Source organism: Sorghum bicolor, chromosome 2 (genome assembly GCF_000003195.3).
Source record: "Sorghum bicolor cultivar BTx623 chromosome 2, Sorghum_bicolor_NCBIv3, whole genome shotgun sequence".
In the NCBI taxonomy this organism is placed as follows: Eukaryota; Viridiplantae; Streptophyta; class Magnoliopsida; order Poales; family Poaceae; genus Sorghum; species Sorghum bicolor.
In genome coordinates, this window is record NC_012871.2 from 50,514,262 (window position 1) to 50,585,981 (window position 71,720).

At 40.5% G+C, this 71,720-nt stretch overlaps 6 protein-coding genes and 1 long non-coding RNA gene across 16 annotated transcripts; 3 read left to right on the forward strand and 4 right to left on the reverse strand.

The window, feature by feature from the left end:
- Nucleotides 6,419-8,715, forward strand: LOC8064675 (bZIP transcription factor 44). Its single transcript, XM_002459964.2, has 2 exons — nt 6,419-7,469; nt 7,884-8,715. The coding sequence occupies exons 1-2, from the start codon at nt 7,290-7,292 to the stop codon at nt 8,181-8,183; spliced, it is 480 nt and encodes a 159-aa protein (XP_002460009.1). The 5' UTR covers nt 6,419-7,289; the 3' UTR covers nt 8,184-8,715.
- LOC8064676 lies at nt 22,421-33,177 on the reverse strand. Of its 6 annotated transcripts, XR_002450365.1 has the most exons (9): nt 32,997-33,173; nt 32,751-32,907; nt 29,315-29,431; nt 29,083-29,197; nt 28,571-28,714; nt 27,979-28,065; nt 27,401-27,427; nt 26,381-26,496; nt 22,421-22,725 (listed from the first exon to the last, which is right to left on the reverse strand). It is a non-coding gene; the product is annotated as an uncharacterized LOC8064676 (long non-coding RNA). The 6 variants fall into 6 exon arrangements; XR_002450367.1 differs by lacking the exon at nt 22,421-22,725 and having other exon boundaries at nt 25,509-26,496; nt 28,571-28,717; nt 32,997-33,177; XR_002450368.1 differs by lacking the exon at nt 22,421-22,725 and having other exon boundaries at nt 25,509-26,496; nt 27,358-27,427; nt 32,997-33,174.
- Nucleotides 25,917-31,640, forward strand: LOC110433006. Of its 5 annotated transcripts, XR_002450362.1 has the most exons (8): nt 25,917-26,054; nt 26,829-26,906; nt 27,031-27,141; nt 27,222-27,443; nt 27,523-27,597; nt 27,722-27,781; nt 27,866-30,059; nt 30,203-30,312. XR_002450362.1 is itself a non-coding variant. In XM_021454483.1 (7 exons), the coding sequence occupies exons 3-7, from the start codon at nt 27,124-27,126 to the stop codon at nt 31,215-31,217; spliced, it is 423 nt and encodes a 140-aa protein (XP_021310158.1). In that variant the 5' UTR covers nt 25,917-26,054; nt 26,829-26,906; nt 27,031-27,123; the 3' UTR covers nt 31,218-31,640. The 5 variants fall into 5 exon arrangements, 4 of the variants coding, with proteins under 4 accessions (XP_021310158.1, XP_021310155.1, XP_021310156.1 ...); XM_021454483.1 differs by lacking the exons at nt 27,866-30,059; nt 30,203-30,312 and adding an exon at nt 31,170-31,640; XM_021454480.1 differs by having other exon boundaries at nt 27,866-30,312.
- Nucleotides 39,654-41,653, forward strand: LOC110433029. The gene is made up of 3 exons (XM_021454606.1): nt 39,654-39,954; nt 40,039-40,306; nt 40,418-41,653. The coding sequence occupies exons 2-3, from the start codon at nt 40,056-40,058 to the stop codon at nt 41,469-41,471; spliced, it is 1,305 nt and encodes a 434-aa protein (XP_021310281.1). The 5' UTR covers nt 39,654-39,954; nt 40,039-40,055; the 3' UTR covers nt 41,472-41,653.
- LOC8064677 (glutathione S-transferase T3) lies at nt 41,693-43,547 on the reverse strand. The gene is made up of 3 exons (XM_002462112.2): nt 43,250-43,547; nt 42,454-42,869; nt 41,693-42,374 (listed from the first exon to the last, which is right to left on the reverse strand). The coding sequence occupies exons 1-3, from the start codon at nt 43,545-43,547 to the stop codon at nt 41,802-41,804; spliced, it is 1,287 nt and encodes a 428-aa protein (XP_002462157.2). The 3' UTR covers nt 41,693-41,801.
- On the reverse strand, nt 43,831-45,205 carry LOC110433157. The gene is made up of 3 exons (XM_021454883.1): nt 44,988-45,205; nt 44,636-44,903; nt 43,831-44,524 (listed from the first exon to the last, which is right to left on the reverse strand). The coding sequence occupies exons 2-3, from the start codon at nt 44,884-44,886 to the stop codon at nt 44,161-44,163; spliced, it is 615 nt and encodes a 204-aa protein (XP_021310558.1). The 5' UTR covers nt 44,887-44,903; nt 44,988-45,205; the 3' UTR covers nt 43,831-44,160.
- Nucleotides 47,040-47,165, reverse strand: LOC110432708. The gene has a single exon (XM_021453494.1). It carries the CDS (start codon nt 47,163-47,165, stop codon nt 47,040-47,042), a length of 126 nt encoding a protein of 41 aa, XP_021309169.1.

Here is a 71,720-nt window from a genome sequence, read left to right on the forward strand (position 1 = left end):
TAAGCTCATGGTCTGTCATGGGTCCTATATATACTTATTAAAAGAGAATTAATGTAATGCTCATAGTCTGTCATGGGTTCGAATCTCAAGAAATCGCTTAAATGATCATGAATAGAGTGTATTCGATAGAGGCGATCGACATATTTTATTTAGGCCAGTCTCAGTAGGGGTTTTACTATGCACATTTATTAGAGCGCAATGTCTACAAAATTACACTTTTTGCATGAAACGAAGAGGAGAGAGAAGGAAGTAGTTTCACCATGGTGAAACCCCACGGGCGTTGTTTCTCACTCATTGAAACGAGATGAAATCCCCACTGAGGGCTAAATCGTTTCACCATCTTACATGTGATCTAATTATTTTGCAGTAATTAAATGTTTTGTTTAGCCTTGGAAACAACAAAGTGAAATACTTCATTGCGGGATTATTTCATAGATGGTTTCATTTCAATCTTGATGACGTATTGGTATGTGAAACCGTGCAGTGACATTGTTCATTGAGACTGACCTTACAAGCGTGTCATCAACGTTTCCTTTTCGTTTTTGCCTCAAAAATGTTTCCTTTTCATCTTTCTCCATTACATAGTCCCGTGGACCCCTACTTTCTTTTACTTCATCTTTCTCCATTACACAGTCCGCCCATGGAAGAGGGGTCTGGATCCACACCGGTGTGCCATGGAAGGGCTACTTTGAATACACCGGGAATTGGAGGGGATTGAGAAAGAAATGAACTAATTATATATATTTTCTTGGTACATAATAAGTTATACAAAGTGATATTTTGTACATGAATATCATGGCCCTTGATACATTATTCTCAAACATCGATGTATGAAACAATTGTGAGCCAAATCTAAAATTGGTTAACGATCTGTAAGCCAGCATTTTCTATGCGTAGGACGGAAAGAAAATAAAAGGTTTCCTGCCTGTAGGCTGTGGCAACTGTCGAACTGGTGGAAGGTTCTGATTATTTTAGATGGGGCCTTACCGATTCTGTCTCTGTCCGCTCTATGTATCTATATCTTATAGATACACAAATACCTTTTCGTCATAAGAAAATCTGGAAGATAAAAATTCCTTTAAAAATCAAAATTTTTCTTTGGTTCTTGCAAAGGGGGTCGTCTTAACCAAGGACAACCTCGCCAGGAAAAATTAGAAAGGAAGTCAAAAGTGTATATGCTGTAATGGGAATGAGAATATCCAACACTTGTTCCTGGACTGTCCCTTTACCAAAATGATATGGAGGATTATTTTCTTTGCTACTAATTTGTCCCAACCAAGATCAATCAGCCACATGTTTGGTAACTGGCTATCTAATCAAAATAAAAGGATTAGGAATTTGATCTGGGTGGGGGTGGCTGCCATGTTATGGGCAATTTGGAGATGCCGTAACGATGTTGTTTTTGATCATAAGAAATATAACACTATCTTGCAGGTCATCTTCAGAGAAGCATATTGGCTACGCTTTTGGGCCTAGCTGCAGTGTGACGAGACAGCCAAGGACGCACTCTCTACGATAAGCAAGAAATTGGAAGTAGTTGCTTTAGAGATTTCCAATAAAGGATGAAAACATTTGTATTGTTTGAATTAGCGTCCTAGTCGTTTTGTAGACTTTAGCTTTCTCCTTTTATTTTCTCCAAACTTTGTAATAATTGGCTGTATACATCTACGGATGTAGAGGCCGGATATTTTATATCCATTATCTAAAAAAAGAGATGACGAGAATGTTGTAGCAAGAAGAATCCAGCGAAACCATGCCGACATGCCCATCCTCCTATCTATCTCTTTGGGCTTCCCAACGTAGTGTAGCTCAATCTCATATTCTCATTCGATTGTTTTTTCAAAAAAAAAATATTCTCATTCGATTGAATTGATAAATATAGGGAAGATATATGAACCAACGTAAATACTGCTCCGGGCATGCTTTCCACTCAGGCGCCCTCATCTGAATGAAGTGAATATTGTTTTATTCGATTAGGTATGCCAATTTAAATACAATTAATCAAGTAAATTCGAGGCCCATGTTCATATCAGACAGAAGTCATCTTTATGTTAATCCAACACTGGAAAATTCTTGTGCACCGGTTGTGAAGGAGAGGACAAGGGCACTCACAATGCAAGACTCTATCACAAAGTCCAAGACAATTAATTACATATTTTTTATGGTATTTTGCTGATGTTGCAGCATATTTATTGAAGAAAGAGGTAAAAAAATAAGATTCCATTTGGACTCTAAGTCCACATTGTTTAAGGTACTAAATAACTTTAGACTCTATGATAGAGTCTGCATTGTGAACGCCATAATGGAACGCTATGCCTCTCCAAGCCATTTGGGTGTCGGTTGGAGAGGTCAGATTTTGCCGCTTGAGAATCAGTTGTGTTAATTAATGGTCATTTATACATTTTGCAGTAGGTTTTTCAGTGTTACTGGAATTCCCAACAAAATTCTCACTTCCATATGGTTCATTTTTTTTACGAAGCTTTAAATAAATAAATAAATAAATAGACTCATCTGATACTAGGGTAATCCAAGGTATGTTTGCTTCGAAAAAGGAGTAGGGTAGCTTCACACTTACACACATGAATGGCTAGGTTTAGAAGGAAACCTGCAAAGGGTAAATATCACATTTATGTGATGAAGGACAACTAGTTCATAGGAAAACTAGCAAAAGCTGTTGAAACTCTTGCTCGAAAGGAATCTGTCTTAGTACACGCCTATATATAATACTTGATAGCAAGCCTCGCTAGGACGCTATGTTGTGGAGATCAGTAAATAAATAAAAATAGAGATTGTAACAGATTAATTAATGTTTAGAAGTAAAAATAAAAATTCTACCACGCAACGGGCCGCGCTCAGTGTGACCTCGCGACTTCCCTCGCACACGCCTCTCCCTCATGCATCTCCCTCTCCCTCTCCCTCCCGCTATCCCACAACCGCACTCGTGCCCACGCTCGTGACCCGTCCAGCGAGCTCCTTGCTCCCTTCCCCTTCGGCGGAGGCAACGACGCCGGTGAGCCCCTCCTCCTCCCACTCCTCGTGCCCCGCGCTCGCACCTATGCCAACGAGCTCCTCCATCTCTCCTTCCTAACTCCGGTGGGCATAGAAAGGCTTGGGCAGGCGACAGTGGGGAAGGAGGTCGGACAGCTTAGGGGCCCTAGTGGTGCCCGCGTCCGCCGGGCCTGGAGGGGCGGGGGCGCCAGGAGGAGGTCATCACAACGAAGTTCGCTGTCGCGTCACGAGATGGAGGGGAAGAAGGCGGCCACCGTGGGGACGAGGATGACGAGGAGGAGAAGGGTCGAGGACGACGGCGTGGGCCGGAGGGGGCAAAGGAGGAGGCGCACGGAGAGGGAGAAAGGGCGCAGGAGAGGAGGCCAGGCGTGAGGATCACAGTGTCACACGATAACCTTGTCCAAGTAAGGCCTCCTTTGGATTGCAAGAGAAACATAGAAAAATCACAGGAATTGGATTCTTTGGAATAGTTACTGTTCATCCCTTTGGTTTGTAGGATTGGGGCAAAGGAATATCATAGGAAACTTTCCTTTGCAATCAATTTGGAGGAAAAATGTAGGAAAAAAGAATCTACTCCAAGCTCTTTGTTTCTCTTTGCATTGTGCAGGTCTGTGTGTTTCCTGTGGCTCATCCAAACAACATCTCCAACAGAATTTCTTTGTTTTTCAATCCTCTATTTTGCATATGGATTCCTATCATAATCCTGTGTTTCTCCTATTTTTCTGTTTTTGCTATCCTGCATTCCAAAGGGGGCCTCAAAAAGGTAAAATGCATAGTATATTGGTTTGACTAGGTGTGTGTCAATCAACCATGGCTATTTATTTTTACATAGTTGTGGAGAGATCTTCTCTGTGGGAGGTCTGAAATTTCAATTTCTTCCTAAACGTAATTAAAACGATTTAATTATTTGATCAAATTAATGAAGCTTGCTGAACGTTTTTTTAAAAAAAAAACTAAGTAACTGCCTTGATTTTAATAAAATCGATAGCTTTCTTTTATATATCTTTTAGAAAAAGCTAGGAATGTATCTACGTGTTGATCGACGAGGGATGATGCCACGTAAACGACGGCTTTTGACTTGTCGGTCTCTGTGTGAATTGTGACAGATGGAGCCGCCCGTGCCACACCACACGACTAGTACGTACTAGTTTACTGCCGCTTCTTGACACTTGTAAAGCATCAACGTACAGCATATATGCTTTGGGCCTTTTTTTTAAAAAAAAAGAAGAATTAATTTGTACTCTTAAACATGGAACTAAACAAAAGCCATGGATGGATGGTCCTAGATGCAAAGTTGAGAGAGAGGTAATATATACTTGCGTACGCTGTAAGCAATTTTAAACCTAACTAGTGGAGATCTGAAACGTGTTCTTGACCGATATGTCAGTTTGATCAGCACACACATCTACTATTAGTTTTAGTTGCTGCGTACCGTACCTCCTTTATTAACTTGCTATAATTCACACCATGCATTATTTTTGACTCATGGACATTTTGTATTGCCCAACTTGTGCCTACGTATGCTAACTGTCGTTTTGGCAGTTGACATGTTTCAAGGCTTTTTGCTCAGGCAGGCTCGAAAAATTTGACTGAAATAGTGAAATACTCCAGTTCAGCTGCTAAAAGGCATGCAGTCAGTTGCATGCATGTTGCACAGTGGGCAGATACCATCACAATACTCCTAGTCCTATGTGACTAGGGATGACTGCCTATCGTGCTTGAAATGCGTGAGCTAGCGATCAAGATGAGAACAAAGTTTTTTTTCTTTGACGGTCCTTCTAGACAGGTCCCAAGTTTGGCCAAACTTTTATTGGCATCATCCATTCATAGCTCTGCTGTCAGAATGAAATGCTTTGGAAGTAGCAGAGACTAGGGCCTTGTTTAGTTCCGAAAAAAATTTGGATTTCGGTACTCTAGTATTTTTGTTTTCATTTGACAAACATTGTCCAATCATGGACTAATTAGGCTCAAAAAATTCATCTCGTGATTTATAAAATGGTGCTTGCATCGTCCTATAGCTGAAGCAAGAATAAGCCTGAACTGGCTTCAGTTCAGAGAGCAGCTAACTGCATGAGGCGCAACTTCAGTACTATGTCGCGTACGATGATATAGGAGGGTGTTTTGCTCAAGTTCAGCAAGTCCAGTGATTATTCATTCACCGAAAGTTCTACTGAATTCTTGCTCGGATCAATTCCAGTTGAAAATACACGGCATCGTGCTGCTGTTGTTGTCAGCACAATAATTGATGGGTGCGTGGCACCAGGTCAATTCAAGTGCCAACAAAGTTGACAGATCAGAGACACTTTTTTTCACAACAAGATGCAAGTGTGAATTATATTCTGTGTGAATTTGAATCAAATTTCTCTGCGAAATACTACTGTTTCCCGACAACAAGGACGTGATAGCAGCAACCCTAAAACCAATAATGTGATTCTCAATAGGAGTACATATCATAAAAAGCGCTCATCACCAAATGAAACCTCAGATTTATAACCAGCTGGCAGGACAGCTCGTTGCATAGTACAACAGGTGGCACCTCAAATCGTTATCAGCTTTCTTCAGTGACTAGTGTTTTCCTACTTTCTTCTTGGGGGCTCCTGAACTACCATCTTCACGATTTCTCCAGTCTGGTTAACTGCTATTTGCTGATGGATGTCCATGTCTTCCTCTGCTCAGAAACAGGCAAAAACAAACAGCCAGGAGCTGTGCAGTGCAGACTGCAGAGGTAGGAACAAACAATGCACAAACCTGCTCCTGCTGCAAACTGGAAAAAGAAAACCATATTCAAAACAATTTCGCTTGCGTAAACTACGCGGGCACACGATCAAAAGGGGATAGAGAACAATCATAGTTTTTCTTGCTGATGATCAGGTGCATCTCACTAATTGTAATTAGTGATCCTATATATCCCACTAATGAGTCCTGCTAACACACGCTTCTTTCTCGGAATAGTAATATGAAATGGAGCAGGCTTGTTTTCTCATTGTTCACACTTGATGATGATGCAATCTACCATCTTTTAGTTAGGACTATACGACTATAGGAGGTAGTATTCCATACTCCTGCTGCTGAAGAGTCAAGATGACCCCTCGTGCAATTATTTATTTATTTATTTTTAGATCGCCCTGCTCACCTCAGAGGACAAGTACACTACCATGGGCAGGGCAGGGCTATTCTGAAACCATCCACAGATGTCACAAGCAATCAATCAAAGCAGAATATCAGCCCACAATTTTATTGTTTCCACTTGCCAGCACAAGGGCAGAAGATTCTAAACACCTCTCCCTCTCCTTCCTTCTCTCTCTACACACACACTTTGCTTTTCCATCTGCTTTTCTCCTCCTCCACCAAAAATTATTCAATTTGGCGATTTTTTTTCTCACTCTAAAACCACCCAGTTTTCGGCTATAAATGCTCCCCTCCTCCATGCTTCAATTCCCTTTTCCCCTCTTCCCGAGCTCCCTTGCTAGGTTACCTTCCTCAACCACATTCTGCCCTTCTGGCCCTCATCTCTCTCCCCCTCTCTCTAGTCTCTTCAGTAACACCACAATTTGTTACTGACACGCCTTCAGTCTGTTGACCTGCTACTAGCGAAATTTGGAGACCCAGCCTTCTGTCTCTGAAACTTGGAGTTCCCAGGGGGGAGGTTCTGCCAAAATTTTGGCTTCTGAACATCCATTTCCAGGGGGAGGTTCTGCCAAAATTTGCTCCTGTGAACATAAGTTTCCCAAGGGGAGGTTCTGCCAAAATTTCCACCTGTGACCATCAATTTTCCAGGGGGAGATTCTGCCAAAATTTTGTGCACTAACCGTCAGTCTTCCAAGGGGAGGTTCTGCCAAAATTTTCTTCTCTCACTGTCACTTCTCCAAGGCCAAGCCCTGCCAAAAGTTTCTTCACATACATCATAGATATATACAACAAATACTAATTTGCAGGGTAAATAAACAAGAGTACTCTCCTCCTTGTCCTTGATGATAAGCTAGAAGAGAGGCCGCAGCATCTGTTTTAGATGTTGTTGCTCGTCCTGTCCGAGCACCTCCTTTCCCAATTCATGGTCGGTTCCGCCATAACCCGCCTTGTCCAGTCCTTCTCTGTTGTTTTCCTCTACTGGTTTTATGTCTTCTCAGTGAGCTGCCAGTAGTTAATCTCACCTTTTCAAGTTAACTAGGCGTTGTCTATATTTACCATATATAAAAATTAAGGTAGTAACAAAGAGGTACCTACACCTGACAAATAAGAGAGAGTGAAAAAGATTACACCTCAGTTTGCGAGAGGTGACTATGTCAAGTGGGACTTCGTCTGGGTCAAGCCAGGGGACCCAGAGTTCCAGGTCGGAGGATGATCTGGATCTTCAGGCCCAGATGGAGAGGAGGAGGAAGCGAAGGAAGGAGTCGAACCGGGAATCGGCTCGGAGGTCTAGGCTAAGGAAGCAACAACACCTTGACGACCTCACCTCACAGGTATATATATGTATGTTATTTATGTCCTACCATAACTCTATTATAATTCATGATTCAAGCATAGATCCAAATTAGTTTGTTCAATCTTTGCAATCCTTTACTTTTTATTCATTTAGACTTGCACTCGTATGCAGGTGAAAAAGTAAAACAGGTGACAACAAAGGCCCACTTGAAATATCTACCCAAACAAGCTCAATAATTGTGTTCCGCCTTTTCACAAAGACTATATACTAATCATCAATTGCTTCCTAGCTAATTTACTGATCAAAGCTAAAAATATATATAAGTCTACCATCATCACCTACTACTATTATCTTTGATTATTTATTTTTCACAAAATTACCTAAACATAGCAGAAACAAGCTAGGATTGAATTCATATCTCTAAGTGGTATAATATTGTGGCCAAAAACAGGTAAATCAGCTGAAGGACCAGAACAAGCAGCTCAGCATGGCACTGAGCATAACCAGCCAAAACCTTGTGGCAGTGCAAGCACAAAACTCTGTCCTTCAGACCCAGAAGATGGAGCTGGACAGCAGGCTGGGCGCCCTGACAGAGATCCTCTGGTACATCAACTCAAGCACCAGCCCCAGCACTGCTCCTGCAGATCCAGCCATGGTGAACAGCTTCACAACATGGAGCAGCGCCTCTGATATTCTTGGCGCCAACGCATGGAACCAGCAGCAGCCCATAGACCTGTACCAATGCTTCTAGCTCTAGCTCTAGAAGATGGAAGGTGGCTGTGGCATATGACATAGTGGTAGGGCCAGGGGGAAAGGAGGCAGGCAGCAGGCATCAAGTTTCTGTTCAATCATGTAGGGCCTTTGTGTCACTATTGATGTGTGCTTGATGCTTCTCCCTTGATTGTTTATTTTGGAGGCGACGGCGATGTTTTGGTTTTCTTGCTGTTGTTGGTAGAGCCTAAAGGATGGACAAATGACAAAGTTTGTCTTGGCTTTGTGTGACGTGAAGGCTGTTGTTCTCTGGTAGTTGAGGAGTATATATATATATAGGGGAAATAATATTGGGCCAGATAGTGAAAAGGAGAGGCAGGTGATTTGGTGGCTCTTGATATATAGCAGAAATAATATGCGTAATGATGATGATAATGTTTATTAAGATGTCGATTTGATGGCAATTGATACCCGCTGTGCCTCTCTATAAACCCTAGAGGTGGACTCTTGACTCTATTTCCCATCTTATTATGTTTGATGGGTGGTGATAATGTTTACTAAGATTTGGATTTGATGACTCTTGAGACTTTGAGTGCCTGTCTACGTTCGTATTGTGTGATATTGAGTATCTAGAAGGAGATTCTCTCTGAGTCTCTGCTACAAGTTAAGATTTCAAAAGAGATTTAAAAACTTTGTTTTTTGAATATATAAAGATCAAAATAGCCTGAGAAAAGAGCACTAGGTCAGTGCTCCATATAGATGCCCAAATGGTCTGCACGACATTACACTGCCACGAACATGCCTACGCAAAGCACACCTAGGCATGGACACGATATAAAAGACTAGTTATACGTGCCATGTCATGCCACCTGTTGTGCCAATGGTAAGACTCAGACACGTCCCTTATAGGCTTATACCCCTTAGACATGTCATGCCAGCACTCACTCAGTTGTAAATTTCACAAACATGTCAAGTTTTGTATTCAATTTGTCCATACAAGTTTAAGCATATATATGGACATCACAGAATCAGTCACATTGAGGTCACATGGATGTTCTCTTGATTTTAAGTATGGACACATGGATATTCACAAAGATTAAGAACACTATAGGGTTCATGTGCAAAGTTGGTGTTTGGAGATAGTTGACATAGTGTTTAGGTGTTTGTTTTTATTTTTGGTTGCACTATTAAGGGGTGTCGAGGCTAGTAACTTGATGGGAGTTCAAGCTGAGAGCATTTGGATGCACACACATGCTATACTTTCACCAAGTTAGGTCAAGAGTGACCCCATTGGATTGGTTTTAAGTCTACAACCACAAAAAGAGTTCAATTGGATGAGATCAGACTTAAACATGCTAAAAAATATGCACCAGATTGTGCATCGGATGATTGGAACTGTCCCAACGGATCACCCATCTTTTCAATTACTTGATACCATAGGGAAATCTGGTTATCGCTTGCCCATCTTTTCAATTCTTGTATAACCTATATTCTTGTTCTAGCTTGTACTTTGATCTTTGTTTGGGTGGAAGAACCTTATTTGAAAGTAGGTTTCTTTTTTATGCTTGTGTGCTCTTAGTCATAGGTTTTAATTCTGCAACTAAGAACCTTATATTTCTATCATTATGAATAAGTATATGTTTAGTATGATGGCAGTAGATTTGTTTTTAGCTTGACCTTTTTAGTCCTAGGTCTTCAACCATGCAAGTTGTGATCCAAACAAAACTCTTAAATGTTAAATTGTAATACATAGAGCATGCGTATTGCCTGAATCAAATTATTCCTTATCAAACAAGGAATGACCAGTGATTCTCATCGGCTTGTTTGTGAAGAAAGAAAGGGAAATATTATTCATCAACTCTCTCTCTCTCTCTCTCTCTCTTCCATTTCCTATAAACTTTCATCTTTTGTCTATTATACTGGGGCACCAAAAGTGAAGTGAAAAGATGGGGTCAAATTTGACCATGTCTTAGGCTTGGCTTGCCCACGTTCTCAACTTGGCAGGATGGTCGCACTCCCACATTTATTTTATTTAGTAATCAGTGGTTCTATTATATATTTTAGTGATATATGATATGTACATTAATAGTGAGGCATATTTGGTAACTTTATCAATCTGAAAATCTTTCTGGCTAGTCTGTTTGCTTGTCTTATAAGCCATACTTTTTCTGTCAGCCAACAGTGTTTTTCTCTTGTAATAAATCAGTGTACAATATTTTTCAGTCTAAAAAGCCATGACTAAAAATATTGTTTACTGATTTGACCGTTGGCTGGCAGAAAAATTACGCCTTTTAAGACATGTGTATATATTTATGTGTGTATGAGTGTTTGTGCATGTATTGTGTGTCTTAAAATAAAAGGCTTGGCTGAATTTTACCATGAGTTTGAGGTGCTTATGTAGCGTTGCATGAATTTCATCTTCTTTACACCTTATAAAAATAAAAAAATTCATGGCACGTGCAAAAAATGCAGATTAAGAATTTTTTTAATCCACAAAAGCGAGTCCATGTCAATAATTTCATTGTTTTGCTGAATCAAAATGAAATAGACATATAGTTGCAAAGTATATCTTTGGTTCTATAGGACGTCTAAAAGTTATGATAGGGTACTATTTGTTAAAAAAAAGAAAACGATAATTATTTGAGGAACAAGAAAAAAACGAAGTCGGGTACAAATACAACCTACACCTTTCTGCAGCGTCATTTTGAAGCTCTACACATTTTTTTTTCCAAAGCTTTCAAGTTTGACCATTTATATATAAAATGAAAATGGCACCTCATTGAAGGATAATATATTTTTTTTCTGAATGCATAGTTCATTTGGATTCATTGACCAGAGTGTCTGGCCACCCTTCCACAGATCTGCAAAACTAAAGGAGAGGAGATCCTTAACAACTTTCAGACAAAAGAAAACGGACACCAACTCTCAGAAAATAGCAGTTATCATGGCTGCCAATGCAATACCGGCCATGAGAAGGAGAAAAGATCTGGAAGACAGGCCAAAAAAGATGGAGAGCTCAGTGTCTTGGTAGGAACTGTAGAACAATGGGAGCACTTATCAACTTTTTGCAAAGTGGGATCCTGTGGCATTTCTCCATCCACCACCTTTATTTCACAAACGAGGTAGGCACTGTTAGTGTGCTCCCCCAAAAGCTATGTGCTCCACACAAGCACTAGTATGCAGATCAGCTTTTTGTAATTTCCCATGCTAACTAATTAAACATAACTAGATCAACTGAATTAAACTTCCTAGGCGTACTTCTTTTCATTTTTGAAAAATCTGTAAACCAGATCGGCTGGCTCTAGTATGTATGTACAGAGCAAACTGACAACCTCTCTTTATATATATTAGACCATGTAACATTTCAGAAACATGGTCTAGTCGAAGTGAGGCACACTTGGTGTAGTTGGCACATTGAACATCAATGATCAAAAGCACAAAGGCTGTGTTGTCACAAATGGAGGAGTACACGAAATGGGACAATCGGTTTCAGACATGGAAATGGCACCAACTGATCAGGATGAATTACATTACATAATGACATCAAGCCTGCTGATGGAGTGATGGCCTGATGAGTGTCTGACCACTCTAGCTTGTGGCCTATAGTGAATGCTTACTTATCTACTAAGAAAAATCTGGTATCTTCTACTTCTTGCCAAATCGGTCACCTACATGTCAGCGAGGCCTAAAGGTTCAGAATTTATGGCAAGGCCACATCAAAAGAGAAATAAAGAGGTAAATAGTACTACTTCAACCTTCAACAGAAACTCCCCTTTTGATTCTGCCTACTTTGCCAAACTAGATACAGTTGTTATATACAGTACATCACAGATCAAACCAAATTTAATTTTTAGCCATTGCACTGGTCCTCAATAACACAAATAGAACAGTAAAGAAAGATCTTGAGAATTTTCCTACTGATTGTTTGGTAGAAAAACACCAATCAATCATGCCAGATCATGACACATGGACGGATGATGTGGAGTGGACCTTGGGCTTCAGATCATGACCACCCATCTTCATCTTGACATGTGAATATGGTTGATTACGAGTACTGATAGTGAGGCAGCATTACTTTTGGATTCTAATAATCTTTTTTTTGAAAGATCAGGAGGGGCAAGGAGCCCGTACTGTTAAATAAATTAAAAGGATAACCAGGTTCAGTTACAAACAGAAACAAACTAAAAGCAAGGCCAGAAAAATCTTTTAGTGGCTTAGGTTTGGTTTGGGTTTGTGTGGTTTATATGTGCAGTTGTCATAATGTGGGCTGTGTCAGCTTATTCACCCCCATGCTCTTGCACATCTACTTAATTAACGTATCACTGGGTTCATGCTTTGTATAAATAACGTCAAGTCAATGAGAATCTTGGAGTAATTTATTCCAAAGGTCAGGTGCCTATTTGACTTGATGGTATGTCAATAACATATTAGCATCGTCTGCAGTCCATTACTGACAAAATTGATGAATGTGTAACACTGACAAAGATATGAGGAGGAAGCCAAAGACTGGTGTCCAGAAATGGAATCTCAACTCATGATTTCTCGAAAATGCATTTGATATATACGTGAATACGTGATACCAAGCAAACGAACTATTAAGAATTTTATATTGCATTAGTAACTGCCACCACTGCTGTTGTGCCATGCTCTCACCTTTGATGGAGTCCTTGCAATCAGAGCTCTAGAACTTGATTCAGTTTGTTTGGACGGAGTAATGCAGCCCATCAAGAAGGAAGCTTATACATTTTAGGGGCCCTATGGAACACATGAATTTTACATGAATAAGTACAGGATTTTCAAAGGAATTAGTTTATTTTCACATAAAAAACATAGGAATTCCAAAGGGGAGCATATGAGCTTTTTGGCCCCTATTCTCCTATTCTCCGCTTCAGTGCGTGAGGATACATATGTGAACACTATAGACTCCATTGTTGATGAGATGGACACTAGAATTTCTGTTGCAGCTCATAGAGACACAGACTCTATCTCTAATAATGTGGCTATAAAGAGAGCAGGTTCTCGAGGTGCCCTCGTGTCACACCCATATTTTAAAAACAAAATAGGATGCATAAAAGACTCATATGTGCCACAGGAATAGTCGCACACATAAGTAGACAAATCTCAATTGTACCATTGCAGTGTTTATTACATAGCGAAACATAATAAATCACATAGACTTACACAAAAATGATAATAATATTAAACAACACTCTCGACGGAAGCTCCACACAGGGACACTGCTGACTGGTTGACTCCAAGCCTAATACTCGTAACGGTAGTCCTCATTCCAACCATCTTCATTATCATATCCTGAGGTGTTGGGAAATTGCAAGAGTGAGCACACATCGTACTCAACAAGTATAACCAGGGGTTCATGAGGCTCAAATGGCTGACACTGGTTTAACTGCATTTAGCTTTTAATAGTGGATAGCATGTTTGATCATTGGATAGTAAATATCAAGGCAGCATAATTAATCCAATAACCACATGATCAATGTATACAAGAATTAAGAATAACACATATAAACAACATAATAAACCATCATTTATCATCATTAGTCATGTTCATCAGTGTCCATCTATTCCGTCAGTTTTCCGGGCCGCCCGTAACCGTGGGCACGGCTAGTATACCAGATTTAACACTCTGTAGAGGTTGTACATCTTTACCCATGAGTCGTGATTTACCCTTTCGCCTAAGGTTGCAAGTCTCTTAACCCCCTTCCTAGGGAGGTCGGCAGGGATCACTATGAAGCCTTTCAAAGGTTTCGTCTAACAAGTTAGGGCCATTAGATTCACTCGGCAGGCAGATATAGAGCCCCCCTTCCATGGCACATAACTCGCAGCCTATACACATGGACAGAGGCCACACTATACCCAACGTGTCTAGCCATTCTTACGCCATTTAAGGTAACCGCTAACAAGCTAGAAAAAGGTCCTCATACTGAGCTAAAACCAGAGCCATATAGCCCTCATGGTTGTAGGAGTTGTCCCAGCTTTTGCCAAGGGATAAGTCCCTATGGAGGGTCAAGATCAATCCAGCAAAAGCTAGAGTTTTTTCCACCCTTTATGTTCCAGTTGCTAGAAAGCTTATTTTATTGTTTATTGTATATCCAAATATTCATGTTACAAGATCATGGATTATTAATCAAGCACTAGCAAGAACTACCCAAATGCATATCCAAATAGGTAATCAAGGAATTCAGGATAACAATCATCTATGATTTTGCTAAGGTCATCAAGGTGGACACATGCATATGATAAATATTGTATTAATTATGTATAGGTAACAAGGATGATCCCAAGTTATACTTGCCTTGATCAAAGCTCTCCTGAGCCTGCTGGTCTTCAAAGGCTTGGTCTTGATCACCAACGTACGGCTCACCGTCTACATTCGATCATCAACCAACAACACGCAATCCAATGGAGACAATCATACACAAAGCAAACAAGATATAATTAGAACATTACACCAAACAGTGGTAAAACAAATATAAAAGTTTATCAAAATATTCTACGCAGCGCTACGATCACACAAACGTAAAGTTCACGGAAATCGGAATTAAAACGGTGAAGTTATGAATTTTCTAAGATTTCCTATAGAGAAATAATTAATTAAATAGGATCACGAAATTAAAAGGTTTCAAACTGGGAAAATAAAGTTACTAACAAGTAGAGCTCTTAAATATGAATCTAACGAAATTTGAATGGACCAAAACGGAGTTAAAATGAGCATTTTATGACCAAAACCATTTTAGTGGCAAACTTGTAAATAACCTAAAGCGTACTCTAGTTAAACCGAGGGGAATACGTTTTTGAAACGAGAAAGCGTACTCTGCGAAACCCGTTTTTGGACTGCGGGTTTATACCTAAAAGTTCCAGGGTCTCTTTAGGAAGATTCACCCCGAAGGGGTATCTTCTTTTCCTGTGCGTCGATCTGAAAATCGACGGCTCACAGCACTCCAAGGGGGTCAGGGGCGGCGGGCCGGCCGCCACGAAAGCCTCCGGCGCGGCGGCGCCATTGACGGCCGCGGGGAGCTCGCCGGCGTCGACGGATTTCGCGATTCCGTGCACCAAATCGTGAAAGGAAAACACCACGGGGTAGCGGAGCTCACCGGGGTCTCGCTGGGGATGTTTTGCTGGGCCGAGGAGCAAGGGGAGGAGCTCGCGACGCGGGGCGTTTTGCTCCCTCTCGGCGAGATCCAAAACACCGTGGTAGCCGCGGCTAGGGCTTAGAAGAACGCTCGGGTGGGGAAAAAAATGCGCAGGCGGTGCGATGAGTCTTATAGGGCTTCGAGGAAAGCAAATAGGCAAGGGATCGCGGGATTGATCCTCCCAGAGCCCTGCTCGGCTACGAACCGGGAAGGAAGAAGGGGCGCTGCGCAGTGGGGCCCGCCAGGCAGTGACTCACGGTGCGGGGCCGGCTCGTCAGCCGAAGGGAGAAGGGAGGGGAGATCAGGGCGCGCATCAGGCTTGTGTTGGGCCGCGCGAGGGGGAGGATGAGGGAGTGGGCTGAGGGGGAGAAACGAGCTGGGATGCGGGGCAAGGTTTTGGGCCTCCGCCGTTTTGGTAATCAGGCCGAGGGCAGGTGGCTCTCCCTTTCTTCCTTTTTTTTTCTTTTTTTTTCAAAACCTTTTCCCAATTTGAGCTTTTGAGCAACATAAATAAAATGAAATCAGCACAAAAAATCATTATGCTCCAGCATGAATGCACAAATAAGTTTCTATCCCTATGTTGGATTTCAAAAAAAAATTATTTGTTTACTAAATTAAATGCTCCCGAAAATGGTTAAATAAATCAAATTAATTCCTATTAATTCGAAATCAAATTTTGGGTGTTACAAACTCTACCCCCTTAAAAGAATCTCGTCCTCAAGATTGAGCGAAACTTACTCAAACAAATATGAATATGATTTTCTCAGATCATCCTCTCTTTCCCAAGTTGCCTCTGCTTCTGAATACCGATTCCATTGTACTTTGCACATTTTGATGACCTGACTTCTGGTGACTCTCTCAGCTGTCTCCAAAATCTTGACCGGATATTCTTCGTAAGTGAGATCACTTTTAACCGAAAGCTCTTCCAATGGTATTTGCTCCTCAGATACGCACAAGCATTTCTTAAGTTGTGACACATGGAACACATCATGCACATCAGATAGACTTTCAGGCAATTCCAACTGATAAGCTACTTCTCCACACCTTTGCAAAACTTTAAACGGACCAACATACCTTGGAGCTAGCTTGCCTTTCATATTAAACCTCTTCACACTCCGCATAGGTGACACTTTCAGATAGACATAATCACCTTTCTCGAAAGCTAGTTCTCTCCTACGTGTATCTGCATAACTTTTCTGACGAGACTGAGCAACTCTTAGATTATCCCGGATGGTTCGCACTTGTTGTTCTGCATGTCTAAGCACATCCGTACCAAACACCTGAGTCTCCCCAGTTTGATTCCAAAACAAAGGTGTTCTACACCTACGACCATACAATGCTTCAAACGGTGCCATTTTAAGACTTTGCTGATAACTGTTGTTGTAGGAGAACTCTGCATATGGCAAACTCTTATCCCAACTGGTTCCATACTGCAATGCACAAGCTCTCAACATATGTTCTAGTATCTGATTGATCCGCTCAGTCTGTCCATCTGTTGTGGATGATATGTTGTACTAAAATTCAACTTTGTCCCCAAGGAATCATGCACTACTTTCCAGAAAGTAGAGGTAAACTGAGTGCCTCTATCAGATACAATATTCTCAGGCACTCCATGCAAACAAACTATCCGCTCCATATACAACTCTGCTAGTCGAGCTCCTGAATGAGTGGTTTTGACTGGCAAGAAGTGAGCAACTTTAGTCAATCGATCCACTATTATCCATATTGAATCATATCCTCTCTGTGTACGAGGTAAACCCACTATGAAATCCATGCCTACTTCTTCCCACTTCCATTCAGAAATCTTCATTGGTTGCAACAGTCCAGCTGGCCTCTGATGTTCAGCTTTCACTCGCTGACAAGTATCACACAAAGCAACATACTCAGCTACATCTCTCTTCAAACCATACCACTAGTACTTCTGTTTCAGATCTAGATACATCTTTGTACTACCAGGGTGAATGGAATATGCTGACTCATGAGCCTCTCTCAGAATCATGTCACGAATAGCCTTCACTTTAGGAACACATATCCTTTTTCCAAACCACAATACACCATTGTCATCTATTCTGAATCCTGGTGCTTTGCCTAGTATCACATTCTGTGCTATCTCCTTTAGTTTCTCATCTTCCAACTGTCCTTTCGATATCTCTTCCTCTAGAGTAGGAGTGACCTGAATTTGCATTGCATTTACTACGATTCCTAGATTCAAATATGCAAATTCAGCACACAACTTCTCAGATTCAGGTGTCGCCCGAAGCTCATTAGCATATTTCTTCCTGCTAAGTGCATCAGCTACGACGTTCGCCTTTCCAGGATGATAATGCACATCCAAATCATAATCCTTTATCAGTTCCAACCATCTTTGTTGCCTCAAATTCAGATCTGTCTGGGTGAAGATATACTTCAAACTCTTATGGTCAGTATATATGTCACTCTTATGCCCAATCAAATAGTGTCTCCAAATCTTGAGTGCATGAACCACAGCTGCTAACTTCAAATCATGAGTAGGATAATTCAGTTCATGTTTCCTCAACTGTCTAGATGCATAAGCAACAACTCTACCTTCTTGCATAAGAACACAACCCAAACCCAGACGAGAAGCATCACAATAGATAGAGAAACTCTTACTCAGATCTGGCAATACCAACACAGGTGCAGTAGTCAATCTCTTCATAAACTCCTCAAAACTAGCTTGACACTTATGAGACCATACAAACTTAGCATTCTTATCCAACAGAGCAGTCATAGGCTTTGCAAGTTTTGAGAATCCTTTTAATGAATCTACGATAATAACCAGCTAGACCAAGAAAACTGCGAATTTCACTTACATCTGTAGGTGGTTTCCAATTCAGCACATCTTTCGTCTTACTAGGATCCACTGCAATACCACCATTGGAAACAACATGACCAAGAAAAGAAACTTCCTCCAACCAAAACTCACATTTACTACGCTTAGCATACAGTTTATGTTCTCTAAGTTTCTGTAAGACCAATCTCAGATGTTCAGCATGTTCTTCCTTGGTTTTAGAGAATACTAGAATGTCATCAATAAATACCACCACAAACTTATCAAGATACTCCATAAATACTTTATTCATCATGTACATAAAGTAAGCTGGTGCATTGGTCAAACCAAAAGACATAACTGTATACTCATACAACCCATACCTTGTTGTGAAAGCTGTCTTTGGTATATCTGATTTCCGAATCTTCAATTGATGATAACCAGAACGCAAATCAATCTTAGAGAACACACAAGCACCTCTTAGCTGATCAAATAAGTCGTCAATCCTAGGCAAGGGATATTTATTCTTGATAGTGACCTCATTAAGTGACCGATAATCAACACACATCCTCTGACTACCATCCTTCTTATCAACAAAGATAACTGGTGCACCCCATGGTGATGAACTAGGACGAATGAACCCTTTATCTTGTAATTCCTTTATTTGTTTCTTAAGTTCTTCTAGTTCATTAACCCCCATTCTATATGGTCTTTTAGCTATAGGTGCAGTACCAGGAAGTAATTCAATTATAAACTCGATGTCACGGTCAGGTGGCATACCCGACAACTCTTCTGGGAATACATCTGGGTACTCATTCACAACACGATCCTGAGGATTAGCATCATCATCCAACTGGTTCACTATGGCTATCCTTTGCTCCTGCACCTCAACCTTGAGTCGGTCCCCGATTGGTGATGTTAGTTCCATTACCTTCCCTTCACACTTAACCTTTGCATCCTGTTGCATCATCCAATCAGTACCCAAAGTAAGATCAACTCCAGCTGTCCTCAGCACTATGGGGCTCACTTTAAAGTCTACCCCCCTTAGAGTCAAATTAATTGGAAAGCAACAATGTGTAGCTGGTATAGTTCCTTCTGGTGAATTTACAGTTATAGCGCTTTTCATGACACGAGCAGGTATATTATGTGTCCTAATGAAAGCTCGTAAAATGAATGTATGTGAAGCTCCAGAATAAAAAAGAACGGTAGCGGGAGTGGAATGGACCTCAAATATACCAATCATAACTTTGGGTTCCCCCATACCTGTCCCTGCAGACACATGATTCACTCTTCCAGTGTTGGGTGTTCGGCTGTTCTCCTGGTTGCTATTTTGCCCTTGGGAGTTCTGTGGGTTGAAGTTCTCTGGACAATCATAAGACATATGTCCCTCTTTTCCACAGCGGAAACACCTGTCAGGAGTGTTGGGAGCACTGTTCTTCCTAGGGGTGACATTAGGATTCCTTGATTGAGATGTCTGTCGACCATCTTGCTGCTGATAAGAGTTACGCTACTGAAAATGAAAGCGTTGATTCCCACTCTGCTGTTGATTCTGGTATTGCTGTGGATACTGATCATGGTTCCACTGACTAACTGGTCCCTGATAACTCTGATGGAAACCTTGTTGAGAGCCAAAGCACAGGCGGTTATTACTACCTGAACTTTGTCTTTGCATTCTCCTCTTCCGACCTGACTCTTGCGCATATCATCCAGCACAATGGCACGGTTCACCAGAGCTTGGAAAGTAGGGTAAGTGTTTCCAGCCAACTGCAATCTGAGATCATAGTAAAGGCCTTTCATAAATAGACGCTGCTTATCAACATCTTCCTTGACCTCATTCGGAGCACAGCGAGCCAGCTGCTCAAAGGCATCATGATACTCTGCAACAGTCATAGAACCCATTCTAAGAGATATAAATTCCTCTTGCTTTATCTCTATCATCCCTTCATTGATGTGACGTGCCTTAAAATCTCTGCAGAATTCTTGCCAAGTGACGGCGGGAGCATTATTAGGACGAGCAGCTTGGTATGATTCCCACCAAGTCTGAGCTGCTCCCTGCAGCTGTCCAGAAGCGTATAACACCTTCTCTAGATCATTACACTGAGCTATGTTTAACTGTCTTTCCACAGCACGCAACCAATCATATGCTTCCATAGGGTCAGCAGAATGAGTGAACACTGGAGGTCGTCCTTTCATAAACTCGCCGCGTTTATCCCTCACATAGACAGGTGGTGGTGGAGCTGCAGGCTGGTGCTGAAGATGTTGTAGGAATGCATGCATCATCTCATTCTGTGTATGCATAAGTTCCTCCACTGAGATTGGGGCATTAGCACCCCTACCACGGCCTCTACCTCTTGCTGCCATCTGCATTCCAAGGTACAAAAACATATCTTAGTAACGTCCCACATGACAATTACAAGAGTTAACGGAATCTGGAATTTTCTGGGTAACATCCAACATCAGCAGTTCAAAAAATCTGTCATATCTCGAGTTCCAGAATTCAAAAGGATACATTCTATACACCGTTGGAAAGATAAAGAAATTATCCACAACTTTTATTTGGACCATATTGACAGATTCCATCGTTAAACTAATCAAAACTGGGCATAACCAAAACTGTTCCAGACTACCAGACTGCGCAGAAACCTCAACTTTGAACGACCATAACTCCCAGATCATAACAGATAATAAGGTCATTCTTGCAGCATTGGAAAGATATGAAGGTTTACTTGTTCGCAGAAAAATTTGATGAACATTGTACAAACAGATTTTGAGATGTACCAGATTTATTGCAGACTGCTCCAGAAAACAGCAAAGGACAGAAACAGAATTTTACCCAAACCCAACTATTTAGTTCATTAATCCTTATATCTTAGGCCTATAAACTAAATGAAATTGTAGAGAAAATCTACAAGATCATTACACTCATTACAAAGATCCAAATCAAAACATAGGCATAATAACAAACCAAACCAAGCATCAAAGGTTCACACTTCAAGCATTGACTCAACTTGCGGTACTATCGTTCTCTTCCTATTAAGGGTAAAGATCCTAAAACTCCTATTTCAATGACGCCAGAAAGTGGTAAGACAAGGTTCTAAAAGCATATCAAGCAAGGAGTGGGGATGAGAAGAAGTCTTTAAAATAAGCAACAAGGTGGAGATGAATAGCAATGGAAAGGATTTAGTACAGAAAAAAATATCAAGGTTTATAGAACAAGGATTTTGTAGCAGTTTCAAAACCTTAAGACGACCAATTTCGAACTAGGCTTGCGTCCGACAGTCAACAAAGCTTTGATACCAATTTGTCACACCCATATTTTAAAAACAAAATAGGATGCATAAAAGACTCATATGTGCCCCAGGAATAGTCGCACACATAAGTAGACAAATCTCAATTGTACCATTGCAGTGTTTATTACATAGCGAAACATAATAAATCACATAGTCTTACACAAAAATGATAATAATATTAAACAACACTCTCGACGGAAGCTCCACACAGGGACACTGCTGACTGGTTGACTCCAAGCCTAATACTCGTAACGGTAGTCCTCATTCCAACCATCTTCATTATCATATCCTGAGGTGTTGGGAAATTGCAAGAGTGAGCACATATCGTACTCAACAAGTATAACCAGGGGTTCATGAGGCTCAAATGGCTGACACTGGTTTAACTGCATTTAGCTTTTAATAGTGGATAGCATGTTTAATCATTGGATAGCAAATATCAAGGTAGCATAATTAATCCAATAACCACATGATCAATGTATACAAGAATTAAGAATAACACATATAAACAACATAATAAACCATCATTTATCATCATTAGTCATGTTCATCAGTGTCCATCTATTCCATCAGTTTTCCGGGCCGTCCGTATCCGTGGGCACGGCTAGTATACCAGATTTAACACTCGGCAGTGGTTGTACATCTTTACCCATGAGTCGTGATTTACCATTTCGCCCGAGGTTGCAAGTCTCTTAAACCCCTTCCTAGGGAGGTTGGTAGGGATCACTATGAAGCCTTTCAAAGATTTCGTCTAACAAGTTATGGGCCATTAGATTCACTCGGCAGGCAGATATAGAGCCCCCCTTCCATGGCACATAACTCGCAGCCTATACACATGGACAGAGGCCACACTATACCCAACGTGTCTAGCCATTCTTACGCCATTTAAGGTAACCGCTAACAAGCTAGAAAAAGGTACTGAGCTAAAACCAGAGCCATATAGCCCTCATGGTTGTACGAGTTGTCCCAGCTTTTGCCAAGGGATAAGTCCTTATGGAGGGTCAAGATCAATCCAGCAAAAGCTAGAGTTCTTTCCACCCTTTATGTTCCAGTTGCTAGAAAGCTTATTTTATTGTTTATTGTATATCCAAATATTCATGTTACAAGATCATGGATTATTAATCAAGCACTAGCAAGAACTACCCAAATGCATATCCAAATAGGTAATCAAGGAATTCACAATCATCGGTGATTTTGCTAAGGTCATCAAGGTGGACACATGCATATGATAAATATTGTATTAATTGTGTATAGGTAACAAGGATGATCCCAAGTTATACTTGCCTTGATCAAAGCTCTCCTGAGCCTGCTGGTCTTCAAAGGCTTGGTCTTGATCACCAACGTACGGCTCACCGTCTACATTCGATCATCAACCAACAACACGCAATCCAATGGTGACAATCATACACAAAGCAAACAAGATATAATTAGAACATTACACCAAACAGTGGTAAAACAAATATAAAAGTTTATAATATTCTACGCAGCGCTACGATCACACAAACGTATAGTTCACGGAAATCGGAATTAAAACGGTGAAGTTATGAATTTTCTAAGATTTCCTATAGAGAAATAGTTAATTAAATAGGATCACGAAATTAAAAGGTTTCAAACTGGGAAAATAAAGTTACTAACACGTAGAGCTCTTAAATACGAATCTAACGAAATTTGAATGGACCAAAACGGAGTTAAAATGAGCATTTTATGACCAAAACCATTTTAGTGGCAAACTTGTAAATAACCTAAAGCGTACTCTAGTTAAACCGAGGGGAATACGTTTTTGAAACGAGAAAGCGTACTCTGCGAAACCCGTTTTTGGACTGCGGGTTTATACCTAAAAGTTCCAGGGTCTCTTTAGGAAGATTCACCCCGAAGGGGTATCTTCTTTTCCTATGCGTCGATCTGAAAATCGACGGCTCACAGCGCTCCAAGGGGGTCAGGGGCGGCAGGCCGGCCGCCAGGAAAGCCTCCGGCGCGGCGGCGCCATTGACGGCCGCGGGGAGCTCGCCGGCATCGACGGATTTCGCGATTACGTGCACCAAATCGTGAAAGGAAAACTCCACGGGGTAGCGGAGCTCATCGGGGTCTCGCTGGGGATGTTTTGCTGGGCCGAGGAGCAAGGTGAGGAGCTCGCGACGCGGGGCGTTTTGCTCCCTCTCGGCGAGATCCAAAACACCGTGGTAGCCGCGACTAGGGCTTAGAAGAACGCTCGGGTGGGGAAAAAAATGCGCAGGCGGTGCGATGAGTCTTATAGGGCTTCGAGGAAAGCAAATAGGCAAGGGATCGCGAGATTGATCCTCCCAGAGCCCTGCTCGGCTACGAATCGGGAAGGAAGAAGGGGCGCTGGGCAGTGGGGCCCGCCAGGCAGTGACTCACGGTGCGGGGCCGGCTCGTCAGCCGAAGGGAGAAGGGAGGGGAGATCAGGGCGCGCATCAGGCTTGTGCTGGGCCGCGCGAGGGGGAGGATGAGGGAGTGGGCTGAGGGGGGGAAACGAGCTGGGCTGCGGGGCAAGGTTTTGGGCCTCCGCCGTTTTGGTAATAAGGCCGAGGGCAGGTGGCTCTCCCTTTCCTCCTTTTTTTTCCTTTTTTTTAAAAAACCTTTTCCCAATTTGAGATTTTGAGCAACATAAATAAAATGAAATCAGCACAAAAAATCATTATGCTCCAGCATGAATGCACAAATAAGTTTCTATCCCTATGTTGGATTTTTTAAAAAAATTATTTGTTTACTAAATTAAATGCTCCCGAAAATGGTTAAATAAATCAAATTAATTCCTATTAATTCGAAATCAAATTTTGGGTGTTACACCTCGGGCCTAGTTTTGATGCATATGTATCCACCTTAATCCACATTATAGATGGGCAATGGGCCAGCCTGGCCCGGCATGGCATGGGCCCGTGCCAGGCACGGAAGGCCATGCCTCTTAGGGCCATGGGCCTGGCCTTCAGCCTAGGCACAGTACTATAGGCCGTTTTTCTTGCCGATTCGGCCCGCCAGACACGGTCATTCTAGCAGGTCGGGCCAGCCCACAGTCCGAGCAAGTGGTTGACGTAGGAGAGAGAAGTTGAGGCGTCGTCTGGCTCGATGAAGATGTGGGCGTCCAGAGTAGGCGTCGGTAGAGCGGGGGCCGAGGAAGTGACGTCGCATGCAAGGGCGCTGGCATGAGATGGAGATCAGAGGAGGCTGCCAAAGGATCCGAGGGACGCAACTGTCTCTCTGATCTGGCGAGTAGGCGACATGAGGAGGTGGCCACCGCGAGGAAGAGAAGGGCAGCGGGAAGGTGGCTGTGACGCGAAGAAGGGCTAGGAAGGGCACAAGCGTGAAGTCGCGAGGAGCCTTGACCTCACGCGTCGTAAACGGTTGAGCCTGGGGAGCAGGTGCAGGATTCGGAGTAGAGGAGGAGGTGGCATGAGACTGGGCCAAATATTTTAAGGGTTTTCAATTTGACAGGCCTTCATCGGGTCGGCAACCATTTAGCGAGCCATACCGTGCCGGCCGATGTGCCTAGGGTGCAGCCCAGGCATGGCCTGTTGCCCCGGGCCGTGCCAGCCCGGGCCCGCTGACCATAGGACCGGGCCGTGCTTGAGCTGGGCCAAAATATCGGGCTCACAGGGCCTGGGCTGCATGCCCATATATAATCCACGTATGCTGGAGTGGATTAGAATAAAATTTAGTTTAATTTTACTCCAATTTACTACAACCATGTCGATTGAGATAAAATACATACGCATGCAGACAAGGCCTCATGGAGTACCACTGTTCCCATGATAAATCCCACGTTGCCACTTACTACAGGTCATCACCTCTATCGAGAATGTTGTTCTTGTGGAACATGCATTTAATGACGAGAAAATATCTTAGATACACCTGTGACAGTTGAGGATTCTATATTGTTCATTAACATTGAGAAGATGACTCTTGCATTTTTATGCCCGAGGTCAAGGCAGATGATGAGTCTCAGCTAACAGAGGATCAAATGGTAAGAGTCTGTCTACTAAACAACTATGTGTTTTAGCAAAAGCTAGCACATGGTTGTTTGTTGGCTGCAAAACACACAATTTGTAACAGACAAAAAACCATGTGTTTTAGGATAAGAAAACACATGGTTGTTGGTTGTATGTAAAACACATGATTTACAATAGAACAAGAATCTGTGTGTTTTATAACAAGTTAGCACATGATTGTTGGTTGCCTACATTCTAAAAGAGGCCCACGAGGCCCATGCAGAGAAAATCCATTATAATTTCTGTACAGCCCATAATAAAAGAAAAAAGACCCATTTAACAGCATCAACCCATAGAGGCCCATGTAGAGAAAACCCATTGTAATTTCTGTACAGCCCACAATAAAAGGAAAAAGACCCATTTAACAGCATCAACCCATAGAGGCCCATGTAGAGAAAACCCATTGTAATTTCTGTACAGCCCATAATAAAAGAAAAAAACCCATTTAATAGATCTGAGTGTTCAGCCCATAATAAAAAGCCCAATCCCAGCAATCTATAGCATATATAGGACACAGACTTGGGAGAGAAGCAACGGAGAGGAAAACAGATCTGATGTGCGTGGGGAAAGCCTCTGCTCTCCTCACGAAGAGCAGGGGAAAGGGGAAAAAATCAGATTGCAAAAAAGAGGAAATTTTCAAGAAGAAGCGCTACAAGCCTGAACTATACCTCATCACCAAAGGTTAGTATCCTAATCTTTTCAATCTACTTTCTCAAAAAGCAACAAAAAACAACAGCAATTTAGGACAAAAAAATAGGAGAATTTAGATCCAAGGAAAAGACAATTAGGATGAAAAAGATGTCCCGCTACTTGTACTTAATCAAATAGCAGGGTGTGGCCTGGTTGCTCACTGTGGAGTAGTAACAGATCCATCACTTTTGTTCAAAAAAAAGATCCAGCACTTAGAGGTTCTCATGTGGAATAAAGGTAGATAGAATGATACAGAAAGAAAAAGAAACCAAGTTTGCAAAAAACACCTGACTGTTTAGAAAAACACTTTTACATACCTGCATATATGCATGCCCTTTTACATCTGCTTTGAATACATCAACAACATGATCCTGTAGAAACTTCACAATGAATATAACACCTGACTGTTCAGAAGCTACAAATCATGTTGCAACTACAAAAGAAAAACCAATTAATTGGAGACATACAATTAACTATAATTTGATTAAAAGTAAATAAATTACAAAACAAAAATAAAGAAATTGCGTATTTGACATAGTGCAACTTGTACATGCTGCTAGTGCAATTGTAAAATACATGTAAACAATTTGAAGATTAGGTTCCTCCAAGTATTGCTACTCAAAACAATATCAGTTGAACTACCAGTTTTGATGTGGTGAAGGGACAGAGGTGGCTAGGACTGGCTATAATCTCAAATACTTATTCTTTATGATGCTTCAACTTTATCCTTGTGAATGACATATCATCATTTATTACTAAATACAGGCAAAGAATAGGGCAAAATTAAGCCTGGAGTACAAAGTATTACAGATCACTTAAACTATGGATGGGAATAACTTTCAGGTAATGTAAATTTCAATACTTAAGTTTTGGTTTATGATAAATCTATTTTCCATGTACTTGCTACAAATACAGGTGAATCTTGCTAAATTTAACATTACTAAATGATATATATCATCTACTGCAGGTACCATATACACAATGATGCGAAAACACACAAACAGACTTTGATCTCACAACAGCAGATGGGATAAAGAAGTGGCAAGAAACACTACAACTCATGTACCAGACTAACCAGGTACTAGATTAAAATATTGCTAAAAAATCATTTACCCAGTGCAACTAGACATATGTCAACAAGTATATATGTTGAAATAGATGCAGGGTGGAGGTGGACAAAACACATTTTCACATTCTATGTCGACAAATCTATTAGACATCAGTTACATTGAGCAGAATAGTATGTATATGACAACAAGTAGAGTTGATGATTATCCAACATCAATGAGCTCACATGGAACATCAAGGATCACCAATTATGATGCAGAAATGCTTACCGGATCTGCTGCAGGCTCTTCAAATACCTACAGATACAAAAAGGTGAGGAAATCATTGCTTACATTCAAAAATCTGAAGATAACAAAATGTTGTTTTTAAACTAAATTGTATTTCAATGCAGGGAGGCTTCACTGAACTTATGCTAGAACAAATCAGGAATTCACATGAAGATGATCAATCTGACAGTAATAGGCAGGTAAAAACAATGCTGCAAGTATATAGAAATTACAGTGCACAAAAGAGCAAATTACAGCTATATAGGTAGTGTAAATTTAGCACAATCGAAGTGTAATTTACAAGGCTTATTAAAAACTGTGCAGCAGCTTGAAAGGATGCAAGGAACATTAACCCAGATGATCATTGGAAATGACATGAATGAGGTAAAGTTGTATATGCTTGTCAATCTAGTTGTGTTTTTTTTCTGATAAATAACCACCAATTTCATTGACAAACAAAATACACAGAATATGAGCCTTGAGAATCTAGATGGAATCTTTGGACCGCAAACTGACTGGTCAATATCAGAGTCAAGAACATCATATGAGGTAGATATAAAGATAAAGCAATGGTTGATTACATTTATAAGCAACACCAAATGTAATCATTCGTGGTGCTCTCAAATCCTTCCTCTCTGCTCCTTGAACCTGATGAGATGGTACTTTGCCTGAAAATGACAAAGAAAAAAATTTCACAAATAACAAAGCACAATAAACAGATTTGAAGATGTTTTAGCACAAATCACAAGAAACAATTTTTTTCTATGAAAGGACAAGGACAAATACGAGGTGTTTCTTAACACAAATCAAAATAAACATATTTCAAGATGGTGTAAACACAAAGCACAATAAACAGATTTGAAGATGTTTTAGCACAAATCACAAGAGACAATTTTTTTCTATGAAAGGACAAGGACAAATAGGAGGTGTTTCTTAACACAAATCAAAATAAATAGATTTCAAGATGGTGTAAACACAAAGCAAAATTAACAGAAATCAAAATGTGAGGTTTCTATGTTTTCTTTCACTACCTAGTCCTTTGAATCTTTCTAGAGTAGTGGAGTTAGTCTAAAATCAGCAGTACACTGAACTGAGCATGTACAAAGGCAATATACAACCCTAACACATGCAGACATGCTTAAAAAATTAGAACTAAAATAAAAAGGCACTTACATACACCACCATGGATTTTAGTGCAGCAGCTTCCATCATCTGATCCCAACCATCATCCTGATGGTAATGTAAAGAAGAAGAGGGACCTCCACAACCTCTCAAAAAGAGTTTTCCTAGTGCAAGCTTTTTGAACATATGTCTTTCCTGCTTAATGAAATGTAAAAAGGAAAACAAAATAGTGGGAAAGTTACATACAAAGACTGGATATTGCACATGTTAAACACCATAATTGCTGTAATTTAAGTGTGCAATTTACTACTTATAAATGTGCAATCAAGAAATGGATACTGCACACATATTTATTGTACAGTATATGCAACACACAGTTAAAATATGTGAGCTCCTACTGTTCTACTACAACAGCAACATGACAACCATATCCCACCATGAGGTGGAATTTCACTGACTTATCTGCTGATTCGAAAGTTAGAAATATTTCTTATGACAGTTTTGTACAGTTGTACTCCCAAAAACCAAATTACAGGACTACAGGTTATGTTCAAATGACTCACCCTAGATTTTAAGGCAGTTGGACGAGTCTTTAGCGTTCCAGCTTGGCTCACTGGGGACCTTTTTGACTCAACTTCTAGAGATGGGAATAGGGGAGTTCCTGGTGGCGTGAGAAGCCTGAAAGTAAACAACTTCATTGTGAGAACAGTTACATGATAACTTCAAAACTGCAGTCCACAAGTGACCTCCAATGAAATCTTAAGGAATGATGAGACATTGTTTCTAGTAAGATACCCTTATAACATGTGCCTGTGCACGGATTTTTCTCCTGATTTCCTCCTTTTGTTCCTCCTTTTTCAAATCGAGAGTGTACCTAAAGCGCCTTGATGCATTCAGCACAAGGGCTGCTTGCTGCAATAACAAAAGGTATCAGAAAACAAACATATCAAAAGAACGATATCGAGCTAATCACTCTAGCAGAAAAAAAAAGTCTAGATATTTTAGGAAAGAAAAACTCAAGTAAACAACACTACAGTACCCCCACCATCTTAGACAACTGTTTAGACATGTCTGCATGTGTGACAATCCATACAATGTCGTCTTACAGTTTGACACACATCATCATATCTCATAGACTACTGTAGCAAGCCATATAGAAAGTTTGCACTACTATTACAGTCTGCAGCTTGGAAAGGTACAACTAGCAGTGCCAAGTTAACGATAAGAGAGCATCCTGTATAGTGAACTATTAAAGCATGAAGATTTTAAAGTATGAGCAGTGAAATATATAGCAAGAGACAGAAAGGACTTAAGTACTTGGTCTGGTTGTTGTATATTCTCTCTACAGATTTATGTGTATTTTTAAAATAAATAAAATCCTACAGTGGGGGCTTCCCCTGCTGTATTTTCCGTTCAAAAAATTGCTCAAAAGTTGTAGGAAAGCTATTACTGTTGTCAATTCCTGCAGGCTGTTTGCAATGTCCAACCATGACAAGAATATGTCCATATGAACATCAGTATATTTGGCTTTCAAAAAAAGGTAAATTGACTATTGACCCTAGTTGGCAGCAGTTTTTTTGCATAAACTGATTAGCTAGCTCTGCCTATATTTCAAACATGTTACGCAATTTCTTACAGTTATTTAGTAAAAAAAAGCATGAACAAGATGCAATTTGGTTCCAGGTTTTATGGGAAGGCCGTATCAGAATATCCTCAACAATTGAGAGTTACAGAATAACTGCACAATGTAAATACAATGAGTTGTGTGATCAAATGTCTTTCTCCTTTTGCTATGTTAACCATTCAATCAGGCATGTTGCAACAATTATTTCGGGATAGCCTAGAATCCTAATTAGGTTTGGCATTTGGAGGATCAGGGCTTCCACGTAATCCACTAGCCCGCTGGCAAACCGGAACAACTAGTACATCTCTCACATGCATCCTAAGCAGTTGGGGCCCTTCAGTTTCACTCAAATCCACTAAGCAATCCACTAGTTAGAGAACTCGAAACAAATACTCCAGTGAAGTAATTTTCCAATCCAACTCAAAAAGTCAGAAGCCGGCATAAGACTAGTATAAAATTAAGTGTGGCAGGAATGCTCAACACGTAGACACATTACACAGCTAACCAGCCTGAATATTGTAATCAGGCTGGGAGGGTATCGATGATCCCAGGCGGCCGGGTGAAATACGCAATTTCTTTATTTCTTTATTTCATGTTAACTACCAGGCGTCAGTTAACATGATCTCAGACTCAGACTAATGAGCTCAAGGGTGATTGCTGAAAACAACAATGGAAAGGTTCTATAAGCAACAACCATTGTTTGCTCTGAATTCAGAAAAGAAAACAACACAGCAGACAGAGAAATGGAAAGCAGTATGCAGTTAAGCGATTGAAGCACAACGTGTGATTTCGACAACTACTCACAGTCTGAATACTGTAATCAGAAACTATGCCACTCTGAATATTTCAACCAGCAACTACCAAACTCTGAATATTGCAATCAGCAGATACCTCAGAACGTCAATTAACACGATCTCAATTCTGAAACAAATCAAGCTTGCCTCATGGGAGAAGCCAAGCCGGAGTTAACATGATCTCAGACCTAGACTAATGAGCTCAAGGGTGATTGCTGAAAACATCCTTCAGGTTGTATGCGTTGCCTGCTTCTTTCTTCGTCTTCAGTTCAATTGCTAGGAGAGTGGCCGCCGGCCGGGGCAAGGACAAGGACAAAGGAGGAGGAGGAACCACCACCACCCGCAGCACCAGCAGCAGCAGCATCAGAGGATGGAGATGAGCCGTGCTGCTGTGGACGACATGATCCGCCGCCTCCTTCTCCAGGATGCACGGGGCGGCAGCCGGCAGACGACGCAGCAGCAGCTGGCGGAGGGGGAGATCCGCAGCCTGTGCGGTGCCGCCAACGAGGTGTTGATGCGGCAGGCCAACCTGCTGGAGCTGGACGCGCCCCTCAACATCTGCGGCGACGTGCACGGGCACAGGGCCGTGCTAGGCAAACTGGAGGCCTTGTACGAAACTAAAAAAGAGGCCTATAATATCTTGGATCAAATATATTATACTGAAAAAAATTACCAGCATCCGAAGAAGGATTTAAGTTCTCACTGTTATTGTCTATCTGAGTATTTGTGTTGTCGGGGAGAGCTTCCTCAACTTCAATATTATTTTCTGGAGGATCTATAGGATTATTATAAACATTATTGTCAATTGCTTGCCCCTGGTCAGGTGTCGGATTATCAGATGACACTTGTGACCGTTTTGTAACAAACCTATCTATAGCTCCTTCCTGAGATTGGACTAATTCTTCTATTCTTTGTTTTTCTTACGCTTTTGCCAACTCGATTCAAAATTTTCTAGAACAATTTGCAAAATGCATGGTTTCAATCTTTAGACGCTATTCTATTAGGTGTCTAGATCAAAAGAACAAAATTTAGAGATCGACCCACTACTTATTATTGTTCACGGCTTGGTGCTGTGATTGTGAATGAATTGAAAAAATATATATGAATCATTAATATTACCTTCAGGGCCTTAGTGCCTCGCTATTGCCGTCAATTTGTCACGCCTGGTCACTCGCGATCAGGTCGCGATACGGTGCTCGTGCCGGCGGCCGATAGGGTATCAGGTGATGGCGGTGATGGTAGAAGAGGAGACGTATACTGTTTTGCGATATGATTCAGTTTGGGGTCCGCAATTGCTAACTAAAAACGAATGACGTCTAGTCCAGCGGCCAGCCAACAAAATATTTGTTACTGGGCTATTGTTGTGCGCACCGCTTTGTTAAAGGCCAAAGGCCGAAGCAGTACGTGCTTATCTAGAATACGTATATAGTATATATACTCTATATTTGGAGGCCCCTGAGAATTAGAGGCCCTGTACGGTCGCTCATCCCGCACATGCCCAGGGACGGCCCTGACGGGCAGTACCGTGACCTGCTGCGGATCCTAGGCGGCCAGGTGAAATACGTACGCACGCCGCGGGCGGGAGAGGTGGTGGGTGGGTTCTTCTCCGCCTCCGCGTGCACGAGCGCAGGCCGCGTCCGCAGTCCGCACGCACCTGGTGGGGCTTTGAGGCGAGCGGACGGGAAGTGGTGGAGGGTGGGGGATTTGGGGAGCGAAGCTCGGCAGACGGCAGGCAGCGGGAGGGAGATGGGGAAGCGGTGGGCAGGCAGGGGAGTGGATGGGAGAGCAGGGGGTGACGGACGGACAGACAAACCTCGTGGAGGCGGACGACGTTGGGGTGGCCGAGCAGCTTGAGCGTGGCGATCTCGCGGCGTAACTGGGCGCCGTCCCTCGCGCCGGCGTACTTCCACTCCACCCGCCCTCGCCGGTTGGCCGCGCCTTGCGGTGCCGCTCTCGCGCCTCACCGACAACTTCCTCGATGAGACAAGCAGCCAGATCTAGTGGTGGGCAATGAGGACGAGAACGATGGAAAACTCAAGGGAATGTCCGGCGAACTCACGTATCTCCACACCTCTTGAATCGCCGCGACACCGACACGCCTCGACGGGGAGGAGCACGGAGAGGCGGCGTCGCGAATCGTCGACGAGGCTCCACGGGGAAGAGCGAAGAAGGGAAAGGGGAGAATAGACAGAGCGACGGCCTCCAGAACCGCCCCCTTTCCTGTCTGGGCGCGCGGATCGAGAATACGAACGAGAATTGGACAGAAACATTGGGCCCTGCACGTCAGTCTCACAGCGCAACTACACAGATCAGACCAAATCGAGGCGCTCCATTCTTCATCCAGCGGCCACAAATTTCATGTGCCAACAAACCAAAAAACACACATGTGTCCTATAGCATTTCTGAATGGTAAAGGCAACATATTCTTTGTCCACCACAGCTAGAATATGCCTTGCATCCCCTCCTATTCTTCCTTCTTCGTCACCAACCATGATAGTAATTGTCACTTCATAGAAGCACCTGCCTCGTGCAACATAGTATTTTAAAAGATTTGGACATTGTTGGAAATGATAAAGAACTCAATGAGGATGTAATTTGAGACTACGAAGATGACCTTCACTAACTATTATTGCCGGACCTTCTCAAGCCTTTGATGTGGTTATTAAAAGGTCATGCCTTCCAACTTTCCGAGATTTGTTGGTGGAGGTTCTTTGCCTTTTCATTAGACTTTTGTCTTATTTCTAATTCTTGTTGTTCTTGTGGCTATGTTAGTGTTGCAAGTGGTTTGTTGTTGACAGAGTCATCCTAGCTACTGTAGTCATTGATTTTTTGAAGGAACTGGTGGGAGCTTTGCCTTCCAAATTAGCAGAAAAAGACTTTATGTACAAGAATGTGGCTTAAACCGCTGACCATAGAGAATCACCCTCGCAATTGCAGTCCCGGTCAACAACACCCCAGGAACACGCAAATAGATCGAGCCCTCCCGGAAAAAGGTTGAGAGCCTTGCAAATCTAGCTCCCTTTTATATTGTACTAAACATCCTTTTGTTTTTTTTAGCGACTTGCAGCACAATGAGGTACTCATTTTTGAAGATTCTTCTGTTGCTGCGCTCTTTCCAAAGCTTTCACGTTATATAGATGGTTGTACCATTGATGTTGCTTCTTTAGCTTCTATGTATTGACATAGCTATTGCGATTTGCGACCAACCAATCTCTAATGTTGTCAAAATTTGTGGGGAGTGCGTTCTGCAGGATGATGAAACCTTCCCATGCCACATGTCATTGTTCTCTAGTAACCCCTTCGGGTGTCATTGTTTACCTATTCTAAATCTCTTTATTAATATGATTGGTAACTAGGAATAGAAAAGGATTGGATTCACATGGAATCAGATCCAGGTATCATACTTTATCACATTTGAATTTGAATTTGAATGTGAATATATGGATATTTTCAAATAACAAATGAAAAATGAATGTCTTAGACTCATATTTCTATTCAAATATTTACTCAACTCAAAGTGCATATTGTTAAACTCAACATACATGAGTAGAATTTTACTAGTAAATTCATTGATAACCAAAGTAAAATAAAATCAAAGTACACTTTTAATAATCATCAATATCGAAGTGAACTAGATTGTAATAGATAATATTTAATAAAACAATAGGTCAAGCAAAGAAATTCAAAAAAGAAAGATATGTAACAAGTAGCCATTTTTACTTTGCCAATGTTTTTTAATTATAAAATTGTTACACAAGTAGATACTAAAATACGTGTGTATATAGCATAGACAAGGATAGCTCATAAAAAATAATATAGTTATCAAGAAATATTTAATAACTAAATATACAATTAATCAATCATTATTTATACAATATAATCATGAAATTATAAATTATATAACGAATTTACAAAACATGTATTAGGTTTAAACAAAATTTAAAAAAAATACTAACATTGATTTAGTATTTATGTATCATTAATAATATTAAACTAATAGTAAAAATATTTATAATTACACTATTAAATAGTTTCAGTGCAACATTAGTAGTATTCAAATTAAATAGTTAGTTACTTGTCATGGAGAGAAAACTTTTAAATTGATTTATTATATTTTGTTATTCGCGAATACAGATAAATGTCAAAGAGAAAAAAATATTTTGTCAAATATATTTATATGAAATTGGATATAGAAACATAATGAAAAAAGAAATCAGATACATCTATTTAGTATCACATTAGAAACAAGTATGAATACGGATATCTGTATTATTAGTTTTAGTGGATACAAATGTCAGATAATTTGGATAAATATCTCTATTTTCTAACCCTATCGACAAGTATCCTGGTTTGTTTCAGAACAAAAAGAATGAAATAAAAAAAGCAAACAGAGCTGCTTGCTACATGCATCATGGTCTGAAAAGTCATGACCGAAATTACTGTTGACTGATTTATTGTGAGAGAAAACATTGATGGCTGGCAGAAAAAATACAGCTGAAAAGAGAAGCGAAGAGAGTTGCAAAATAAAAAAGTTTCCACATCTAATAGACCATGCATACTATCGTACCCAAATTTCAACAAAGGACGCAGAAAAGATTCATATGCACTTTAGAAATAGTCACACACATAAATAGATAAATCTCAAATAGTACCATCATAATATTTATTACATAACGGATACATATTCATCACATAGTCTTAAACAATAAAGATAGTTCTAGAAGCACCGCATAGAGACGACTGTCGACTGGTTGACTCATAACGATAATTCTTATTCCAGCCGTCTTTATTTGCATATCTTGAGGTGTTGTGAAATAGCAAGAGTGAGCACATATCGTACTCAACAAATATAACCAGGGGTTTATGAGGCTCAATTAGGTGACACTGGTTTGACTGCATTTAGCTTTTATATATATGTAACAAATTCATCATTGGATAGCAAATATCAAGATAGCATAATTAATCCCATAACCACATGATCAATGTAAGCATAATTAATTCAAAGCATAAACAATATATAGATGAACATAATAACATACCATGCGTCAACATCTTTAATATAAGAATCCCCAAGACCGCTCGTGACCGTGAGCACGGTAGTATACCAGTTTAAACACTCTGTAGAGGTTGTATATCTTTACCCATGAATCATGATTTACCCTTTCGCCCGAGGTAGCTAGTGAAAGGTCCTAATATGGCTAGAGGGGGGTGAATAGCCTATTTAAAAATCTACAAAACTCACTAGAGCAAAAGGTAGTAAATAACAAAGCGTAGCTTTTTGCTCTAGCTCTAATGGGGTGTTTGCAAGCCACCTACCCAACAAGTCTAGTTGCTATGATCTCTATACACATAAGAACTAAGTCTCTACAAGTTACACTAGAGAACTAAGCTACACAAGGCAAAGTAAGCAACTAAACTAATTACACTAGTTTGTGGTAAGTAAAGATAAGAAGAGATATTTATACCGCCGTGTAGGGGATGAACCAATCGCCAATATAATCAATCAAGCACCGGGAGAATGTCAATCAAACACAATTGAGACACCAATTTTTCTTCCGAGGTTCACGTGCTTGCCGGCACGCTACGTCCCTGTTGTGTCGACCAACACTTGGTGGTTCGGTGGCTAAGAGGTGTAGCACGAACCTCGTCCTCACTAGGACACCACAAGAACCTACCCACAAGTGAGGTAACTCAATGACACAAGCACTTTACTAGAGTTACCTTTCGGCTCTCCGCCGGGGAAGGTACAAGACCCCTCACAATCACCGGGAGATGGTCATGAACAATCACCAACTCGTGCCAAAGCTCCTCCGCTGCTCCAAGCCGTCTAGGTGGCGGCAACCACCAAGAGTAACAAGAAAACCGCAGCCAAATCGATCCCCAAGTGCCACTAGATGCAATCACTTAAGCAAATGCACTTGGAATCACTCCCAATCTCACAAAGATGTTTAATCTATGAAGGAGATGAGTGAGAGGTGTAACTTAGGCTCACAAGGATGTCTAGTAGTCAAGAATGCCAAGAGAGTGAGCCCCAAGACGGCCAAACACGTATACATAGCCCCTCAAACAAATAGAGTCGTTGGCTCTTTTCACTGGGCAAAACTCGGGGTCACCGGACGCTCTTAAAGGGGCACCGGACGCTCAGCACCTGCGTCCGGTGCTCCAAAGTCAGTCACGTGTCAGAGTCTAACGGTAACCTGCAGAGCACCAGACGCTGAGCAAGTTACCACCGGACGCGTCAGGTGCACACCGGTCTTAAACACAGAGAGGTCTGCAAAACGCGTAGGTCACTGGACGCACACCACCGGACGCTCCAAGCTGCGTCCGGTGCTCACCGGACTTAAACTCAAAGAGCTCTGCAAAACGCTCAGGTCACTGGACTCACACCACCGGACGCTCCAAACCGCGTCCGGTGCCTATCGTCCGGTGCCTTACCCTAGCTGGGCCAGGCACTGTCTGCACCGGACGCTCAGACTCAGCGTTCGGTGCTCCAAAAGCCAGCGTCCGGTGAGCGAGAAACACTCCCGCGACTTCTCCAAAGTTCCCACCGGCGCAATAGAAAATATGCACTTCATTTTCTCGAAAAGCGCCGAATCCCGCCTTGCAAGCTCGGCGGGAGGGAGAGAGGAACCCATCCTCTCTCAATCCTTCAAACTCCACCTCCTTCTCAAAGTGTGCCAACACCACGATGTGTAAACCAACATGTGCACGTGTGTTAGCATTTGCACAAACATTTTCTTTGAAGGAGTTAAGTTAGCTCACTAGGTTCTAAATGCATGCACAAGAAACGATGACACTTAGTGGCACTTGATAACCGCTTAGCCAAAGAATTCCCCTCTTTATAGTACGGCTATCTATCCTAAATATGATCACACCCTCTATGGTGTCTTGATCACCAAAACCAAAACCCTAAGCAATACCTTTGCCTTGATCTCCATAGGGTTTTATTTTTCTCTTTCTTCTTTTCCAAGTTGAGCATTTGATCATCTTGTGGTCATCACCATCATCACCATGATCATCACTTGCTCCATCACTTGGCATGTACCAACCTCATTAAGTCTACACACATTTAGTATAGAGGTTAGTACTAAGGTTTCATCAATTATCCAAAAACCAAACTAGGGCTTTCAGCTAGTCTCTTAATCCCCTTCCTAGGGAGGTTGGTAGGAATCACTATGAAGTCTTTCAAAAGTTCGTCTAACGAGTTAGGGCCGCAAGGTTTCCAATTGGCGCGCAGATATAGAGCCCCTTCCAAATGGCACAATGATACGCAACCTATACACATAAGGGCAGAGGCCGCACTATACCCAAAAGCGGCAAGCCCCTCTAGCGCCCTTACGAGTAACTTCTAACAAGCTAGAAAAGGTCTTCATACTGAGCTAAAGTCAGAGCCATTATAGCCCTCATGGTTATACTCTCAATCCCGGTGACCACTTACAGACAAGATCTCATATAGTTATAAGTCGTCTTTTAACGTCCATTGCATAGTCATTAATTATCTTACAAGATCATGGATTAAAATTAAGCACTAGCAAGAACTACCCAAATACATATCCAAATAGGTATCAAGGAATTCAAGATAACAATCATCTATGATTTCACTAGGGTTGTCAAGGTGGACACATGCATATGATATATGTATTAAATATATATAGGTAACAACGATTCTATGGTTCCTGCTGATCGTCAAAGCATTAGCCTTGATCACCAACGTACTGCTCACCGTCTATACTCGATCATCAATCAACAACACACAACAATTGGATACACAAAACAAACAAGCTATAATTAGAATAGTACACCAACGGTAGCAAAAACAAGTATAAAAGTATATAAAAATATTGTACGCAGCGCTACGATCACACAAACATAAAGATCACGAAAATCAAAATTAAAACGGAGAAGTTATGGGTTTTCTAAGATTTACTATAGAAAAATAATTAACTAAATAGGACCACGAATTTAAAAAGTTACAAACTGGTATAACAGTACTACTAACATGTAGATGACGAATCTAACAAAATTTAAATGGATTCAAACAGAGTTAAAATGAGTATTTTATAAGTAAAGTAAAATCAGTGGCAAAACTGTAAATATTTGAAAACGTATTTTGTTTAAATTTTCAAATTTAGAAAATGTAATCCTATAGGGGTACCATGGACCGTGGATTCAAAAACAAAGTTCTCGAGGGTCTCTTTAGAATATGTGGCGGCCAAAGGGGTATTGCTCAATTTGAGCCTTTGGATCTGCGAGGAACGGCTCAGGTTAAATAAAAGGGAGAGAGAAGGAGGATTCGGCCACCGACGATGAGCATCCACGGCGCGCGCCATGGCCGGAACTTCAGAAGCTCGTCGGAGTTCACTAATCCGAGGAGTTAGTCTGTCATTTCCAAACCGATCACAACAGGAGATAGAGGAGATGGTCGCGAGCTCACCTAGGCGCCCAACACGGATCAAGAGAGCTCGGTTGGCTGTATTGCTTGGCGTGGCGGATTCTTTTTGGCGGCAAGATCCAAAACACGATGAGGGAACAGCTAGGGCGGTTTCGTGTCACGTAGACGTAGATGGAAAAAGGAGAGTGCTGGGCTGCTGGTGGCTCCACGGTGCTTATAAGAGCATCTCCAAGAGATTATCTAAACTAATTATCTAAATTTAGCCATTTAGCTATTTTGTATAATGAGTTTTACTTGAAAAAACTAGAGTACTCCAGCAGATTGTCTAAATTAAGACTCTCTATATTCAAAGTCATGCCACGTCACCTGATCTCCCGTCTTTTTTGGATTGCATCGACCGCATCCGGTCTGGCTCGTACACCGCAAGCGAACTCTGCAACCCTTCATCTATTTGAAGCCGGATCTGCTAGCTAGGCAAAGCACTCGACGGCCGCACGGCACGGCGGCAAGAGGCAACACGCGCAGCAGCCTGATCGTGGTGGCGGACCGCCGCCATAGCAACGTCGCTGTTGGCCAGGCATCACGCGGCAGCCTGCACGGGGCCTTGATTGCAGCCATCTACAAGGTATGTTTCCCTATCTGTACAGATAATTTGGCTGACATTGAATTAGTCTGGTTGACCATAGGAATTTGTTCTTGTTCCGTATAGCTCAAGTTGTGTCAACGATGGATTCTGAAGATGAGTTCGATACATTTGTACAGAATGAAATACTTGAGTCCTCATCTTCAGACAATGGGGATGATTTATATACTGCTGCGCACATAGTTGGAGAGGTCAATGACAATGAACCAAATCGTCGAGGATCTATCGAGGGACATCGTGTATTGGATCGAGATAGGCAATCTGGGCACTCCAGACTTTTTCAAGACTATTTCTCAGATGATCCTACATATGGGCCGGACCACTTCAGGCGCAGGTTTTAAATTTTTCCTCGTACTATGGATTTTGTTTTGTACATATACTATATGTATGGCTAATTAGTTTGTATTGTCTTTAACTAAAAAAATTAATTTGTATTGTGCCATAGATTTCGAATGAGGCGCCATGTGTTTGTTCGTATAATGAATGCGGTTGAGGAGCATGATGACTACTTTGTGCAAAAGAGAAATGCAGCCGGTACCTTAGGACTATCTTGTTTGCAGAAGGTGGTGGCCGCATTTCGGATGATAGCTTATGGTGTAGCAGCTGATGCTACAGATGACTATGTACGAATTGGGGAGAGTACTACTCTAGAAAGTTTGAGAAGGTTTGCCACAGCTGTTGTTGAGGTATTTGGACCTGAGTACATGAGATTGCCTAATGAGCAAGATACTGCTAGACTACTTGCAATTGGTGAGAGTAGAGGTTTTCCGGGAATGCTAGGCTCTATAGATTGCATGCATTGGACCTGGAAAAATTGTCCTGTTGCATGGAAAGGTGTATTTCGCGGACACAAAAAGGAGTCTACTGTAATTCTAGAAGCAGTTGCATCTAAAGATCTTTGGATTTGGCATGCATTCTTCGGGATGCCAGGCTCACATAATGATATCAATGTTCTTCAAAGGTCTCCTATATTTGCAAGACTTGCTGAAGGTGAAGGTCCACAGGTCATCTATAACATCAATGGGAACGACTATACAATGGGCTATTATCTTGCAGATGGCATATATCCATCTTGGGCTACATTTGTGAAAACCATACCAGAGCCACAAGGGAACAAGAAGAAATATTTTGCCAAGGCTCAAGAAGCTTGTAGGAAGGATGTTGAACGAGCATTTGGGGTTCTACAAGCTCGTTTTGCTATCATTCGACAGCCAGCTCGTGTGTGGGATGAGGAAACACTTGCAGTTATCATGAATGCTTGTGTCATTATGCATAACATGATTGTCGAGGATGAGGGTATTGACGAAGATGATTTCAATTATGATGATATGGGAGAAAAAGTGAAAATATCCCATGCTCGTACACCTGAACTAGATGAATTCATTCAAAACTACAAGAACATCCAGGACAAGGAAACTCACACACAGCTTCAAGCCGACCTTATTGAGCACTTATGGCAACATCATCCAGATCTATATAAGAATATTATTGTTGAATGAATTTATTTACTATTTGGAAATAATTGTTAGATAATTTTATTTACCTTTAGAATATTATCTTATATTCATGTACACTTTATTTGCTTGTAGAAAAAATTGCATTTTCATTGAGTTATTGAAATAACAGACCGTGCAGTAGGCTATCATGATTGATCTCATTGAGTTACTGAACAGACTTCACAAGGCCATGTGTCAAACTGATTGTGACCAGAACAGCCATGTAGAACTCAAAGTGTTGTCAATATGAGAACAAGTACTACAAATATATTAATAGAGACAGCAAATGTGGTAATCTGAGACCAAGTTCTACAAAATATATAAGAACAAGTACTAATTATTTAGGCGACTTGCACATATGTCTTTCTTGAGCACTTCGTAGTACTTTTGTAGGTCAATACTCATGTGCCTTGTGTCGACATTCATAACCCTCTCTTCTTCTAGTTTCTTGTTGAACTCAAATTGTTTGCTTTGTAACTCAAGTTTTTCTTTCTCCAACCTGATTCTTTCTTCCTGCAACGCAAAGGCTTTCTTGCACCTCTCCTCTTTCTTCAACTCCTTTTCTGCATCGGCTTCTTTCCTTTTTGCCAAAAGATAATCCAATGCTTCGATGCTAGAATGTTGCCGTAACTTTTGCTTCTCCTTCTTTTGCCCTGGAGGTCTCTGAAGTGTATTATTTGAATGTTGATTGTCATCAGTAGTAGCAGTGGTCAACAATGGAGGAGCTGATGCAGGACTTGAATTGGCTACAACCTTTTGCTTTTTACTGCTTGTCTTATGGGTTTGCATCTGCTTCTGCCTATCTGCCCACTTAGCTGTGCCTTTCAATAATTTCCAGCAATGCATGTATGGAAATTGCCTATGGTGCTTGTCTTCTTTAATGAACATTTTCAATGCATCTGCTTGCTGCATAGTAGGCAACGAATAATCTGTAAGATGCGTCTAAATAATATACAATTCGAAATGGAAAGGTGTGTCATCAAACCTTGTCATCGATAGTCATGCCACTTTGATTTCTATTCTCAATCTTGGAAAGATAACCAGCAAAGAGGTTCACATCATGTTGTATACCAGACCAACGATTTACCAAAGAGCCTTGTGTGCGATCAGATGAGAAATCCTTGTGGGCATGGAAATGTGCGTGTATCCGTTTCCAATATGTGGTACGTGCTTGGTCCACACCTTTTACTGGATCCAAACTCACGTTGAGCCATGATTTCACTAGTTGTTCATCCTCCTCAATTGTGAAGTTTTTTGTTCTTTTCATGTTTGCTTTCCCTATTGCTTCAACCTCATCTTGTGCTACTACTTCCTGAGAAGGAGGTGGGTTTTCAAACTCACCAGAAAGACCTAAGCCATTTTCCACCAGACCAGTGAAATATCCCCTTGAATCCATGGCACCTATGATTGCAAATAACAACGATTTATCAGATGTGTTTCAAATTCTATGGCTGGCAAAGTAGTATGCATGCACTATCAACCAACTGACAGAACTAGAATTTCGTACTACTGGAGAGGAGTACCAATGATCCTATAACATTTCAGAACACTGAATCAGATAAGCAACAAGAACAAGTTGCTTTGCTACAAGGTATATACTGCAGTCTACACAATCAGTAATGTTATATTGTTATCATAATCTCAGTTTGCAGAAACAAATAAGTCTCAGTTTCAGTACTTAATATAGAGATCAATCATGACAATCCATTAGACAGAGAATAGCAATAGTCATCCACTGCTAGGAATATACTAGAAAAGAAATAGAGTGACCAAGACCTCACCAGATAATTCCTCGACGACACCCTGTGATGCATCTAGGAAGGGGAATTGTGGCTGCTGGTTTGGGGAGGGGGCCCGCGATGGCTGGAAACTGAAGTCAGTGGAAGGAATCACTCTACGCTGCATCAATCCAGCCTCTCTGTTTTCCATCCATCCTAGATTCACATGGCCAAATTCCTGGCTTCCTTGAGGCACGGAACCGCCGGCAAATTGGCCCATCGTAGAAGATGCCCGCCCGGCCAGGTTGCTGTACTCCCCGCTCACAGGTGCCAGACCACGAGGTCGCGGCGGCAGTGACATCTCGCGCCGTCGCCGGTGATTGGTTGGGGAACCGCCGCAAAGGCCGTGGCGGAGGAAGCTGAAGCCCGCTAGGAACGTGCCCTCCTGCTGTGGCGGAGGAAGCTGATGCGTGCGTGGTCGCTTGTGCGCGGGAAGGAGGCATCTCGCGCGCGGGAAGGAGGTGTCTGGCGCGCGGGAAGGCTTCGCTGGCGCGCGCGGAAGCCGAATAGCGAGCGGCGCATGATATCCATCTTTGGATACCGAAAAATCCGGGAAGGAGTGTTATCCAATTTGAAGACTCATCTAGACAATCTGTTGGGAGCTGTTTTTTCCTCATATTAGCCAAATTTACATTCACAAATGTAGCCCAAGATGGATATATGCCATCTGCAAGATAATAGCCCATTGTATAGTCGTTCCCATTGATGTTATAGATGACCTGTGGACCTTCACCTTCAGCAAGTCTTGCAAATATAGGAGACCTTTGAAGAACATTGATATCATTATGTGAGCCTGGCATCCCGAAGAATGCATGCCAAATCCAAAGATCTTTAGATGCAACTGCTTCTAGAATTACAGTAGACTCCTTTTTGTGTCCGCGAAATACACCTTTCCATGCAACAGGACAATTTTTCTAGGTCCAATGCATGCAATCTATAGAGCCTAGCATTCCCGGAAAACCTCTACTCTCACCAATTGCAAGTAGTCTAGCAGTATCTTGCTCATTAGGCAATCTCATGTACTCAGGTCCAAATACCTCAACAACAGCTGTGGCAAACCTTCTCAAACTTTCTAGAGTAGTACTCTCCCCAATTCGTACATAGTCATCTGTAGCATCAGCTGCTACACCATAAGCTATCATCCGAAATGCGGCCACCACCTTCTGCAAACAAGATAGTCCTAAGGTACCGGCTGCATTTCTCTTTTGCACAAAGTAGTCATCATGCTCCTCAACCGCATTCATTATACGAACAAACACATGGCGCCTCATTCGAAATCTATGGCACAATACAAATTAATTTTTTTAGTTAAAGACAATACAAACTAATTAGCCATACATATAGTATATGTACAAAACAAAATCCATAGTACGAGGAAAAATTTAAAACCTGCGCCTGAAGTGGTCCGGCCCATATGTAGGATCATCTGAGAAATAGTCTTGAAAAAGTCTGGAGTGCCCAGATTGCCTATCTCGATCCAATACACGATGTCCCTCGATAGATCCTCGACGATTTGGTTCATTGTCATTGACCTCTCCAACTATGTGCGTAGCAGTATATAAATCATCCCCATTGTCTGAAGATGAGGACTCAAGTATTTCATTCTGTACAAATGTATCGAACTCATCTTCAGAATCCATCGTTGACACAACTTGAGCTATACGGAACAAGAACAAATTCCTATGGTCAACCAGACTAATTCAATGTCAGCCAAATTATCTGTACAGATAGGGAAACATACCTTGTAGATGGCTGCAATCAAGGCCCCGTGCAGGCTGCCGCGTGATGCCTGGCCAACAGCGACGTTGCTATGGCGGCGGTCCGCCACCACGATCAGGCTGCTGCGCGTGTTGCCTCTTGCCGCCGTGCCGTGCGGCCGTCGAGTGCTTTGCCTAGCTAGCAGATCCGGCTTCAAATAGATGAAGGGTTGCAGAGTTCGCTTGCGGTGTACGAGCCAGACCGGATGCGGTCGATGCAATCCAAAAAAGACGGGAGATCAGATGACGTGGCATGACTTTGAATATAGAGAGTCTTAATTTAGACAATCTGCTGGAGTACTCTAGTTTTTTCAAGTAAAACTCATTATACAAAATAGCTAAATGGCTAAATTTAGATAATTAGTTTAGATAATCTCTTGGAGATGCTCTAAGAGAGGCAATTCATGCATCTCCGAAGGCTACGGCGCGAGGGAGACGGAGGGGACGCCGACACGTGGGCCCATTTGGTTAGTGACCATAAGAAGGGAGGCGCTGCCATGCAGGCCAGGCGCGTTAGTGAGAGAAAAGGTGTGCGCGGGCCGGCTGCTGACTCGGCCGCTGGGCCTCACCTGGAGCTGGGTCACCAGGCCGAACAGGGAGGGGAGACTTCCTTTTTTTTTTTTTCTATTTCGTTTTCCAAAGCTTCTTTTCAAATAGAAACTGAATTCAAATCTGAATTTAAGCAAAACCACACAGCAAAAAATAAATATGTTCCAGCATGAATACATAAACATATTTATAACCTTATGATAGATTTTAAACTCAACAAAATTATTTATATACTAAATTATATGCTCACAAAATACTTAAATAAATCAAATTTAATCCTATCAATTGAAAATCAAATTTCAGGTGTTACACATACATAATTTGATTAAAAAAATTCTTTTCTTATTTATCCTATTCTACAAAATAAAAATATATAATATATTTCATGTATAAATAATTATAACCATTCAGTGTAATTACATGAACGATTTATAATTATTTTGGAATAACGCAGCAAAGCTCGTCACATTTCTATTAGGCCAGTGCAAATGGTGTGTTCTGTTATAGTGAATAAAAGAGATAAATGGAGAAATGGAACAATCTTTCTTGAGTTTTATGTGCTTGGCCTTAATAGAAAGAATGGTTATTGGTTACCAACTTGCCATTCCTTGGTAGCAAAATAATTCACCGGTTCGGTGATGCGTGAATAGTTCCCAGCCCGCACTATTCCTTCGCTACTTTTATAAAAGCAAAATTTCACTACCTATTTCTCTCAACATACAAACTATCCAACTAAACAATCCACTATCAAACCTCGCTATCTATTTCTCTCAACATGCAAACTATTCAACTAGGCAATCTACTATTACATACAGTTAAAATGTACTAGCTTATTCAACTCTAATATTCATGTTAGTAAGTCACCTATTTCTCTGAACATACATTACAGCTGTCCAATTAAACAATACACATTCTAACTTATTTATATTCCTTCTTTATACCTGTGACAACGCGTGGAAATTCTCCTAGTTTAGCAGCAGAATGATTTTGGACGTGGAATGGCCCGGAACAGGCTAACCGAACGGCCCCCTCAATTGAAACCCCTGTTCCATTGAGGCCCGTAAGCTTTTTTTTTTTTAAAAAAAAGGGAATATATTGGCCAGTAAGCTTGGGACAAAGTTCTCAACCAAAATAAGCTAAATAATCTCTTAAAATGGTAAGGACTGGTTACTTGACCAAATCGATTGTTCATATCACGGAGTGGCGTCAAGTATGAAGCTTTGATCTCTCTGTGGCTACCTGCGCACTGTCCACAACTTGGTAGCCATTAATTTGGCATATCATGCATGCTCAAGTTTTGTACAGAAGCTGCCATTCATTTCTGATTCTGGATACTCATCCAAACTATGTACATGTACTACATATGTCTCACAGAACTCAGGCCAAAACTGCTTCTAACAGAAGCCTATCACTGCTGCTAACAGAAGTCTATCAACATTTCAAAAAAAAAAGCATGTGGAAACATTTACTGGCTCCTAATGGCTTGATCAATCATGCCAGGTTATGAGCATGGCTACACATCGGCGGATGATGTAGAGCCTGGCCTTCTGCTCCTTCAGCACCTTCCTGAGCTGCTTGAATTTGAGATCATGAGCACCCATCCTCATCTTCATCTTCAGATGTGAAAAGCTAAGGCTGTCGACTCCAAAGATGATGCTGAGAAGGATTTCCAGTTGGGTTTGGATTTCTGAATGGAACTGTGGTGTTAGCTTGGTCGAGGCTTGGAGTTTATATAGGCAGTTGTCATGTGGGATACGTCAGCCAGGGCCGTCCCTGGGCATGTGCGGGATGAGCGACCGTACAGGGCCTCTAATTCTCACGGGCCTCCAAATATAGAGTATATATACTATATACGTATTCTAGATAAGCACGTACTGCTTCGGCCTTTGGCCTTTAACAAAGCGGTGCGCACAACAATAGCCCAGTAACAAATATTTTGTTGGCTGGCCGCTGGACTAGACGTCATTCGTTTTTAGTTAGCAATTGCGGACCCCAAACTGAATCATATCGTAAAACAGTATACGTCTCCTCTTCTACCATCACCGCCATCACCTGATACCCTATCGGCCGCCGGCACGAGCACCGTATCGCGACCTGATCGCGAGTGACCAGGCGTGACAAATTGACGGCAATAGCGAGGCACTAAGGCCCTGAAGGTAATATTAATGATTCATATATTTTTTTTCAATTCATTCACAATCACAGCACCAAGCCGTGAACAATAATAAGTAGTGGGTCGATCTCTAAATTTTGTTCTTTTGATCTAGACACCTAATAGAATAGCGTCTAAAGATTGAAACCATGCATTTTGCAAATTGTTCTAGAAAATTTTGAATCGAGTTGGCAAAAGCGTAAGAAAAACAAAGAATAGAAGAATTAGTCCAATCTCATGAAGGAGCTATAGATAGGTTTGTTACAAAACGGTCACAAGTGTCATCTGATAATCCGACACCTGACCAGGGGCAAGCAATTGACAATAATGTTTATAATAATCCTATAGATCCTCCAGAAAATAATATTGAAGTTGAGGAAGCTCTCCCCGACAACACAAATACTCAGATAGACAATAACAGTGAGAACTTAAATCCTTCTTCGGATGCTGGTAATTTTTTTCAGTAAAATATATTTGATCCAAGATATTATAGGCCTCTTTTTTAGTTTCGTACAAGACCTCCAGTTTCCCTAGGACGGCCCTGCGTCAGCTGATAGCCGGAAATCTATCTTAATTAACTTATCATTCGGTTCATGCTTGCCGTAAAAAAATAAAGTCTTCTGTGATCTTCGAGTTATTTACTCTAGTTCGCTGATGCCTATTTGACTTGATGGTACTCTAATAGAACTGTGTGCACTGCATGACTAATGACAATTATCAGCAGGAGAGCAGGTAACAGACTGCTCTCTCTCTCTCTCTCTGTGTGTGTGTGTGATGTGGCTTCCGGTTTGATAACGTAAACAAATCATGCAAGGAACTCAAGTAAGCCAATGCCAATTAAAGCAAAGTCAAAGGCTACAGTTTTGTATAGGGATACAAATAAAAAATTAAAGGTCAGCCTGTAATTTACACTGATAATACATGCAAAGTAATGTCAACGAACTTATTCAATATATGAGCAAGGTTTTGACCAAACAAAAACGTATGACGACAAACGAATCGATGTTTGTACATATGAGCTCACACATCGTTGGTGTAAACTCACAATGGACGCATGGAGCATTCCTGTTAGTTTCCTCACAATGTCAGCTCAGAAAATATTATTTACACTCACTTTTCATCTACTACAATTCTGACGACAAGCCGTTTGTACATATGTACTTTTTCGAGAACGCGCTTAAAGCTCGTATTTCATTAAGAAGAAGTTTAGAGAAAAATGGGTGTAAATAACTGGTCGAATCATCTGATAACGTAAAGGTCAACAGGTAGGGTGGTACCTGGTAAGAAGTGAAAGTAAAGTATCCATAGTCAACCACTTCTGCACAGTCAGCACAACTGGTAATCGACGAATCCTGGGTTGTTGGCAGTTACAAGTCAACTGAGCCCATGATCGTCACAGCACATATTCATCAGTTCAGATAGGTAAAACTCCAAACAACACGCGTTTGACCAAATTAAATTACATCCCTTATTATGCTAGTAGTACATAGGTACAATGCACCTGCCACTAATTGCTTACGTCTCCAGGTTAATGAAATGATTCGATACTCGCTCCTGATAATTAATTTGTTTTTGCAGGACGACAGTCCTGGCCGAAGTTACAACAAACAAATAATGTACATGGTAATTCGCAAAAAAAAAAAAAGATGTACACGGTGAAAAAACACAATAAGGTCGGACATTATTACAATTCACGAAAGGAAATACATTTAAATTAAGAGAAATATGAGTTACTCTAAAGTACCATATATGTATTCTGCAGGAAAAGTTTTTTGAAAAAAGAAATTGTAAGGGAGAGCATATAAGAGCTAAGAAGTGAAGCTACAAACATCTCATACTACCATTGGCGGACCTAGGCCACTACTACAGAACAGGCCTTTGGTCACTTGCCCAAAATGAACAATAATCTCGGCCAAAACAGAGTCCGGGACAAAAGCCTAGTCTTTAGTCCCGGTTGGTACCACCAACCGGGATTAAAAGCTTTTGTCCCGGTCCGTCCCACCGGCCGAGACTAGTGTTGGAATTTAGTCCTGGTTTTTAAAAGAAACCGGGATTAAATGTCCCTCCCCATATTTGAACTCTTCTTCCCGTGGCCGAGCCCATCGATCTTCACTCTTTTGCTGTGTTCTTCATTTGGAGTTGCTTGTTCTAGCTTGCTCTCATCTCCGGCTATTGATTCATTTCATCGTTTCTACACCGTCATCGACTTGTTAAGAGGTCACTAGCTTCATCTTCTCAACATTTAGAAGCGGCGTATGTCATTTCCTAGTGTTATGTATATTATTTTTTATTTTATGGTTTTTTTAAGAGGTTATTAGCTTCATCGCCATTTCAAAAGCGACGCGTTTTTTTAGAGAAATAGTGGTAATATGTTTTTTATTTTAATTAGTTTAGAAAAAAATAAAAACATATAATACTTTAATTTGCATTTTTTGACCGATTTAGTTAGTTAATTATAACTAGTATACATACCACATTTCATGATTATTTAAGAAAATAGAGAATTTTTGTGCTTTTTTAATTTAGCTTGTTTAGAAAAAATAGAAATATAGAATTTTAGGTTTTTTGTTACTTTAATTTCTCTATTAAAAATAAAAACATATAATACTTTAATTTGCAATTTTTGACCGATTTAGTTATTTAATTATAACTAGTATACATACCACATTTCATGATTATTTAGGAAAATAGAGAATTTTTGTGCTTTTTTAATTTAGCTTGTTTAGAAAAATTAGAAATAGAGAATTTTAGGTTTTTTGTTACTTTAATTTCTCTATTAAAAATTAGAAACTTATAATACTTTAATTTGCACTTTATGACATGGTTAATTAGTTAATTATAACTAGTATGCATGCCACATTTCATGATTAGTTAGAAAATAGAAAACTTTTATGTCTTTTTAATTTTGTTGGTTTAGAAAAACCAGAAATAGAGAATTTTAGGTTATTTGTTACTTTAATTTCTTTATAAAAAATTAGAAACTTATAATACTTTACATTGCAATGCAGACAATGACACGTCATTGGATGTACAATGCCGATCGCCGCTCCAAAGAATTCATTGATGGTGTGCATTATTTCTTAAGAGTGGCCGAGGAAAACAAGCGGGATGGATTCATATGTTGCCCATGTGCCTTGTGTCAGAATTTGAAGGAATATTCTAGCTCTAGAAATATTCACTCACATTTGTTGAAGTCGGGTTTTATGCCAAACTATATTTGTTGGACCAAGCATGGAGAAAACGGGATAATGATGGAAGAAGGTGAAGAAGAACAGTTGGAGCCTGACGACATTATTGCTCAATACGGTGACTTCGGTGATACAGCAATGGGAGAAGCTGAAGATGAGGCAGATGCAGAAGGCGCACCTGTTGAAGATGATGCTCTTGGTGATGTCATTCGTGAGGCACAAAAAGATTGCGAAAGTGAAAAAGAGAAGACAAAGTTTGACCACATGTTAGAAGATCACAAGAAATTATTATACCCATCTGCCCAGGATGGGCAAAAAAAACTGGGTACAACACTAGAACTGTTAAAATCGAAGGCACATAATGGTGTATCCGATAAGGCATTTGGGCAATTACTGAAGATCAAAAAAAATGCTGCCAAAGCCAAATGAACTGCCCACTACTACGTACGAAGCAAAACAGATCGTCTGTCCTTTGGGATTAGAAATCAAGAAGATACATGCATGTCCTAACGACTGCATCCTATACCGTGGCAAGGACTACGAGAATTTAGATGAATGCCCCGTATGTAAAGCATCACGGTATAAGATCAGGCGAGATGACCCTGGCGATGTTGAGGGGGAAGAACGTCCCAGAAAAAAATCCCTACAAAGGTTATGTGGTATGCTCCTATAATACCACGTCTGAAACGTCTTTTTAGAAATAAGGACCATGCAAAATTATTGCGGTGGCACAAAGAAGACCGTAAAGTAGACAACATGTTGAGACACCCTGCTGATGGGTCCCAGTGGAGAGCAATAGACAGGGAATTTCCAGAGTTTGCAAAAGACGCAAGAAACTTAAGGTTCGCTTTAAGTACGGACGGTATGAATCCTTTTGGTGAGCAAAGCAGTAGTCATAGCACTTGGCCTGTTACACTATGTATCTACAACCTTCCTCCATGGTTATGCATGAAGCGAAAGTTCATTATGATGCCGGTGCTCATCCAAGGCCCGAAGCAACCGGGCAATGACATTGATGTCTATCTAAGGCCATTAATTGAAGAACTCCTTCTTTTATGGAGTGAAACAGGTGTTCGTGTGTGGGATAAGTACAAACAGGAACACTTCGACCTACGAGCACTGTTGTTTGTGACAATCAATGATTGGCCTGCTCTAAGTAATCTTTCAGGGCAGATAAACAAGGGATATAATGCATGCATACATTGTTTTGATGACCTTGATAGTATATATTTGAAAAAATGCAGAAAGGTCGTGTACCTTGGGTATCATCGATTTCTTTCTATGAATCACCCAGTTAGAAAGAAAGGAAAGCATTTTAAAGGTAAGGCAGACTACCGATGCAAGCCTCGCAATAGAACTGGAGAAGATGTATTTGAGATGGTTAAGGATGTGAAAGTAGTTTTTGGTAAGGGACAAGGCAGCCAACCAGTTCCAAAAGATGCAGCGGGTCATGCACCCATGTGGAAGAAGAAGTCAATATTTTGGGAGCTACCCTATTGGCAAGTCCTTGAGGTCCGGAATGCGATCGACGTCATGCACCTAACAAAGAATCTTTGTGTGAACCTTCTAGGATTCATGGGTGTATATGGTAAGCCTAAGGATTCACTTGAAGCACGACAAGACTTGCAACGCATGGAAGAACGAGACAACCTGCATCCAGAGAAGACAGATGATGGACGCCAATATTTAAGACCTGCTAGCTACACTCTTAGCAATGAAGAGAAAGAAATCATGTTTGAATGCTTAAGCAGCATCAAGGTCCCATCTGGATTCTCCTCTAATATAAAAGGTATAATTAATGTGCCTGAGAAGAAATTTCTGAACTTAAAGTCGCATGACTACCATGTGCTTATGACGCAATTGCTTCCAGTTGCATTAAGAGGAATTCTACCTCCACATGTACGTCTGGCCACCGTAAAGCTATGTGCATTCCTCAATGCAATTTCTTAGAAGGCAATCAATCCACTAGAACTAGCTGCTCTACAGAATGATGTGGTTCAATGTCTTGTCAGCTTTGAGTTAGTGTTCCCACCATCCTTCTTTGATATCATGACACACCTCCTAGTTCATCTGGTCAAGGAGATCAATATTCTGGGTCCTGTGTTCCTACATAATATGTTTCCCTTTGAGAGGTTTATGGGAGTTCTGAAGAAATATGTTCACCAACGTGCTCGGCCAGAAGGAAGCATCGCCGAGGGCTATGGGACAGAGGAGGTCATTGAGTTCTGTGTTGAATTTATTCCTGAACTTGACCCAATTGGTGTTCCTGAATCGCGCCACGAGGGGAGACTGAGTGGAAAGGGAACACTAGGAAAGAAAACATACATCGGTACGGGGGACGATTCTTTTAATAAAGCACACTACACAGTTCTTCAAAAATCATCCGTGGTGGAGCCGTATGTCACGAAACACAAGGACTTCCTACGATCGCAATTCCCAGAGAAGAATGAAGGTTGGCTTATGCGTCAGCACATAGACACTTTCAGTGATTGGTTACGAAAAGAATGTCAGGGTAATGACCAGATTGATGAGCAACTGTATTTGTTGGCTAGGCAACTATCATGGCACATCCTCACGTACAAAGGGTACGAGATAAATGGAAATACATTTTACACCCTAGGCCAAGATAAAAGAAGCACGAACCAAAATAGTGGAGTTCGCGTAGACGCCATAGACCCGAATGGAAACAGACAAACATATTATGGTCGTATAGAGGAGATTTGGGAACTAGACTTCGCACCTAATTTTAAAATCCCTTTGTTCCGGTGCCAATGGGTGAAGGTTACCGGAGGCGGGGTGACAGTTGACAAAGACTATGGAATGACAACAATAGACCTCAACAATGTTGGTTACAAAGATGAACCATTCGTCCTTGCTGCTGATGTGAATCAGATGTTCTATGTGAAAGACATGTCTTTGTCAACAAACGAGCCAAAACGCCATATAGTTCTCTCAGGGAAAAGAAACATTGTGGGAATTGAGGACAAGTCAGATATTTCAGAAGATTATGAAAGGGATGACCGAATCACGCCTTTCAATGTGACCAAAGATCCGAGCATACTGATAAATGCTGAGGACACTCCATGGTTACGTCAAGATCATGACCAAGGAACATACGTCAAAAAGAAGATCACTATTGTGCCCGCCTAATAAATAGATTGCAATATAGTATGTGTATGTGACAATTGTAACTTAAGCTGTTTATATTAGTTTTTCTTATTTTATATCATTTCAAATAATGAAATGACATTTAAGTTTGCTATTATAATAGATGTGTCAATTATTTGTCAAATGCAAAAATAGTCAAACTTGGTCAAATGACAAACTAAATTACTTAAAATGAAAAAATTTTGAATACCAATTTGTTAGATATCATCAAGATCTAAACTTTTTATATAGACAACTTTTCTATTTGAGAAAGTTTAAGTTCACAATACCCACCAATTCTTGAATCTCACACAAACTATATGAAACTACATGTGTTAATTGTGGATTTTGAACTACACCTTCGCAACACTTTGTCAAATGCAAAAATGGTCTATATATTAAATGTAGATTTTGATGAGTGGAACAATATTGGTATTCATGACTTTTCCGTTCAAGACCATCTAGGGTTCCGAAAACCCATGCGTGGCTATGAATTCTATCAAAATTCAAAATTGAGTGGTTCAAACTTTTTCAAAAGAAAAGTTGACCATTAGACAAAATGTAGAACTTGATGTGTGCAACAAACTTTGTATTCATTACTTTTCCATTTGGGACCATATAGGGTTCGGTCAAAGTGTGTGTTTCTAAAAACCAATGCTTTGACTTTGGTCAAACTTGGTCAAATGACCCATTTGATGACTTGAAATGAAAAAAAATTGAATACAAAGTTGTTAGAGATAATCTGATGTAATGGTCAATATTGTTGTAAGCATAAATAAATAAGAAATAGAGAAAAAATTTTAAAAAATAATTCGATGTAATGGTGAATATCACGTATATCATGATTTTGGAGATAAATGATGATAAATAAACAAAATTTACGTTTAAATATTGCACAAACAAATTTTTGTATCAAAAACATCTGCTTTAAGATATTAAAATTAAATAATACATTTTTGCATTAATAAAATACTAATTATTTTTCATATTTAAGTTTGTTAATATAAGTGATGAAAAGATTTTATGTTTCCAAATTTATTATGTAACCAATTAGACAAAATGAAATGAAACTATTATTTTTTAACAAATTAATACCTATTATTCTATTTACTATGCAGTTAACACAATTAATCTAATTGTTGTATGCATAAATAAATAAGAAACTGAAAAATACATTTAGTCCCGGTTCGTGGCTAGAACCGGGACTAAAGGTATCCTTTAGTCCCGGTTCTAGCCAGGAACCGGGACTAAAGGGTGAACCTTTAGTCCTGGTGCGTAGCACCAACCGGGACTAAAGACCCTTTAGTCCCGGTTGGTGCTACGCACCGGGACTAAAGGTCCTCCTGGGTATTTAACCGAGCAGTCGTCTTCCTCCTGGATCTCGTTGCCCTAATTCTTCATCCGCCGCGCGCCGCTCCTCCCCGCCGTCGCCTCGCCCTCGTCCCCGGCCGAGCGCCGTCGTCTGGAGCCCAGGAGCGTCGCCGCCGCCACTGCAGCCGAGGAGCGCCCCCACCGCCACCGCCACCGAGCCGAGGAGCGTCCCCACCACCACTTCTTCTCCGGCGCCGACGCTTCTTTCTCCGGCGACTGTACCGGCGCCGACGCTTCTTCCTCCTCGCCCTCATCGCCCCCGCGGCCACCTCCTCGCCCTCGTCAGAGCGCCCCCACGGCCGCCTCCTCGCCCCCAGCCAGAGAACTCGCGCCGCCGTCGTCGAGGGTGAGCACGTACACAGAGAAAAAAATGATTATTGATGATGTGTTGTATGAATTGTTGATTTGTTGTATGAATGAGATGTGATATGTTGTATGAATGAGATGATTTTAGGCCTTGTTTAGTTCCAAAATTTTTGGCAAAATGAGCACTGTAGCAATTTCGTTTGTATTTGACAAATATTGTTCAATCATGGACTAACTAGGCTCAAAAGATTCGTCTCGTCAATTCCGACTAAACTGTGCAAAACTATGAAACGGTTCCCAAACGCAGGCCCACGAGAAATACGTACCTCTCGCCAAAACGTACTCCTACATCTACACTTGTTGTAAGCCGATCGACGAAACACATGCGCTCACGAAACGTACACTTTTTAAAAATCAAACAATTCAAAATTTTTATGACATTTCTATAAAAGATATAAATATTATTAGATTAATTATTTATATATTTTTATACTATAAATTTATTGAGACAATTAAAAACCTTGTTTTGTATCCAGTGTTGTAATTAGTTAGTAGGGATAGATATTCAGATGAGATGTATAATTTCTATTTTATAATTTATCTTTTGTATTATATAATTTATATGATATAATTTATCATGTGTTGTAATTAGTTTGTAGGGATAGATATTGAGATGAGATGTATAATTTCTATTTTATAATTTATCTTTTGTATTATATAATTTATATGATATAATTTATCATGTGTTGTAATTAGTTTGTGGGGATAGATATTGAGATGAGATGTATAATTTCTATTTTATAGTTTATCTTTTGTATTATATAATTTATATGATATAATTTATCATGTGTTGTAATTAGTTTGTGGGGATAGATATTGAGATGAGATGTATAATTTCTATTTTATAGTTTATCTTTTGTATTATATAATTTATATGATATAATTTATCATGTGTTGTAATTAGTTAGTAGGGATAGATATTGAGATGAGATGTATAATTTGTATTTTATAATTTATCTTTTGTATTATATAATTTATATGATATAATTTATCCTATGTTGTAATTAGTTAGTAGGGATAGATATTGAGATGAGATGTATAATTTGTATTTTATAATTTATCTTTTGTATTATATAATTTATATGATATAATTTATCTTAGTTGTTGTATCGAATATTGTCTAAGTTTTAACACTTGATTAAATTTGTAGAAATGACCAATCCGAATGACAACATGGATGATGCAATGATGGACCTAATCAACAGCGGTGCCAATCCAGATCCCCAAGGCGAAGATGATGGGAGTCAATACTTTGTTGATTATGAAGAACTTGTGGGAGACAATCCTGATCAGGTCTATCTACAATCTAGTATATATGTATATATATGAAATTAAAATAAATGACATTTATACTAATATATTTATACTTGTTTGTGTAGCCCTCTAAATCGGCGACAACTTCTGAGAAGAGTAGAAAAGTGCGCGGCCCGAAGAAGCCGTTGGAGGGTCGGTACATTCTGTCGGAATTCGATGAGGGTACAGGACAAGTACTTGGAGCTAATTCTAAAAAATTTGTTGCGCACTGTGGCTACCTTGTAAGGGACAGGCTCCCGGTCAGTGCTCGTGAATGGAGGCAACGGAAAGATAATCCTAATATTAGTTTTGTCTCAGATCGTGACAAGGAATTGATTTGGCAAGATATCCTTCAACATTTCACGCTCGACACACAGGATGAAGCTTTGAAGGAGAAGGTTAAAATCTGGCCTATGCAGAAGATGGCCAAACAATTTCAGGCTTGGAAGAAGACATTATACAAGACTTTTGTTGCACAAGGCCGGACACCAGATTTCACCAACAAGGCCTACGTCAAGTTGAGGCCTTTTTGGGATGAGTTCGTAGAGTTTAAGAACTCAGAAGAGGGTCAGGCACGGATGATCAAGAATCAAGAAAATGCTAAACAAAAGCAATACCACCATCACTTGGGTTCAGGTGGCTACAGGACTGCTATTCCTAAGTGGCAAAAGCTGGAACAGGAGATTCTTGTTAGAGGGATCGAACCAGAATCAATGCACTGGCCCGAGTGCACCAAGTATTGGTTCTTTGGTCATGGGGGAACCATAGACCTAGAGACCGGAAAGATAGTGTACGGCGAAAAGCTCGAGAGAGTAGGACAGAGAATGGCCTATGCTAGAGGATTAGTTGAAAGCGGCACCTGGCAGCCAAATAGAGAAAAGGATGAGCTGACATACGCCCTGGAGACTGCTGAACATCGTGGGCGAACCAGAGGCTATGGGGAGATATCATGGGAGCATGGCTTCCCTAAAGATAGACCGACTTATAGAAGCCGCCAACGAAAGAAGGAAGAGGAAGCCGAGCGGTTGCATAGGTTGGAGGCAATGGTGATTGAGTCACGCGAAGCAGCTCGTGAAGCGATAGCGCGAGAGAAAGCGCTTGAAGAGAGAATGAACGAGGAGATCAAAAGACAAGTGTAGATTGCAGTAAGTTCTATACAAGGACAAACTGCATCAGAGCCTAGAGTCAACATTAGCCCCCCCCGGTCAGTTGAAAAGTAGTTGCGCTTCCACAGAGATGCCAACTATTCAAGACGACGTGGGGCTGCACTTTTCGGTGGATGACATCACTGAGCCTCTGACAACATGTGAGCTGCACATTCCACAGGGGACTGCCACAGTGATGGTTGCTGTCGCTGTTGTAACTCCTGTCGACCCTACAAGGACACCAAGAATCCATAGGGCGATAATTCCACCTGGATATGCTAGTGTCTCGGTGGATAGAGTTGTCAAAGGCTTCAGTAATGTGCAGCTTGAGATAGAAGGAGGTGATGGAGAGAAGACTCTAGGAGAAGCAGAGAAGACTTTTATTTGTTGGCGCAAGCGCTACATCATTATTCCTGAGGCATCACCTAGTAGTCTACCACCACCTCCTCGTCATGAATCTAATCCTAGGTGCGGATGAAAATTGACTATACATTTGTTCACTAAATTTATTTTGCATTCTCTTAGTTAGCGGTTTACTCATATACCTTTTATTTTCACAGGTGGTCACCAACATGTCATAGTGCTGCGGGTGATGATGAGCGAGTGCAAGACACAGCTGCATCGCCTCGGTCTCCAACGCCACCACCTAGGGCTCCAACACCGCCACCTCGGGCTCCAACACCGCCACCTCAGGCTCCAACACCGCCACCTAGAGCTCCAACGCCACCTAGGGCTCCAACGCCGCCTCCTCGGGCTCCAACACCGCCACCGGCCGCCCCATCGCCTCCACACGTGGCTCCAGCACGAAAGAAGAGGCCGACCACAAAATCAAATGTGTCGGCCGCCCCGCCGCCAAAAAAGAAAGCCTCCGAAAAGAAACAAGCTATCATTCCTAAGAAGCTGTCCTATGATCAGATGACTGATGCAGAAATAAATGCTTTAGTTAAATCAGATGTGGATAGTTTCTTCAAGAAACTTAAGACTGAAAGAGAAGCCAAGCGAAACCCTAAGAAGCCGTACCTCTTACTACGGCCAGAAGATCTACGACAAAGGGTTGAGGCTGAACAAAAAAAGAGGCATGAAGCTCAGAAAGAATCATCATCTTTATCAGACTATGATCGCACTTTAAGAAAATCCATAGAAGAAGAGAAGAAGAAAGAGAAAAGAGCACGCAAGGGTGTAGCACAGCTCGGGGAACAATCAAAGCAATCAGTGCCCCCGCTAGTCATTGGAAATGAATATGGTTCAAACATTGACGTGCTAGACCAGCAGATACCGGCAGATTTAAAAATTGAAGAGCTTGAAATTTTTTTGCGGAAACTGGTCTTAGCTTAGCCCAAATGATAGCGGGGGCACCAATTGAAAGTGCTCCACAAATTGATCATTGGCAGAAGGAATATACATATGGCAAGAGTTTATACAACCCTGCGGCCCTCAGCAAGCTTGGAACGCAAATGTACATGCTAAACAAATGGTACATGGAAGCGTGTGCCAGAAAAGCAGATGACTATATTTGTGTCCGAATTAGAAACTATCATTACTTCCGTGGTGATGATATTATTTATGTTCAATTTAATGAGCTACACCAACTATGCCACATGGACGCTTCTCTAATGAGTTGCTTCTGTCTGTAAGTGATTCTTCCTTTCAATAATGTCTCTGTAACTTATCATGTATATATATAACTAATTACAGAAACCCGCTATACATATGCAGAAACATGATGAGGGACCTCAGAGTTAGAAATGACAAGGAGATTGGATTTGTGGATCCAAATGTTGTATTCAAAGACCACAAGACCCCGTATGTTTTATGGAGAACTCAAACGGAGAGAAATCTACGGAGGTTCTTGTTCAACCAAAAAGATAAAAGATATATACTCTTTCTCTACAACTTTAAGTAAGTGTCGTTATCGTGTGTACATTCTATTTAACTAATTAATCAGATCAATATGAAGATATATACTAATTTTGCCTACATATGCACACAAATGCAGCTTTCATTGGATACTAATTGTCATTGATCTCTGGCAATGTCAATTGGTAATCTATGACTCATTGAGAAAACCACAGGATGATTACCAAAAAATGATAGATATTATCCAAGGGTAACTCCGATCTCTATATATTAAATTCTGCTCTTTTAACTTGGTAATGGATAATTAATAATGATCGTTTTATTGCTAGGGTTTGGGCTGGGTTCGTGCAGAAACACCGTCCAGAGTTGAATGCATCACTTTCAAAGCCCATCTTACTTCAGCGGGTTCTACGGCAGACACCGGGCAACAATTTGTGTGGCTACTATGTGTGCCAGTTTATGACGGTGTATGCCAAAAGAACTAATCTTGAGCACCTAAAAGTATGTAACATGTATATATAATAAGTATATTTCATTTATTTGTTGCTATTTAATAAATCCTATTCATACCTCTAACTTTTTTCTTTAATGTCTATTAAAGGAGATGTGGCTGAAGGAGCAGGTGTTGGAAGCGGTGCGCCTAAAAGGAATTCAGGAGACAATCGCAGGATTTCTTAACGACCAAGTCCTGAATTCCGGCGGCGAGTGCTACTTCAACCCTCAGGAGCAGATGAAACCAAATAACGATGATCATTTGTACGATGCTTGAGTGGTGGAGATAAATTGTGTTGTAAATACTTTGTCCGTGAAGCATATGTGTAAATATTTTATTATAGACCTATAGATACATATTATTTATATATATATAGTGTTTTATAGTATATTTATATGTAATCCTTTAAATTATATAAATTATAGGTGCGCGTTCCATAAACTACCAGCAAACAATACGCATTCGAAAATAACAATAACATAATTGTAAACCCTAAATGGAAAACCAAATGAAAAGAAAAAGAAAAAAGAAAAAAGAAAAAAGTCTGTAGTCCCGGTTGGTAGCAACAACCGGGACTAAAAGTGGAGGCCAGGTGGGACACCCTGGCGCACCTTTTAGTCCCGGTTGCTGTTACCAACCGGGACTAAAGGTGGGACATTTGGTCCCGAAACCTTAGCCCCGGTTCCGTAGCCGGGACTAAAGGCGCTTACGGCCCGGGGCTAAAGCCCTTCCCTGTACTAGTGGGCCTAAGGCCACTAGGGTCAAGGCCCTAGTCACGTAGCCGGGACTAAAGGCGCTTACGGCCCGGGGCTAAAGCCCTTCCCTGTACTAGTGGGCCTAAGGCCACTAGGGTCAAGGCCCTAGTCATGATGCATATAATCTACATACACCTTCAGGGGCGAAGCTACATTGGGTGCAATGGGTGCAAATGCACCCCCAAAAAATAGAAAATTAGTTGATTTGATTAAGATTTCACCATATATGCACCCCGAAGAACATATGTTTATGCACCCACTAGGCAAGTGCACCCCCTTAGAATTTGCTCTAGCTTCGCCACTGTACACCTTAATAATAGTTACCATGTTATCAGAATTCATCCCAATAACTTTCAAGCCAGCAACCAGACCAAGTAGATAAGAAACACCGACGCCTCTCTCATTGTCTCGTCCTAGTCTTGCGTCTCAACCCTCTCGCTCTGATGCTCGCGCACTCACGTCACCGCTCGTAGTGGGTGTCCGTCCCCTGCTAGTGCCTCATTGTGCCGTAGTCCTACGAGCAGGTGTCCGCCAGCGCCTATCAGCTGATGAACCCATCCCTGCGCCGTGGGCACTAAATACCTGCCTCATCTAATGGTGTACGGGTCATCGTCACACAAGGAGATGAGCCTGAAATATTGGCGCCGTGTTTAGTTCCCTTGTGAAAACTTTTTAGGTTACTGTAGCACTTTCGTTTATATGTGGCAATTATTGTCCAATTATGGACTAACTAGGCTCAAAAGATTCGTCTCGCAAATTACAGGCAAACTGTGTAATTAGTTATTTTTTTATCTATATTTAATGTTGTATGCATGTGCCGCAAGATTCAATGTGACGAAGAATCTTGAAAAGTTTTTCGTTTTAAGAGGAACTAAACAAGACCTGCGATTCATGTATGCGCAGGTTGCAGGACCACACATATATATAAATTACGGTGTAGTTTTCAACCTTTCGCTAGGAGAATTTGGCCCTAGTCTTGAGCGAATCTTGGGTCCGCCACTACATACTACATTACTAATGCAAAGTAAGCACAAATATTTAATTAGCAGTTTCCAGTTCACGTCAATGAACCAAAACCCTTCTCCCAAATGGTAGGCTTGGGCTCCGCAGACAACAAAGTTTCCAAGTCTGTCCAACTGTTGAATCTCAGTACAATGAACCGGCTGACTGCTGTCAATTAATTGATTTGTTGGACGCTGGCTGTCACTAATCTCATAAATTTGGTGAATCTTAACACAATGTAGCATATGTATATATCAATGAAATCGCAAGAGAAGTTGTCAAGTTACCTTTTTCAAAAAATGTAAAAATACAAAGTGACTATTTGTTGTCCCCTGGCCTTTTGGCTGAGATGCGACCGCTATGTTGTTCATGCGGTTATCCTAGTTTTCCTTTCTTTTTTTTTTTACCTCGATTAGTATATTTTGCTGCAAAGCTCTTGCTGATCCTTCTACTTCTAAAAAAACACTATGATCTTCTCATCCAAAGGCAATAAGGACGGCAAGAGCCAGCAAGTGAAGCTAAAAAATGACGGTTTGGCAGACAATCGAATGTCACTGGTATAAAAAAACTCAACGACCACTGCCACACGTTCGGGCATTAGCACCGGTTGGGAAGGGCCTGTTGCCCCTGTTCCCGAGCCGGTGCTGCCCTTCCGGGACTAAAGGCCCACCCTTTAGTCCCGGTTCGGGCAACCGGGGCTAAAGCCCCCCCTTTAACACCGGTTGGTACAGGGCTGCCACGTTGCAGGACCCTTTACCAACCGGTGTTAAAGGGTTTCTTTTTCTTTTTTTTTGGTTCACTTCTTCGGTTCTGTTTATTGTTTATATATAATATATAATAATAGGTTTTTCAATACATGTTTTTCTGATACAATAATATATTTATATTACACACATATTAAGCATATATAAATGAAAATTATAGGCTTAGCTTAATAATTAAGCTTTGCCTATAATAAAATGAATAGACCACATCAAAAATTAAATAGATATGTAAAAAGCTTTATACATATATAGTTTTATATGTACAAAATTCGTAACACATATATACATAGAGTTTTTTCTCCCAATGTCTACAAACGATACAAATGATCATCGTTGTTTGAAATAAGAGTTTCGTTGCCGTTGAAGTGAAACTCGCCGTTGGGATTGATCACTTGGTCGCAGAGAAATCCTGCTATCGTCTCTTGGATAACTTTGATTCGGTCTTGTTGTAGGACCTTTTCCCTCAGTCATTCCGTCTTTAATTTGAAATAAATAAAAAAGGTATTAGTTATCTAAGTTATTCAATATAATTCAGGAGATAATGAAAAGAGACATGTAACGTACTCTGAGCGTCTCTGTGGGTGTTTGATTGACTTGTGCCATCATGAATTTGCACACGTAATATGCACATAGATTGTTCCCCCCTTCTTGTCTTAAACACCACTGTACGATATATATATATATATATAAAAATATTCACGACCACGACAATAAGAAGGCTAAAAGTTAGCGAAAGTTTGTTAGCTAGTAGAACTTACTTGTGGATGTATTATGTTAAGCGGCGCTTTACATCCACTGAGATGTTCACGGTCAATGAATCTTTCCCAAACACTATACACAGCCATTGTGGATCGTGAACTAATAATTACAGAGTCATATTATGATATTTTTGTAGCTGAGATCGACATTACGTACCTTTGAATAATGTTTACCATTTGTTGATAATTTTCTTGTGGTTTTCTCATTGAGTCAAAGATTATCAACCGGTTTTTGGGAATTTCAATGACCATGAGTATCCAGTGAAAGTTGTTTACACACATATATATAGTCAGTCCTATAATGTAAAATAAAATATACATGCACTTAATAACTATATAACTCACTCGAAGTTGAAGGGGAAGAGTATTTTTTGTTTTTCTTTTTGGTTCACAAAGAACCTCATAAGATTGGTGCAGACTTCTGTCTCATGATCTGCTGTCCACACTGCATGCGGAGCCTTGAAAACAATATAAGGGTCAACGAACCCAATACTATTGTCATTTCTCATTCTGAGCTCTCTCATTTGGTGCCTTCATATATACATACAAATTCTAAGTGTGTAAGGATTATATACATGTAATTAAAGAAGTTAGAAGTATAATAAAAAGAAAAAAATACTTACAGACAAAAGCAGCTGACAAGAGATTTGTCAAGAGCGTCGAGGTGGCATAATTGGTGCAATTCTTCGAACTGCACGTATATGAGGTTATCTCCACGGAAGTAGTGATGTTGTCTAATACGAACAGAAATCCAATTATCTCCCCTTTTAGACGCCTCAATGCACCATTTGTTTATTGCAAACATTTGTGTGCCGAGCTCGTGTAAACGCTTAGGGTCGAATAGACTCCTGTCCGGTTCATATCTTGCCCTCCATTGATCAACTACTCGGCTTTTTTAAATGTTTGGCATCCAAGAATAGCGGCAATTTCTTCCATATTTAAACCGCTCTGTCCAAAGTAACGCTCAAGCGAGTCTAGCTCAGACAACGCTAAGGATTTCTTTGGCATCAAGTCTTCATTTGAGCCGTATTGATTTGGCACAATCAAAGGGGGCACCGGTTTTGATACTTGTCCGAGCTGTGGGACCCCCTTTCCTACTCTCTTCTTAGTAGGCTGTGAAGACTTGACCAGAGACCGCTCATAGTCCGAAAGTACTGGCTTTTTCTGAGCTTCGCGTTGCTTCTTTTGATGGTCCGCCACCTTCTGCCTCAGTTCCGATGGCTTCACATAAAAGTACGGCTTTTCTGGGTTAAGCCGTTTTTTCCTTTCCTCCTTTATTTTATCAAAAAATTGTTGGACCTCAGCTTTGGATGTAGCAATTACCTCCTCTTCACTCTTTTCGTAAGGTAATTTTTCTGGCGTCTTAGCTCTCTTTGCGGAGGCAGCCTTCTTTGGAGGTGGGACCGATGACTTCGGTCCTTCTTGGGCGGACCGCTTCTTACTACCTCGGTTTGGAGGCGAGGGGACCGACCGTGCACTCTTTGGAGAGGGCGGTGCAGGCGGTGGAGGTGGTGGGGCCGATCTTTTTGGCGTTGGAGAACGCGGTGGAGGAGTTGGAGACCTCGGTGGAGGAGTTGGAGACCTCGGTGGAGGAGGTGGAGACCGTGGTGGAGGCGGTGGCGGGGTCGGTGTGGCCACCGCAGGTGTTGGAGGAGATCCAGCATTGTCACCGCCCGTAGCACTATGATACGCTGGGGAGAGAACTGGACTTAGGTTGGAGGAGTCCCTGCAAAGAAAACAATTACAAGTTTTGTGAGCAAACTTTTTTTTAATTTCAATACATAATAAATAATATAAGAAGTAAAATCACACACAAACCTATGCTGAGGAATAATTATAAAGCGCTTGCACCAACAAATAAATATCTTCTCAGCTTCACCTAAGGTCTTCTCTCCGTCTCCCCCTTCTATGTCTAGTGGCACATTGCCACAACCTTTCTCAGCCCTATCAACCGAGACGCTAGCATATCCACCAGGTACTGGTCGATTATGGATTCTTGGAGTTCTCGTTCGGTCGATAGGGTTGACAACAGCGATAGCCACCTTTTTGGTGGCATTCCCATCTGGTACATGCAGCTCACAGGTAGTAAAAGCCTCTGTGACATCATCCACGGGGAAGTGTAGCTTCGTGTCATCCTGAATGGTTGGTACTTCCGTGGATGCGCAGCTGCTTTTCAACTGGCCTGGGGGGCTAACATTGACCTCAGGCTGTGATGTACCTTGCCCTTTCGTCATTTGACTAAGTGCTGCTTGCACTTGCCTTTGAATCTCTGCCTGCATCCATTCTTCACGAGCTTTCTCGCGCTCTTGTGACTGCAGAACAAAAGCTTCCAGGCGGCGGATCCGCTCTGCCTCCTCATCCTTCTTTCTCTGGCGGCTTCTGTAGGTATCTTGATCGGCTTGGAATGATTGCAGCCACGGAACTGCCCCATAGCCTCTCGTACGCCCACCGTGCTCAGGATTTTCAAGCGCATAGGTGAGTTCATCCTTCTCCCTGTTAGGCCTGAACTCACCAGACTGAACCGCCTCTCGTGCACGGACTAGTCTCTCTGCTGCTCTAGAGATTTCTTGGCCCCAAACTAGCGCCCCGGTGTCTGGGTCCACGCTTCCCCCATGACCGTAGAACCAATGCTTGGAGCGCTCGCTCCAATTCTTTGCTATTGTCTCGGGTGTGACCCCCCTAGCAAGCATCTCCTGTTCCATTCGGTCCCACTTGGGAATAGCACTCTTATAACCACCTGATCTCATATGATGGTGGTATGTCTTTTTACTGGCATTCTCTTTGTTTCTATTGGCTCGTTCCTCGCCCTCTTCTGATGTTTTGTACTGCACAAAGTCATCCCAGAAGGCCCTCAGCTTTACATAATGCTTGAGGTTGAAATTTGGAGTCTCGTTTTTCTTGACATATTTATTGTACAAAGACTTCTTCCAATTCTAGAAGAGTACTGCCATCTTCTTCATAGTCCAGTCATAAATTCGCACCTTCAACTCTTCATCGTTGGTGTCGAAGGTGAAAACGTCTGTGACGGCTTTCCAAACTAACTCCTTGTCACGATCAGAGACAAAACTGATCTCAGGAGCACCTCGCTTCTCTCTCCATTCACGAGCACTGATCGGTATTTGATCTCTCACAAGATATCCACAGTGACTAACATATTTATTTGCATGCTCACCAAGTGGTCTGCCTGTAGCTATCTCAAACTCAGAGATTACATAGCGGCCCTCCAACGACTTCTTTGGCCCTCGTGGAGGTACGCTTCTCCCTGTAGAGGTCGATCCAGAAGGCTACACGTAGATATAGAAACAAAAATACTAAATTAATAACCAAGTAATAAGTCTAAAACCTAATGTAAGAGATGCATTAATTATATATGTTTACATTTACATACCTCGCCAGTATTTTCTTCTTGTTGCACGACAAGTTGTTGCTCAGGGGCATTGCCCTCTTATTGCTCAGGGGCATTGCCCTCTTGTTGCTTAGTACGATTGCCTTGCATGATCTCGTGGTAATCAACAAAGTACTGACTACCGTCGTCGATCATATTTTGAATGGCATCTTCCATATAATCAGGATCATCATGAGGACGGTCAGCCATTTCTATGTCTGCAACCATACATATATATATATATTCTATATAAGATAAGAAATACACTAGAATAATATACTAAAAGACAATACTAGAATAATAGTACAAACAATAATATATACAAAACCTAGAATAAATTTGGTGGCTAAACACTACTAGAATATATATTAGAGACTTATATACTACTACAAATTGGAGTGCTCTAAAAATAATACTAGAATCTTTTAAGCCAAGTAATACACTAGAATAATATATAAAAAACAATACTAGAATAATAGTACAAACAATAATATATACAACACACTAGAAAATAAAATATGATACAAGAATAATACAAGAATAATATACTACAAATATATACTAAAAATACTACAAGAATATATATTACAAGAATACTACAAGAATAATGAAAGTGTTGGAGTGCTCTAAAAAATAATACTAGAATCTTAAGCCTAGTAATACACTAGAAAATAAAATACATATTAGAGACTTATATACTACTAGTACTACTACAAATGAAAGTGCTGGAGTTCTCCAAAAATAATACTAGAATCTTAAGCCTAGTAATACACTAGAATAATATACTAAAAGAATAATACTAGAATAATAGTACAAACAATAATATATACAAAACACTAGAAAATAAAATATAATACAAGAATAATACAAGAAAAATATACTACAAATATATACTAAAAAATAATACTACAAATAATATACTAAAAAAATAATACTACAAAATAATACAAGAATAATATTATAAACCATAGGAAGGGTGCAATATCGTTTAGATTCCTGCTTCTTTCAGAGCTTTCAACGTCAATGCGATGTGAAAATCGATTTCCTGATGACTGGATAAATTTTTTGTAAATATATTGGAGTGATATATTTTTGCATTAACAAAATACTTAACATTTCTTGCAATATCATTGCAAATTATCAATATGCAGCAAGATATTTAGGGTTAAAAATTTTCATGTGTGCATTCAAAAAATTACAATATATGTCGCTGTTTGAGGAAATATTATGCATAATATTTGATGTACTATGCGATTTCTGATATAGAACTGTATATATGATCACTGTGATATGACCTGAAGTGATAAACAGGGCCTTTAGCACCGGCCCATGGTGTGGACCGGTGCTAAAGGGTCCTAGGCGGGCTCGGGCGGGGTCCTGAAAATTTTCAGGACCCTTTAGCACCGGTTCCCACTATGGGCCGGTGCTAAAGGCCCTGTTTTTTACTTTAGGTCATTTTAAAGTGTTTATATATACAGTTTATATTATAAATTGTATAGTAAATTAAATATTTTGCATAATATTTTTTTAAACAGTGACATATATTGTAATTTTTTGAATGCACACATGAAAATTTTTAACCTTAAATATCTTGCTGTATATTTATAATTTGCAATGATTTTGCAAGAAATGTTTAGTATTTTGTTAATGCAAAAATATATTATTCCAATAAATTTACAAAAAATTTATCCAATCAACTGGAAATCTATTTTCACATCATATTGACGTTAAACTTTTTATTTTTGTTATTTATTACTCGGAATGGTAGTAGGGTATAGTTTAAATCAAATAAAAAATCTATTTATGATATAAGAATATATATCTTGCTGAACACACCCTTTGACCAAACCCTAGATGGTCCCAAATGGAAAAGTTATGAATACAAAGTTTGTTACACTCATCAAGTTGTACATTTTGTCTAATGGTCAACTTTTCATTTGGAAAAGTTTGAACCACTGAATTTTGAATTTTCATAGAACTCATAGCCACGCAGCGGTTTCGGAACCCTAGATGGTCTCGAATGGAAAAGTCATGAATACAAATATTGTTCCACTCATCAGAATCTACATTTCATATATAGACCATTTTTGCATTTGAGAAAGTTTTGGGAAGGTGTAGTTGAAAATCCACAATTGACACATATAGTTTCATATAGTTTGTGTGAGATTCAAGAATTGGTGGGTATTATTAACTTAGACTTTCTCAAATGGAAAATTTGTGTATATAAAAAGTTTAGATCTTGAAGATATCTAACAACTTGGTATTCAAAATATTTTCATTTGAAGTAATTTAGTTTGTCATTTGACCAAGTTTGACCAAAACCCGTCTTGGATTTTATAGAAATGTAATTAGGATTGGCTCAAAATTATCCAAATGGAAAAATGGACAATATATAAAATATAGATCTTGATGATCTCTAACAACTTTGTATTCAAACTTTTTTCATTTGAAGTCATCAAATGGGCTATTTGACCAAGTTTGACCAAAGTCAAAGCATTGGTTTTTACAAACACACCCTTTGACTGAACCCTAGATTGTCCCAAATGGAAAAGTCATGAATACAAAGTTTGCTACACTCATCAAGTTCTACATTTTGTCTAATTGTCAACTTTTCATTTGGAAAAGTTTGAACCACTGAATTTTGAATTTTCATAGAACTCATAGCCACGCAGCGGTTTCGGAACCCTAGATGGTCTCGAATGGAAAAGTCATGAATACAAATATTGTTCCACTCATCAGAATCTACATTTCATATATAGACCATTTTTGCATTTGAGAAAGTTTTGGGAAGGTGTAGTTGAAAATCTACAATTGACACGTATAGTTTCATATAGTTTGTGTGAGATTCAAGAATTGGTGGGTATTGTTAACTTAGACTTTCTCACATGGAAAAGTTGTGTATATAAAAAGTTTAGATCTTGAAGATATCTAACAACTTGGTATTCAAAATATTTTCATTTGAAGTAATTTAGTTTGTCATTTGACCAAGTTTGACCAAAACCCGTCTTGGATTTTATAGAAATGTAATTAGGATTGGCTCAAAATTATCCAAATGGAAAAATGGACAATATATAAAATATAGATCTTGATGATCTCTAACAACTTTGTATTCAAACCTTTTTCATTTGAAGTCATCAAATGGGCCATTTGACCAAGTTTGACCAAAGTCAAAGCATTGGTTTTTACAAACACACCCTTTGACCGAACCCTAGATTGTCCCAAATGGAAAAGTCATGAATACAAAGTTTGCTACACTCATCAAGTTCTACATTTTGTCTAATTGTCAACTTTTCATTTGGAAAAGTTTGAACCACTGAATTTTGAATTTTCATAGAACTCATAGCCACGCAGCGGTTTCGGAACCCTAGATGGTCTCGAATGGAAAAGTCATGAATACAAATATTGTTCCACTCATCAGAATCTACATTTCATATATAGACCATTTTTGCATTTGAGAAAGTTTTGGGAAGGTGTAGTTGAAAATCCACAATTGACACATATAGTTTCATATAGTTTGTGTGAGATTCAAGAATTGGTGGGTATTATTAACTTAGACTTTCTCAAATGGAAAATTTGTGTATATAAAAAGTTTAGATCTTGAAGATATCTAACAACTTGGTATTCAAAATATTTTCATTTGAAGTAATTTAGTTTGTCATTTGACCAAGTTTGACCAAAACCCGTCTTGGATTTTATAGAAATGTAATTAGGATTGGCTCAAAATTATCCAAATGGAAAAATGGACAATATATAAAATATAGATCTTGATGATCTCTAACAACTTTGTATTCAAACTTTTTTCATTTGAAGTCATCAAATGGGCTATTTGACCAAGTTTGACCAAAGTCAAAGCATTGGTTTTTACAAACACACCCTTTGACCGAACCCTAGATTGTCCCAAATGGAAAAGTCATGAATACAAAGTTTGCTACACTCATCAAGTTCTACATTTTGTCTAATTGTCAACTTTTCATTTGGAAAAGTTTGAACCACTGAATTTTGAATTTTCATAGAACTCATAGCCACGCAGCGGTTTCGGAACCCTAGATGGTCTCGAATGGAAAAGTCATGAATACAAATATTGTTCCACTCATCAGAATCTACATTTCATATATAGACCATTTTTGCATTTGAGAAAGTTTTGGGAAGGTGTAGTTGAAAATCCACAATTGACACGTATAGTTTCATATAGTTTGTGTGAGATTCAAGAATTGGTGGGTATTGTTAACTTAGACTTTCTCACATGGAAAAGTTGTGTATATAAAAAGTTTAGATCTTGAAGATATCTAACAACTTGGTATTCAAAATATTTTCATTTGAAGTAATTTAGTTTGTCATTTGACCAAGTTTGACCAAAACCCGTCTTGGATTTTATAGAAATGTAATTAGGATTGGCTCAAAATTATCCAAATGGAAAAATGGACAATATATAAAATATAGATCTTGATGATCTCTAACAACTTTGTATTCAAACCTTTTTCATTTGAAGTCA

Excerpts from the sequence above, each read along its gene's own strand:
- LOC8064675 (XM_002459964.2), top strand. The coding sequence starts at position 7,290 with ATGTCAAGTGGGACTTCGTCTGGGTCAAGCCAGGGGACCCAGAGTTCC. Across the intron at positions 7,470-7,883 it reads TTGACGACCTCACCTCACAG|GTAAATCAGCTGAAGGACCA; the intron begins GTATATATATGT and ends GGCCAAAAACAG.
- LOC110433006 (XM_021454480.1), top strand. Across the intron at positions 27,444-27,522 it reads ATACCTACAGATACAAAAAG|GGAGGCTTCACTGAACTTAT; the intron begins GTGAGGAAATCA and ends ATTTCAATGCAG. Across the intron at positions 27,782-27,865 it reads TTGGAAATGACATGAATGAG|AATATGAGCCTTGAGAATCT; the intron begins GTAAAGTTGTAT and ends CAAAATACACAG.
- LOC110433029 (XM_021454606.1), top strand. The coding sequence starts at position 40,056 with ATGGATTCTGAAGATGAGTTCGATACATTTGTACAGAATGAAATACTT. Across the intron at positions 40,307-40,417 it reads CCGGACCACTTCAGGCGCAG|ATTTCGAATGAGGCGCCATG; the intron begins GTTTTAAATTTT and ends ATTGTGCCATAG.
- LOC8064677 (XM_002462112.2), bottom strand. The coding sequence starts at position 43,547 with ATGTCACTGCCGCCGCGACCTCGTGGTCTGGCACCTGTGAGCGGGGAG. Across the intron at positions 42,870-43,249 it reads TGTCGTCGAGGAATTATCTG|GTGCCATGGATTCAAGGGGA; the intron begins GTGAGGTCTTGG and ends TTGCAATCATAG. Across the intron at positions 42,375-42,453 it reads GCATGACTATCGATGACAAG|CAAGCAGATGCATTGAAAAT; the intron begins GTTTGATGACAC and ends CCTACTATGCAG.
- LOC110433157 (XM_021454883.1), bottom strand. The coding sequence starts at position 44,886 with ATGGATTCTGAAGATGAGTTCGATACATTTGTACAGAATGAAATACTT. Across the intron at positions 44,525-44,635 it reads CCGGACCACTTCAGGCGCAG|ATTTCGAATGAGGCGCCATG; the intron begins GTTTTAAATTTT and ends ATTGTGCCATAG.
- LOC110432708 (XM_021453494.1), bottom strand. The coding sequence starts at position 47,165 with ATGAAGATGAGGATGGGTGCTCATGATCTCAAATTCAAGCAGCTCAGG.